The sequence below is a fragment of the Dermacentor albipictus genome, unplaced genomic scaffold (genome assembly GCF_038994185.2).
Source record: "Dermacentor albipictus isolate Rhodes 1998 colony unplaced genomic scaffold, USDA_Dalb.pri_finalv2 scaffold_24, whole genome shotgun sequence".
NCBI classification, from domain to species: Eukaryota; Metazoa; Arthropoda; class Arachnida; order Ixodida; family Ixodidae; genus Dermacentor; species Dermacentor albipictus.
In genome coordinates, this window is record NW_027225578.1 from 4190776 (window position 1) to 4260885 (window position 70110).

The following is a 70110-nucleotide window of genomic DNA, read 5'->3' on the forward strand; positions in this document are numbered from 1 at the left end:
TTTCGCAGTCTTTGTTCCACCACGGCTTTGGATTGACTTTATCTGTACAGGACTGAGGTATGCAGTTTTTAGCAGAACAGAGGATATGTTCAGTGATGTAGCTGGCCAGTTCCTCTACACCTAGGTGGTCCACATCATCCAGGCACAGTTTACATATGTTTCTGAACTTTGACCAGTCTGCACTATGAATTTTCCACTTTTTGGGGTAAGCTGGTCCATCGTGCCACTTTGTTGTTTCTAGGAGTGTAGGGAAATAACGCTCCCATATGGATTACTGATATATTAACTCTTCATTCCAGGTATGGAAGAAGTGACGCTGACCCTATTGCTAAATCTCTACATGAATACGTGTTGTGTGTGGAACTGTAAAAGGTTGGCTCTGCCTTGTTAAAGAGGCAGGCTCCAGAAGAAAGAAGGAAGTTCTCTATTGCCCGTCCACTCGCATCACATCTTGAGTCACCCCAGAGTGTGCTGTGAGCATTGAAGTCTCCGATTATTATATAGGGTTCGGGAAGCTGGTCAATCAGCTTTTCAAATTCTGCAATGTCAAACCTTTCATCAGGCGGTAAATATATAGTGCAAATAGTTATAAGTTGGTTGAACAATATAGCCCGAACAGCCACTGCTTCAAATGAACTTTAGAGTGATACATGCTGGCATGCTACTGACTTTTGGGCTATGATTGCCACACCACCTGAAGAGGAATTGCCATTATTTCTATCTTTACGGAAAATTATGTACTGTTTTAAGAAGTTCTGGTCTGTAGACTTCAAATGTGTTTCTTGAACACAGAACAGTCGTGGCTGATATTCCTCTAGTAGATCTTTGACGTCGTCTAGATTACGAAATAGGCCCCTGGCATTCCACTGAATTATTTGTGTAGCCATATTGAGGAAGATTTTTGTTGTCTGTGTTCAAGAGCACGTGGCAAAGATAGATGGATATGTATACAGGGGCGGTAACCGTTTAGGTTACCGGTCCCTTTCTTTGAGCAGTTACAGGTATTTTATCTCTTCTAGCGCGCTCTTGAGAGCGCTGATCTTTCGGCGTCGATGACGCCGGGGATTTCTGATCGACCTCCATAACCCTCTCTGAAGCGCTGGAGGATCGTGAACTACGCGCTGAAACTCGCGTCCCAGGCCGTGGAGTTCGGATTAGCTTTGGGACCTGCGGAACCGGAGTCGGCAGGTCCACCTTCGATGTTGATGGAGCAGCACTTGCTGCAGCCACCAGGGGGGCAGGCGGAGTGATTACCGGGCCACTATCAGTGACCGCGGTAGACTCCCGAGGGATTTGTGACACTGCCCCCCGTCGCGCCACATCAGGAAAGCTTGTGTGATCTAAATATGACAGATGTTTCCTTGCTTCGTGAAATGTTATATTTTCTTTGACCTTTAATGCAATGATTTCTTTTTCTTTCTACCATTTAGGGCATGTTTTAGAGTAGGCTGGATGGCTTCCATCACAGTTCACGCAATGTGGAGATGAGTTGCAAGTGTCTGATGGATGATCGTTCGAGCTGCATTTTGGGCAAGTCTGCCTTCCTCGGCATGTCTGGGATCCATGCCCATACGTCTGGCACTTAAAGCACCATCGAGGATTTGGGATGTTCGGCCTAACACGTACTTTGATATAGCCTGCATCCAATGTACTAGACAGTAGACTGGTACCAAAGGTTAATACTATGTGCTTTGTTGGAAGTTGTTCATTGTTCCTGCGGATTAGGATTCTTTCTACTTTGATCACATTTTGGTCCTGGAAACCTTCAAGCAGCTCTTCGTTACTAATGTCTAAGAAGTTGTCTTCAGAGATTACTCCACGGCTCGTGTTCATGGTTCGATGTGCCGACACAGTGACTGCTACATCGCCAATGCATTTCAAGACATTAATTTTATCGTGTTGTGTTTTATCCTTCAATTCAAGGAGCAGGTCTCCATTCGACATCTTTGTAGCTTTGTAGCCAGATCCTATAGTGTTTGCGAGGCATTTCGCCAGCAAGAAGGGGGAGAATTTACGCACGCTCTTGTTGCCTTCACTGTGGATTACTTGGTACTTAGAGAAGTGTTCTTGATTGTTCTTCAAAAAGAATTGAAACGTTGCATCGGTACGCCCTCTTTTTAGAGGGCGATCAAGGGAAAGTGGTTTGCTAGAAGCCATATAGAAGTCTTGAGTTCGGCAGCAGCGCCAACCGCCCACCACCAAGCCCAACATGGGGACGGAGTAAGTCTTACGAGTAAGACAAGCCCTCGCCAGTTGTACGGTGCTACTGTAACCCAATCTGGAGTACCCAAGGTTGGCCACCCACACAAGGTTAACCCTCGCTGCCACGGAAGTCGGAAGTAAATAGAAGAGAGGAGAACACAGGAAAGATTGAAAGGAAGAGAGAGAGACGCAGACTGGAGAGGGAGACAGGAAAAGGGCTCTACCGATTTCCCCCGGGTGGGTCAGTCCGGAGGTGCCGTCTATGTGAAGCAGAGGCCAAAGGGGTGTGTTGCCTCCGCCGGGGGGTCTTAAAGGTCCAAACACCCAGCATCAGCTCAACCCCCAGGATCCCCCTTTCCCCAGACACGGCTAAGCCGCGCACGGCTACACGCGGGAGGGTCCAACCCTCGTGTGCTCGGGTACGTGGTGTCGCAACACACCAAACGCCTGCTCACGCAGACGCCCCTGCGGGAGTAAGAGAGGAGGTAAATCTGCGGATAAATATTTATTTTTAGCTGCAGCTAAGGCAGAACAGTACGTTTTTAAGCAAAGCCTGTACCTTTCCCAAGAAGGAACATTATTGACGCGTTTAGCGGTATTGTACAGACGTTTCTTTTTATTCCTGAGCTTACGTAAGGCATTATTAAACCAAGGAATAGATTTGTCATTTCTATCGCGATCATCGGGATATATTTGTTAATTAGAGCTGACATCTTATTCTTGAAACATACCCAGTTATCTTCCACCAAGCGATTATGAAAAGAAGGAAGTAGCGTGCGGTTGAAAAATACTTCAAGTTCATCGTTAATTTTAGAGTAGCTTTCTTTGTTATAATCACGTATTATTTTCTTTGAGATCCCTGAAGAGGGTAGTGGAACACCGATTGTAACCTGAAGTAGATCGTAATCGCTAAAGCCGTTTAGATGAAGTAGGGATTCAATCGTTTAGGGAGTGTTGATGAGTATAAGGTCTAGGATGTTAGTATACCACGGTTTGGGTTGTTAACGACTTGGAACAGGTTAAGATCTAAAGTTAAGTTAAGAAAATCCACTGATGTTCGACAAGATGATGATATATTACGCCAATGCATGAGCGGAAAGTTAAAATCACCGAATAAATCAACCGAATGCGCTGGACAGAGCTGGAGGGCCGTGATTATGATATTGCGTAGTTCTGTATACGAAAGAAGTGCTGTAGTCAGGCGAACGGTAACAGGCACCTACCAGTAGTTTGGTCATATTTATTATTACTTCAACCCACACAATTTCAAGAGATGAGTTAGAGTCGATAATAAGTGAAGGTAATGATTGTCTAACACCAAGAATAACGTAACCGCCTCTCTTGCTAGTTCGATCTTTGCGGTAAATATTATAGGAATGGTTATCAGGAAGAATTTCGTCGTCTGTAATGCCAGGATTAAGCCAAGTTTCAGTAAGAACAAGAATGTTAGATTCGTTATCGTCAAGCAGAGAGCAGGCTAATTCGCGCTTGGGCATGATGCTTCGTATGTTTGCGTAAGATGGTGTCAACAAAGACCCAGTGTAGGTAGCTTTGACTGTGGAAGAGCCCGTGGGCAAGTGCTTAATTATGTCTAGCTATCTTTGCGACATGACAACGGTATCAGTGATTTTATCGTATGTGTAAGTCTGGTTATTTATAAGCAGCCGATCTACTGACAGTTTAAACGGCACTTTTTTAGATTTCGCGAAGTCAAGCAGCTTCCTTCTAGCTTGTCGCGTCGCTGGCGAGAAATCTTCACCGATTGAACATTCTAAGCCTTTTAATTTGTATGCAGATAACAAGATGCGTTGCTTGTCTTTAAAAAAAAGTTGGTTTAGCTATTATAGGTCTGTTTTTTTTTCTTCTTGGTATTTCTCAGGTCTATGTACGCGCTCAAATTGCGAACCGATTGTTGCAATTTGCAGTTTTTCAGAGCACAATGTTATTACTTTTTTTCAGGTAGCCCTGTCCTCTTTAGGGTCACCTTCTATCTCGAAAAACAGCAAATTACTTCGTCTGAGCCTATTTTCTGCGTCCTCACATCTTGAAGTTATTGTTTGCAGCTGATCTGAGACATAACGTAAAGTCTTACTTCCTGTTTCCTTCACGCTTGAGTCTGCAGCGCTTTCTGAGGAAGTGGCTAACTCAAGCGCCGTATTCCTGGTTGTTATAATGACGAGTTCATTATCGGTGGCAGCTTGTTTGTCCTTTGCGCTTTTTAATTCCGCAAGAGCGCCTCTTGTGCGGCCTCTAGTTTCTGTATCGCCTCAAGAGCCGAAGCAAAGGCATCTGCCTCAGCTTTTGACATGGAACCTGGGTTAGACTCAACGCCGCCAGAAAGCAAGAGGAGCAACTCAACATTGCAGTGTAGAGAGAACAGAGGAGTAAATTAGAGCGCCTTATCACATCAATCCACTCAACTGGGCACGACACCACGATCAAACAGCAGTTGTTACTCCTAATGCATGAAGCACACATTACGTAACTAACCTGCAATAGCAGTAGTTGAGTACGCTGCATACTCGATGCGGTGCCGTGCCCGCATCGAGCATGCGTGTAATATATGTAAATATATATATGTATATATATATATATATATATATATATATATATATATATATATATATATATATGTGTGTGTGTGTGTGTGTGTGTGTGTGTGTGTGTATATCGTCACGTGGCAATGACGGTAAGACCACAGTAGCAATACTGTAAACGACAAAACTAACTTTTATTGGGCCAACCTGCGCCCACAAAAACAGGCTACACTTAAAACACGATAGCGGCGAACACAGTCGGGATGGTCCAAATCTGATCAGCGGGTCAAGCGCGTTGTGTTTTTATACATCAGATCATCGAAGGTTCCAGAGTAATCGCTGGTGCCCGCTGTTAAAAATGGCGAGCTGCAATGCAAGATTGCCACCCAGTTACGGCTGGGGAAAGCAAGATACCGGGAGCTTCGCCGCCAACTTCTAGCCACAGCGTGACTAAATCGCCGTTGTGACGGAATGAGTTCGGCGGGCGAACTATTGTGCCCAAACTCCCCAGCGTGGACCTGATCTGCTACGCGTGCGCGAGCTGCCGCGGGAAAGCCGTTTTTTGTTGCTTCCCACGCGCCGACCGGGACGCAGGACAACTAGCTACCCAGAATGGCTCCGAGCTACCCGGAACGGCTCCCCTCTGACGTCGGTTCCGTACATTCGCCCGTGGGTGCCTTTGTGTGTGTAAACTGTCCTGCGGGGTGGCGGCGAGTTTACAATGAGTAAACGAACGTTCGCGTCACCTTGTATCGCGGGAGGACCGAGTGTTTAAAAACTGCTGTGGTGCGAATGCTAGACACTCTTTTCTTAAGCAGTCATGTTGGACTGACACACTTCTCTTGAGCAGTCATGTTGGACTGACACACTTTCTCAAACAGTCATGTTAGACTGATATAAATATTGTAAATAAACCCATATTCCTCGTTCTCGATGAGAAGCAGTTCTTCCCTTCATCAACGTCTTCAGCGTGGATAAGTTGGACGACGGCGTGGGCCAGCTACCTTCGAATTCATGCCGGACTCCAATCTTGACAACGGATCACGAGCGATGGGATTGAACCCCCAATTCTGACACCGCGTGTCTTTCAAAAAGTTCTACGCCATTCGAGTCGTGCGATAAAATCAGATTACACAAGGTTCGGTAACAACAGACATCGGACAGAAAAATCGACAACTTTCGAGAAACTTCCGATACATACAGGCGCGTCCTGCGCTGTGCGATAACATCTGTTAGGCGGTGAAATGTGGTCACCTGATAAACAAGCATAGGAATCAATGCCCCCCTCCCCCCACTCCCCTTTTAAAAGGCATCGTCCTGATGCTACAACGAGAGCGAAACACAAAAGGACACTTATTAAACAAAAGTCCATCCTGGCCATGCCCGTTTCCTTTTCTTTATTTCAACTATGATGTCATTAACTCGCGTTTGTTCCCTCACCCAATCTGCTCTTTTCTTATCCCCTAACGTTACGCCCATCATTCTTCTTTCCATAGCCCGTTGCGTCGTCATCAATTTAAGTAGAACCCTTTTCGTAAGCCTCTAGGTTTCCGCCCCGGACGTGAATACTGGTAAGACACAGCTGTTATACACTTTTCTCTTGAGGGATAATGACAATCTGCTGTTCATGATCTGAGAATGCCTGCCAAACGCACCCCAGCCCATTCTTATTCTTCTGATTATTTCAGTCTCATGATCCGGATCCGCGGTCACTACTTGCCCTAAGTAGATGTATTCCCTTACCACTTCCAGTGCCTCGCTACCTATCATAAACTGCTGTTCTCTCCCGAGACTGTTAAACATTACTTTAGTTTTCTGCAGATTAATTTTTAGACCCACTCTTCTGCTTTGCCTCTCCAGGTCAGTGAGCATGCATTACAATTGGTCCCCTGAGTTACTAAGCAAGGCAATACCATCAGCGAATCGCAAGTTACTAAGGTATTCTCCATTAACTCTTATCCCCAATTCTTCCCACTCGAGGTCTCTGAATACCTCTTGTAAACATGCTGTGAATAGCATTGGAGAGATCGTATCTCCCTGCCTGACGCCTTTCTTTATTGGGATTTTGTTGCTTTCTTTATGGAGGACTACGGTGGCTGTGGAGCCGCTATACATATCTTTCAGTATTTTTACATAAGGCTCGTCTACACCCTGATTCCGTAATGCCTCCATGACTGCTGAGGTTTCGACTGAATCAAACGGTTTTCGTAATCAATGAAAGCTATATATAAGGCTTGGTTATATTCCGCACATTTCTCTATGACCTGATGGATAGTGTGAATATGGTATATTGTTGAGTAGCCTTTACGGAATGCTGCCTGATCCTTTGGTTAACAGAAGTCTAAGGTGTTCCTGATTCTTCTTGCGATTACCTTAGTAAATACTTTGTAGGCAACGGACTGTAAGCTGATCGGTCTATAATTGTTCAGGTCTTTGGCGTCTCCTTTCTTATGGATTAGGATTATGCTAGCGTTCTTCCAAGATTCCGGTACGCTCGAGGTCATGAGGCATTGTGTATACAGAGTGGCCAGTTTTTCTAGAACAATGTGCCCACCATCCTTCAACAAATCTGCTGTTACCTCATCCTCTCCAGCTGCCTTCCCCCTTTGCATAGCTCCCAAGGCGTTCTTTACTTCTTCCGGCGTTACTTGTAGGATTTCCAATTCCTCTAGACTATTCTCTCTCACATTAACTTTGTGGGTGCCACTGGTACTGTATAAATCTTTATAGAACTCCTCAGCCACTTGGACAATCTCATCCATATTAGTAATGGTATTGCCGGCTTTGTCTCTTAACGCATACATCTGATTCTTGCCTATTCCTAGTTTCTTCTTCACTGCTTTTAGGCTTCCTCCGTTCCTGAGAGCATGTTCAATTCTATCCATATTATAGTTCCTTATGTCAGCTGTCTTACGCTTGTTGATTAACTTAGAAAGTTCTGCCACTTCTATTCTAGCTGTAGGGTTAGAGGCTTTCACACATTGGCGTTTTTTGATCAGATCTTTCGTCTCCTGCGATAGCTTACTGGTATCCTGTCGAACGGAGTTACCGCCGACTTCTATTGCACACTCCTTAATGATGCCCATAAGATTGTCGTTCGTTGCTTGGCAGCGCTGGTAGAATGGCTTAAGTCGCACAATATGGACTATTTCAGGTCGTGAGCGGCGTCGCTGTGATAGCGAAATGCCGTCTGGTACGACCTCATAGTCCAGTGCGCCAATGCGTTGGATGATCTTGTAGGGTCCAAAATAGCGGCGTAAAAGCTTCTCGCTAAGTCCTCGTCGGCGTATGGGGGTCCAAACCCAAACACGGTCGCCGGGCTGGTACTCGACGTAGCGTCGTCGAAGGTTGTAGTGTCGGCTGTCATTCCTCTGCTGGTTCCTGACCCGCAGGCGGGCGAGCTGTCGTGTTTCTTCGGCGCGCTGGAGATAGGTGGCGACGTCAAGATTCTCTTCGTCGGTGACGTGCGGCAGCATGGCGTCGAGAATCGTCGTCGGGTTCCTGCCGTAAAACAGCTTGAACGGCGTGATCTGTGTTGTTTCTTGCACCGCCGTGTTGTAAGCGAAGGTTGCGTACGGCACGACGGCATCCCAGGTGTTGTGCTCGACGTCGATGTAGTACATTGCTAGCATGTCGGCGAGGGTCTTATTCAGGCGCTCCGTAAGACCATTCGTCTGCGGAAGGGAGGCAGTTGTTCTCCTGTGGCTTGTCTGGCTGTATTGCAGAATGGCTTGGTTGAGCTCCGCTGTATAGCTGTTCCTCTATCGGTAATGAGGACTTCTGGGTCGCCATGTCGCAGCAGGATGTTTTCGACAAAGAATTTCGCCACTTCGGCTGCGTTACCTTTCGGTAGAGCTTTCGTTTCAGCGAAGCGGGTGAGGTAGTCCGTCGCCACAACGATCCACTTATTTCCGGTTGTTAAAGGGTCCCAACAAGTCCATTTCGATCTGCTGAAATGGTCAGCAAGGAGGCTCGATCGACTGTAGTAATCCCGCTGGCTTTGTCGCTGGCGTCTTGCGTCGCTGACAGTCTCGGCATGTCTCGACGTAACGGGCGACATCGGTAGTCAGGCGCGGCCAGTAATATTTTTCCTGTATCCTCGATAGCGTCCGGGAGAATCCGAGGTGCCCAGTGGTGGGATCGTCATGTAGGGCGTGTAGTACTTCTGGACGCAGCGCTGAGGTAACAAAAAGAAGGTAGTTGGCGCGGACTGCTGAGAAGTTCTTCTTCACGAGTAGGCTGTTTTGAAGCGAGAACGAAGACAACCCTCGCTTAAATGCCCTAGGGACAACATCGGTGTGCCCTTCCAAATACTCGACGAGACTTTTTAGCTCCGGGTCTGCTCGTTGCTGTTCAGCGAAGTCTTCCGCGCTTATTATTCAAGGAAGGCGTCGTCATCCTCGTCATCTTGCTGAGGCGGGCCAATAAGGGCACGTGATAGGCAATCAGCATCGGAGTGCTTTCATCCGGACTTGTAGGTTATAGTGATGTAATATTCTTGCAGTGTGAGGCTCCGCGCCCCCCAGCCATCCTGAAGGGTCCTTTAACTTCGCAAGCCAACACAACGCGTGATGGTCGCTGACGACTTTGAATGACCTGCCATATAGGTAAAGGCGAAATTTTGCTGTAGCTCAAACGATGGCGAGACATTCCTTTTCGGTCGTAGAATAATTGCCTTCCGCTTTTGCCAGCGACCGCCAAGCGTATAAGCTATCACCCATTCAAGTCCGTCTTTCCTCTGGACTAGGACGGCACCGAGGGCTAAGCTACTGGCGTCAGTGTGGATTTCTGTATCGGCGTCCTCGTCGAAGTGCGCAAGTACCGGTGGCGATTGCATGCGTCGTTTAGGTTCTTGAAATGCGTCGGCCTGCGGCGTTTCCCGCTTGAACTCGACATCACATTTAATTAGATATCTCAGCGGCTCAGCAATGCGTGAAAAGTCCTTGACCAAGCGCCTATAGTAGGCACACATGCCAAGAAATCTATGCACTGCCCTCTTGTCGATGGGCTGCTGGAACATTGCGATGGCAGCTTTCTTCTGCGGGTCGGGGCGGACTCCAAATTTGTTGATGACGTGGCCTAGGAATAGAAGCTCATCGTAAGCGAAACGGAACTTTTCCGGCTTCAGAGTGAGCCCTGATGACTTGATGGCCTCTAGTACTGTCGCAAATTGCCCAAGGTGATCGTCGAAATTTCTAGCAAAGACGACGACGTCATCCAAGTAAGCAAGACAGTCTACTTCAATCCTGCTGACGCCGTTTCCATGACGCGCTGGAACGTTGCAGGCGCCGAGCACAGTCCGAATGGCATGATGTTGAACTCGTAGAGGCCGTCTGGCGTGATGAAGGCGGTCTTTTTCGCGGTCTCTCGCGTCGAGTTCTATTTGCCAGTAGCCGGACTTCAGCTCGATCGACGAGAAGTATTTAGCGTTGCAGAGGCAATCCAAGGCGTGATCTATCCGTGGTAGGGGGTATACGTCCTTCTTAGTGATCTTGTTTAGACGACGAAAATCGACGCAGAAACGTAGGGTTCTGTCCTTTTTCTTAACCAAGACAACAGTGGACGCTCGCGGGCATTTCGACGGCTGGATGACATGTCGTCGCGCAGCATTTCGTCGACTTGTCTTATAGCTCCACGTTCTCGGGTCGCAACTCGGTAACGGCTCTGGCGGAGTGGTCGAGCGCACTCTTCGGTTATTATGCGATGTTTAGCGACTGGCGTTTGTCGAATCCTAGATGACGTCGAAAAGCAGTCTTTGTATTGTCGGAGCAAACTTCTGAGCAGTTGCTGTTTACTCACGGGGAGACTTGGATTTATGTTGAAGTCTGGTTCGTGAACTATGGTCGTCGGGGTAGATGCGACAGAATCCGAGAGAACAAACGCATTGCCGGTTTCCACAATTTCCTCGATGTATGCGATCGTTGTGCCCTTGTTGATGTGATTGAACGCCTGACTGAAGTTTGCCCACATCACTTCCGCTTTCCCTCCGTGCAATTGAGCGACCCCTCTTGCGGCGCAAATTTCACGGTCGAGCAATAAACGTTGGTCGCCTTCTATGACGCCTACGTCTGCGAGTGTTTCGCTGCCGACGGAAATGACAATGCTGGAGCGAGGCGGGATGCTGACTTGGTCCTCAAGTATACTCAAAGTACGCTGACTGGAGGGCCTCTCCGTCGGTATCGCTTGGTCTGTGGATAGCGTTATCGACTTCGACCACATATCGATGATGGCGCCGTGTTGGTTCAGTAAGTCCATGCCGAGAATAACGTGTCGCGAGCACTGTTGGAGGACAACGAGCGTTGCAGGGTAGGTCCGGTCATGAACTGTAATTCTTGCCGAGGAAATTCCCGTCGGCGTTATGAGGTGTCCTCCAGCTGTGCGAATTTGAGGGCCGTTCCTTGCAGTTTTTACTTTCTTCAGCTTGGCGGCGAACAATCCACTGATGAAGGAGGAGTCGGCTTCTGTGTCCACTATAAGGCGGCGACTGCGTGGCCGTCGAGAAGCACGTCGAGGTCGGTTGTTCTGTGTCTTGCGTTGCACTTAGGCCTTGGCGTCGGATCAAGGCTGCATCGTGGCTAGTACGTCGCGTCATCAGGCGTTTTTTTTTTTTTTGTCGGCGTATTCCTCGCTTCTAGGTATCGTCGGGATGGCGCCGTCTCGTTGATATATCATAGAGATAGTCATTTCGGCGTCGTCGGCGGCGGAGGATCTTCGTCAGTTCGACGAACAGCAACCGCACTCCATCGGTTGCTGCTTTTAGTTTTCCGGATATGGGCTGACGGACCAGCCCGGGGCTGGGCCAGTGTATGGACGGCGCTGCGGCGACAGGTAGCGACATGGTGACGGCGAACGGGACGGTCATCGAGGGCTGCACTGAGTAGCGGCGAGGTAGTCGGCGATATCACGAGGGCGTTCACCTTGCTGCGGGCGCGGAGCGTTCACGGCGAAGCCTCGTAGTCCGATCTCGTGGTATGTGCATTGGCGGTAGACATGTCCGGTATGGTCCGGCTTCCCCGCAGGGATGGCAGAGCGGGCGGTGTTAGGATTGGGGGCTTAATCCTATCGCTCGTAACCCGTTGTCAATATTGGAGTCCGTCATGAATTAGAAGGTAGCTGGCCCATGCCATCGTCCAACTTATCCACGCTGAGGACGTTGATGAAGGGAAGGACTGCTTCTCATCGAGAACGAGGAATATGGGTTTATTTACAGTATCTACATGCAGTTCATCAGTCTAGCATGACTGCGAGATAAAAGTACATCAGTCTAACATGGCTGCTTGAGAAAGTGCGTCAGTCTAACAGGACTGCTTAAGAAAGTGCACTGAGCAGCCGCACAACAGCGGTTTATAAACACTCGGTACTCCCCCGATACCCAGGTGACGGAAACGGCCGTCCAGCCATCGTAAACAAGTCGCCTCTCTGCGGAACGGTTTACACACACACACTCACACACACACACTTCCTTGCGCGAGTTTCACGGTCCGGAGTCGACGTCAGACGGACTTCGTAGAACTCGGGGCTTGTGTCAGGAAAGGTGCCTTTTATTCCCCGCAGGGCGGCCGGGTGCCCATTGTCTTGCGTCTTGGACGGCGAGAGGGAAGGGGCCTTCGTAGACGTTCCCGCGGCAATTCCCCCGCTCATAGCAGAACAGGTCAGCGTTGGTGGGTTTGGTAACAATAGAGAGTTTTAGTATAGCGTAAAGCAGCAAACGCAAAGAGTTAGCGTTAGCGTTAGCGTTGCGTGCACCACACTGCGCATGCGCTATACGTAAACGCTGCTGGAGCTCTTACGTACGTACGCTATTTTCAGGATTTAGCGTTGAACGCTAACGCACGCAAGGGGAGCCTTACGTACGGCAAGATGGCGGCGCCAGTCGAAGTGAGAGCAGCCCGCTTCGGATCTATCGAGTCGTCTACCTGCACTGCTAGGCTCTATCCTACCCCACTAATGCTCGTGTTCGCCTTAGATTTGTGTGATGATGCTTCGGCAGCGGCGCACAGGTGACAAATGGGCGTTGTTTGCGATATACGTTCTCGATTAGCCGGGCAGTAGGCTTAACTAGAGGGTTTGCTCATGGAGTTAGTAGAACAACTCTATGGGTTTTCTAATGTTTGCTGTAGCCGCCTCGAGATGGCGCCCAAGTGTATTTCGCTCGCTCGCTTGGTGGAAAGCCGCATGTGGAGCCGATGAACGTCATGTTTTCCGCGGCAAAACACAGTAGTGTGGTCGGTGCTGTGGTCACAATGCGTGTGCGTTTTACCAACCACGACGATATGAACCTCGTGAAGGAGGTTTTCGCCTTGAACCCATTCGGATGGACGTCAAGGTGGGCGTCCGTTGGAAAAAATTGGAAAGAAGTGGGAAATCCGCTTTCTGGAAGCGAAATCGCCGGCGAAACGTATCCTCCGGTATAGCTTCGACGCTGAGTGGATCTTGAGGACACGTAGAACCTGCGCGGTCGCTCTCATTCCCGAAGCATGAGGGCGTCTATGTCATCCCAACTTAAAAAGGACACGTAATATGGGTCCCACAGAACACTCGATCGCGGCATGCCAAGATTAATCGGTGTGTTTCGCGACTCTCGACAAAACAACGCTCAAACCAAACACCTACATGCGTGATTAACGCAGTGACTGTGGCTTTCGATAAGCTTGACTCAGGGACACACTTGCGGATTTGGCATTGGATAAGCTCGACATTTCGTGTGGATTTGGCTTTCCAGTACTTTGTGTCTTTACATCTAGATGGCGCTGTATTTGTTTGCGTTAACGTTAACGCTTTTCTCCGTTCCGCTATTCTAAAACACTACCTTGTGCCGCGCAGTGCAGTCTTTCTTTGCGTTAGCGTTGCGTCGCACGCTAACGCTAACGCAAGGATTTTACGCTATACTAAAACTCTCTAATAGTTGGTCCGCCGGACGCATTCAGTCACAACAGCGACGAGGATAGAGCGTAACGGTGGCGTTCCAAGAAAGTTGACGCCCGCTGTCGCAACTAAATGGCAAAACATGCACGTCAGCTGGGCCGTTCTTAACAGTGCCTCCCCGTTCTTAACAGCGGTCGGGCAGTGGTCGGGGGCGCGCCAAATGTCCGTCTTCCTCGGGTGGCTGCGCTGGGCGACGGGCCATATGGACGGGCGGGCGAGCTGGCTGCGGCGGTCGACGGCGGAACTGCGTCGTGCGCAGGCGCGGAGGGGGAACGTGACGGCGGGATACGGCGGCGGCATACGTCATCGCTTCCGACTGAGGCCTTTTATATAGGTGTTCTGTGCTGAGGCTGCGGCCATCTGCGGCGATTGAGGTACTCCGAGTGATGGTTGGAGCTCCTCGCGTACGATATCGGCAATCGAAGCCACTTCTGGCTGTGATGAATGGAACAGCCTTCTGAAGCTCCTCCTGCACGACCGCTCTGATAGACTCGGGCAAGTCGTTGGTTGCAAGTGATTGAATTCCGGCGTAGTTGGTTGAGTTTGCGCGGCGGTTGCCGCATTTCGAGAGTTTTCTCGATGCTGGTGGCCTCGCGAAGAAACTCTTCGACGGTCTTCGGTGGATTTCGTATCATTGGATTTTGTAGCATTAGTAGGCGAAGTTTCTTCTCCTCGGACATTTCGGGGTCCGCGTGGCGGAACAGGCGCGTCATCTCCTCGGTGAAGACCGCACTGTTCTCGTTGGGTAGTTGTATTCGGGTTTCTAGTAAAGCTCGGGCTCGTTCTCGGCGTACTATGTTTGTGAATGTCCGCAGGAAGCAGCTTCGGAACAGGTCCCACGTCGTTAAGGTGTCTTCTCGGTTCTCGAACCACATCCTAGCGGCGTCTTCCGATGCGAAAAAGACATGTCGCAGTGTGTCGTCGCTGTTCCAGCTGTTAAATGTAGCGACCCTCTCATACGTCTCAAGCCAGCTTTCCGCGGGTCCTCGAATGTGGAACCGCGGAACATCGGAGGCTCTCTGGGCTGCTGCAGCACGATGGGGGACACTGGGACTGCCATTCGGATTGACTTGACGACGATCTTCCTGGTCGTCTCAGGCAAAGGTCCATGCTCCGTAAGCAATTCTTGCAGCCTGCGGCTGCCTCGCTGGTTCTTGGTGACGTTGGTGTTGCCTTCCGCGTTCGGGTCACGTCTTTGTGGGGGCGTCCGGAACATGAACGCAAAGCACCTCCACCAGATGTCACGTGGTAGTGACGGTAAAGAACACAGTAGCAATACTGTGAAAGACGAAACTAACTTTTATTGGGCGAACCTGTGCCCACAAAAACAGGCTATACTTCAAGCACAACGATAGCGGCGATCGCCGAAATCTGATCAGCGGGTCGGCTTTAATTTATGCATAGTCATCGAAGGTTCCACAGTAATCGTTGGTGCCCCCGCGCCTTCCAGAAAGTTCTACACTATTCGCGGCGTGCGATGAAATCAGATTACGCAAGGTTCGGTGACAAGAGACATGCAGCCGATATAATCATCGATGACATCGAACCGCCGTAGTCGGCGCTTATGCACGCGAGTGCCCCCAAGAGGCCTCCCCGCACATAGAACCCTCAAATACAGAAACACCCACAAATGAGGAATAGGCAGTGGGAGGTATGGCTTGCGGAAGTCCAGCGAGCCGCTCGTGCCAGTGGGGCCCTGGAATAGGGGCTTCAACCATCGTGCCTTATTTTAACGCGATAGCGTTAAGGAGCTCGTGTCGCAGAAAAGTCAGTGTTGGCGGCGTTGGCCGTGAGCGAAAAATCCCGGAAGGCAATTTTTAATAAAAACAACTTACAAGATGGGCTGGTTGGGAATCGAACCAGGGTCGCCGGAGTGTGAAACGGAGACGCTACCACTCAGCCATGAGTTCGATGGTTCCAAGCGGGACAAAAGCGCCTCTAGTGAATGCAGTGTCGCCTTCGAAACATGTCGTATAAAGTTATACTGCGGTGTCTATCGGTAATTATGAGCATGCAAATTACAGAAGTCGCAGTTGAACGAGTAGCGAAGTACGTTTCCGCTACATTTCTTCTGCGCTTGGCGCACACGCAGGGCCATCCTGCGGCAAACACAGAAGACCCCCTCCTCGCAATGTACGGCGTTGCCCCGACAGGTGGCGCGCCACTCACGCGCTTCTCCCCTTCGTCTCGTTGGAGCGCATTATGGCCGTGCGGGGACTGGTGCTAGGATGCCCCAATACCTTGCATTTAATAAGTTTTCTCGCTCTCTCCCCTTCCAACTTCCAGCGCGCGTCACTCGAACCCTCGTGTTCAGGCGACGCGGCTCCTCTTTCCGCTCAAAGCGCGATTCCTAGCTGCAGCGTCCGATGCGGGACGCCTCTGAACAATGCCTCCTTTACTAGATGCCCGCCGCGTTGCTCGCTTTCCCATTGTAGCGGCGGTTCCCTTAGTTGAAGTTAGTTCAGCATAAATTCCGTGAGGAGGCGCTCGTTGCCGTTTCAACTTCTGGCGGATGTGGCAGCGGCGGCTGGATGCAACCGCTGGCGCGTTATATGCGCGGGCGTCTGTTAGCGAGCGTTATCGCGCGCCTCCGAGACGGTGACAGATGCCATGTTAATCTCAGAGGCCGCAGCACGTGATTGCAAGTTGCAGGCGTTCGCCATGAGAGGCGCTCGTTGCCTTTTCGCGGAGGAGAAAAAAGGCAGAGGGCCCGGAACCGAGCTACCGGACAACGCGGCAGGCATCTAGTAAAGGAGGCATTGCTCTGACGTGATCGCTGCGCCGTAGCGCGTCTGGTGGGAAAGCGTCCCCTGCGATGTGTACCGTGCTGCTGGCGAGAAGTCATGCGTCTGCGTGGTGCTCCCAAGCGAGATAGAGGACGATCCCATCGAGGCGTCAGCCCCATGATCGTGTCCGCCTTCATGGCGCGTCGCGGCCCGGCTGTCCGTGCAGATCACGACGTTTGGCTCGCGTAGATCGTTTCTCCCTCCGAGACACCGAGTTCTTTGGTTCGTTCCGCTTGCTCAGGCGCACGTTTCGTTGCCGGGCCAAAGCTGCGTTGCTCGGCGCTCACCGCGTGATTGGTGGGTGCAAAGTCCGATGTGAGGCGCCTCAAGTGATCGCTGCGCCGTAGCGCATTGTCTTACACCCCTTGGCGGGTCGACGGGAACGCAAGGCGAAGCTTAAGCGTGCTCCAATTTTTATTTATCTTTAATAAAATTTTGCTCCCTCACTCACTCACCCGGCATCATTTTTATGCGACTGATGCAGCAATGACTTATTGAGGTGTTGCACTGCTCTCGGAAAGCATGCCACAATTATTTAAACACTGTTTACCTGCGCTTATGGGGATGCGAGTTGCTACAGCGACGGCGCAAGCATAACCTTGTGTCGCCGCCTGTTGCCAGCTACAGAAAGCAGCATTTCAGGGAGGGAAGTCGCCTGTTCCAAAAGCGGGCAATACGCGGCAGCCCGCTCTGAAACGCAGCTTTCTGCAGCTGTCGGGAGGCGGCGAAACGAGTTGATTTTTGCGCCGTCACGGTAGCAACTTGCATCCCCATAAACGCAGGTAAATTTGCACCTTTTGTTTAAAAAAAACAGACAATTGACCATACTAAGTGTTATACTTAATAAAGTAGACGGCAAAATGCGATCGTTTTGCAAAATTTGAGCAATAACAGTGAAGCGGTGAGTGCAAAAGCTTTTTTTCGAACACGCGAAGCGAAATATTCAAGACCCTGTAGATAACGCCCTTGGTAGCACCACAGCCTCAAATAAAAAGTTAGTAAAATAACTGACTTTTTCGGGATTGAATAAGTTTTGTGAAGAAAATAATAATTTTACGGTTTACATTTGCATTAGCAGTTGGACGCCGGGTGGCGCACAATGTCTAGGCGTGTTCGTGTATTGCAAGAATGCGGCAAGTCTGATGCAAAGAACAACGAGAAGCTGCTGCATAAAGGAACGAAACAATTGAAGCTGCCAGGTTATATGGGAACGAAACGAACACACCTTTAGTGGTTGCGGCAGTTTCAGGAGGCAAACGTCGTTCGCTGCATTTAAGTGTTCTGTGGCTGCACCTGAGTGACAAAAGCGGCGCACAACATGGCAGCGCCCAAAGGGGACTGTAGCGAGAGCAGTAGTGGAAACAGTGGTGTCGCAGCGACGGATTCATCGCCCAGCGAAAGTGAAACGCTGGAAGGTCGTGCTGCGGCCATCCAGGAAAAGCTGGACAACACTTACCGGCAGATTGTGTTCCTCGACCAGCAAATCCGCGACCTGAAGCGTCTTTACAAGCGTGCCGAGAAGAATAACAAGTACGCCTTTCGGTACAACATTCGCATGAAGATGTCCATTGCAAGTGGCATAAAGATGATGTACTACCACTATGCCAACACGAAAGTGGCTGAACTGGAACGCATCACAACGCAGATGGAGGAGGCGCGCTCAACGGCCAGTGACACCTCGGACGGCGATAGGGTGTAGTCCTTTAGTAGGTGGCATGGTTTAAACTTTTCATTGTGAATGTTCTGTGCAAGTGCTGCAGTGCTGCGCAGTGCTCGGTTGCCGGCTTCCCGAGCGGCATTTGTTCACGAGTGTTTTGTGCAGCGCCGACTCGTTTTTATTTTTTACGTCCCTGCGAGACAGTCATAGTTTACTTCTGCGGCACGAAACGCTACATGCTTGATGAACTCAGAGGTAACATTGTGATTTGGAAATCAATTGCGCATGTAGCGATTTAATAGGGGTTGAGGCTGCGTCCGTTCATGATTTCTTTTCTAAGGTCATGGCATGTTGCGCACAGACGAGTCAGACTTTCATGAACAGCGATGTTTGTGCTGCGCAACTTGCAAGAGAGAAACCTCTGAAGAGGACACGTCTTCAAAACAAAGTGGTAAAAGCAACCCGGACACCGCGCCATCTATCTGGGCATAGCGAATAAAGAAGTGAGATGTAAGAAGTGAAATAAAAGTGACAAGCCCATTTGACGATGTCACTCGGGCTAGGGCTTATGGTTTTATGATTGTATGGTTGTGTTGTCTGTTCTACCCCAGCTTATTTGTTAACATTAGCATTATTTGTTTCTTAGTTAAGCTCCGCCACCCCATTTTATTTTTCCATGCATTCCTCTGCGAAATGCACTGTTAGCTGGCCAACCTTTTCTTTACTCTACGATTTCAGTGTTCTTTTGGATCACACTTCTTTTTTTGTTGTTGCATGTTTTACCCCAGATTTTTTCAGCTTAATGCACCAGCATTATTTGCTCCTCAGTTCATCTACGCCACCATGGTTTTTTGCCGTGCATTCCTCTGCGAGTGTTTCCTCTGAGCGTTGGCTGGCCGACCTTTCTTTTGTTTCAACTTGGATATATTGAATGTCATTTTAGATCACAATCTTTTGTGTATCCTTGTAAAGTCATACGCCATTATAAAGAAGTGTGTGGGGCCTCCGAAATTATTCGTTATACAGGTCACTTTGTTGTAAAGGTCGCACACAACACAGCTCACAAGAGGACCAGGACAGAATCATACCTTCATTATAAAGGTAATTTCGTTGTAGCAGCGTTTGTTCTAGTGGTGCACGACTGTATATGCACTTCAGTATGAGCGTTATGCTAACACCTTTTAGAACTTTGAGTTATATTGTTGCAGGAACCATTAAGTTTAGTGACAAAAAGATGCGATGTTTGGTGTGTGTTGTGTGCCAGAAAACATGACTGCCTATCTTTAAGCCATGTATGTATGGCACTGTTCTTGTCTCATACAACTGCAGTATGATTGCAATGCATACCGTCTAGGTATCTTTAGAAACTGTGATACATATTGTGGTCATTCTGGTCAGTCATTGTGCATGAAAATCTCAACTAGCCACAGTCTCATTGCAGTGCTACTAACAAATTCAGGTGTATAAATGCTGCAAAGATGGTGGTGAATGAGGATGTGATGTGGCCCAACATTGTCGATGTTCCACCTCTCGAAGAGGAGGAGGAGGAGGAAAAACGTTTATTGAGCTCTAGAAAATTTTATGAATTTCGCGGAGTCAGATGGTGTCGTCCATCTTCTTGGCAATGGCCGTCTGCCCCTAGTCCAGGGCTCCGCTGAATGCCGCTGCCAGCTAGGCCCGTCGGATCAGCCCTAGTTCGACGTCCTGATGGTCGCTGGAGAGCATTCCTTCCCATTGCTCCGCGCTCGGGTTTCACAAGGCTTTCAAAGCACCCTGACAGTGCAGCATGGGCTTAAAACGAAATACTTATGGGCCCCATTCCCTCCAGACTTCTTCAAATGGACACTAAAGGCAAACATTAGGTCATACGTTGTGCTGGTAGATTACTCTTTTTGGATTCCATTGGGGACACATTCGCTTATTTGTAGGGAAAATGTTATTTAAGGCTGAATGTATCCATCGCTTTCAAGCACCCGCAAACCTAAAGCCATAATTCCCTTTTCATTTTTTTTTTACTTTTTTGTCATTGGTTCACATGTTGCTGTTGTTGCCAGGTTCAGTTATGCATCACAGAGTATGACAAGAAAAGATTAGAGTTGAAAGAAGTGTTATGAAAGGCAACACCACCTGCCATGGTTGCTTAGTGGCTATGGTGTAGGGCTGCTAAGCACCAGGTCGCGGGATCAAATCCCGGCCATGGTGTCCGTATCTCAATGGGGCTGAATTGCAAAAACACCAGTGTACTTAGATTTAGGTGCATGTTGAAAAACCCCAGGTGGTCCAAATTATTCCGAGTCCCTCACTATGGCTTGCCTCATAATCAGATAGTAGTTTTGGCATGTAAAACCCCATAATTTAATTTATTTTTTTTTAGGACAGCACTTGGTGTTAAGTCAACAGTAACAAAATTTTGGAACACCCTAAAGGCCTAGGTATTGTACTAATATAAAGCCACCTATGTGCAAAATTTTGTTTTAAATACGATTGAATGCATCTGGAAAAGCTCACAAAATTGCAGACTTGAGTGATCCATTAGGCACTGAAACTCGTTTATTGCAATGGCAGCAGGCTGTTACAGCTGACACAGCCATCTTTAGAAGAGCCTTTTTTTTTTGTGATGCATGCAACGTCATACTCATCTACTACAGTATTGCATGTTGTGGCTGCCACAATACATGCACTGATGCCACTGCTGTTATGAGGGTCTATGAGGGGTGCAACACTTTGGCAGAAATTATCGAGTGCGAATGTTGCGCAGTGGTTGGCGTGTCCCGCTCTGAAGTGCACGTTTATGTGGAATCCCGAGTTTGCATTCTAGTGACGTATGTAGGCAGAAGAAATGCCTAATGTGTTGAAGTAGTGAAACCATTGACTATCATGTGCTGTATAATTAACAGGTCTGTGTGCCACAATATACCTGAAGATAATACCCATGAGGTAATTATCTTCAGGTATATTGTGATGGTTTATTGTCTAATTACATAGATGTGATCACTTGTCTTACTTTGCGGATCATAATGCTGTGCCGTGATTTCTGCATCCCAATCAATACAGTGGCGGCGATGGGCAAAGTTTTCTTTTACTCCAGTAGCAGTGGACTTTTCCAGAAACATGCACTGCTGCGCATTCCCTTGCTGGTGTTTTGCGAGAAGATGCTGCCATCTATGTGACCGTAAAGTCTCCTGCAAACTTTTATATTTTCCCAAAGTTTTTGTTTTTATTGGTTGTCAGTTGCCGGCTCAAAGTGTGCATACTACTGAACCTTAAGCAAAGGCTTTTGCTGCCTTCAGCATGCCTTGGGAAAACGAAAGTTGGTGCTTGAACATGCTGCGCACCTGGCTATGACAATACTCTGAAAGACAGCAATGTTTCATTCACTACTGTGAACAGGTGTTCACTTGGTGAGTTGTCGTTTAGGTCTTATTGTTTGACACACGATCACTCAACCTTGTGTGCACATGTTATTGCATTCCTATGCTTTTGAAACATGAAAATCAGTGGATGGATTTTATCACGAGCTTGTAGGTAAAAATGCATGAAGGAGGCCGTCTATGTAATAAACACTCTCCTTCTCTCAATGCTGCCTGTTTTAATAGTTTTCAGTTGCTATGATATATCTCAACTGCCTGCCACTATATTTCAGCAATGGCATGTTACAGGCGGTTGTGATGCTAGTTTATAAGGTGAATGGGCTCAGTATAGAAGAAATGCTTTGTCACAACCAACAATCTACAGCAAAGCATCACGCATACGCTACACTAAAGCATTTTTGTGCTGCTGGATTGATAATACAACTTCTGCATTTGCCAGATTTAGTGATAAGCAAACTCGCATACTAAAAGCATTTAACTGACAAGTGTCATTGATGTTCCCTTTTGAGATGCAGAAACTATTCGAAGATGATTGTCAAAGTCAACCGATAGCTTATCAGTAGAGTTGCTGCTGGGACATTTATTGGTTAGGTCTATTGGTTAATATGAAACACGCAGGTGTGTGACTATGGACATGTCGGAGCGCACCCAACAGGCAGTCTTCAGCCTTCCTATGCTACAAGATGAGAGATATGCTGATGTATTAATTTTTCCTGCACCTATGGTTCTACAAGTGGATATTCTGTGGCCAGTGTCTTGTGAAGCATTGCCCGTGCTTCCTTTGGATCCCACATTCGTGTGCTAGTGCTGCAGCATATTGTGTTGTGTTCAACAGAGTGTATGTGGAACAATAGTTCTGCATTCTCTTCCGGCACCTGGGACAGCACATTGTATACCCTATACATTTATGCAGGGCATGACACTGTGTTGCAAGTGCACTTGGAATGGCCATATAACTGCTATCACAATAAAATTAGTTTTATGCATGACAAGGGATCAGTGCAAAGTATCGAACCTGTGTTCAGGGACTTTCTAAGTATCAGTGGAATGCAAGGTGATCAGCATGAGCAAACACTCTGCCTATGTAGCAGCCAGGCAGAGTGCCATCATATATATATATATATATATATATATATATATATATATATATATATATATATAGGTCCTGCAATTTGAGAGCAACTCTGTACTGAGTGTGTGACCAAAGACTGCCACAATCTGGAAGATGGCACATTCATGTCGTGGAATGTGAATCGGCTGCGATTAACTGGCCTCTGGTCAGCTGAACATTCTGTATTACTGTGTGTTGTTGCCCTTGCAAAAGCAGTGCAAAAGGTGGGCATACAGTTGTCTTTTTCTAGTACATGTACTACAGTTTGTTTTATGGTTTGCATTTCATTGAGTAGCATGAGTAGACATACAGTATTTTTTTGTAAGCAGCACATTAACGTCTGTATTGTGGCCCAAAGCTGCCTTGAACTGTCATTAAGTCAGATGAAAACAGATCTGGCAATTTGGAATACTTTGCATTACAGCTGCCTTTGCCACAGCAATATGAAGAGGCAAAACATGTTTTTTCTGTGTGTGTGCGTGTGTGTGCGTGTGTGTGCATGCTGTATTTAGTTTCAATGCTGTCTGCATCCTTTTAAGTATCACTTGGGAACGTGTTGTAGGTTTTTTTTCTTTTTTCGGAAGGGCATGATTTGCTCATTTATATATTTCTTGAGTAAAATAAAACAAATAAGGCTGTTCAGCAAATTCGTGTTGTGGTTCCTTGAATTCACTGCTTACAGGTGCCATTGTGTGGAGCGTTTCTTGATGGATTCGTCTTTCTTACTAGCTCAGCATTCAGTTTCAGGAAGAGGAGTAGATTTTAATGAAGAGAAAGGAGGAGAGGTCAGCCTGGAGATCGTGTCTATAGCCTGTTACTCGTCGCTGGAGTAAGGGAAAGTGACAAATACAGGGAAAGACAGGTGGAAGGCGATTGTTATGGTGCAATGAGCTACTATATACATTTTGCCCAATACACAGATTCAGTTTAATTTTATATGCGAGTGCCCCTGTGATCTTGCAGAGTGTTTGTCATCAGCTGTTCCTACAGCCACTTCTGATGGTGGAGTACCGGGCTTTATTTATTCATTATTAGTACAGACGGAGGTTTTGGAGTTGCAAAGCAGTTATGGGGACCTGCTATGAGTAATTACTGATCTAGTTATTAACACATTATTAGCAACATGGCTGTGACAACAAAATTAACACTGCTCTTTGTGATCTCCCCTCTTTCCTTCTATTTACCCCATTCCCTTGTACAGGCCTTTGAGCCAATCCTTTCTCTGTGAAGATTTATCACCCACCATGAAGGCACAGTGCTTTTGCTGTTACACTGCTAAGCCCGGGAATGAGAGATCAAATCCCGTCCACCGCAGCTGCATTGAAAAAAAAAAAACGCAAAAAGCCCCATGTGTTATATATTGGGTGCACGATAAAGAACCCCAGATGGCCAAAATTAATTCGAAGTCCTCCACTACAGCATGCCTTGTAAATTATGTAGTGGTTTTGGCATGTAAAACCCCAGAACTTAACTTCTTTTTAAACATTCATCAACAAGGTTTATTAGGATTATAAAAAAGGTTTATCAAGTTATTAAACATAGCAAGTAATTACGATTATTAAATGTTTACGATATTATGGGGCAGGAGTAATACAAAGAAAGTATATAAAACACTAACAAAATCTGTAGAGTTTGTGTTCACATTAAAGGGCCCCTCACCAGGCTCCGATACAAACTGGTTGTGAGCAAGGAGTTGTAAAGGTCAGTACAGAGGGTGTTCTACAGCAAGAATTACTACATAGAATTACTACATTACTACTACAGAAGTACTACATAAACTGCCATACAGGCAGATATATTTTCCTGAAATAGCTAAAGTTGCTCTTCATCTTATATAATGGTCTTTAGCACATTGCAAGTCTGGTCAATTCAAAGTCATGGGCGGACCTATATTCCAGACCGACCTATTATCTGGTTTATACGGTAGCTGAGATAGAAGCGAAGAAATATAAAGCAGTGGTGCGAGGAAGTGACCTAGCTGCCTTACCCCTTGCTGAGGCTCTCTCCATCTGCCTTGACCAATGCTTTTAGAGGGTGTACCACTACCATACCACCACCTTCCTTCCTATTTTCATCCTCTCTCTCTTATTCCCCGAACCCCTTCCCCAGCGTGGACTAGCAGGCTAGAGGCATTCCACTCAGGCCGGCCTCTCCACCTTTCTGCCATTAAATATCTCTCTCTCTCTCTCGTTAGAGGGTGTGCAAATAGTGATTTCCAAGACCGAATCTAATAATGCCAGAAGCAATTTGAACACAGAACACTTTTCGAATATATTTCGTATAATGAACAGCCATTATCACAATATCAATTTATGTTCACATCCTAGTATTCTTAAAGTTAGCAAGTTTCTGTCATTACATAGTAGTATGTTATGAAGCATTGTTTATTAAAAGCACAAATAGAGCATTAAGAGCAAACAAGTAGTTTTTTTGCACCGGGCGCTTCAGAGAGTGCGATTGATCGCTGCACAGCCTGTAAAGTAAGGCTACGTAAGTCTCCTCTACTACTCAAGTTTTCATGTTTTGTCTATACTATGCCTGCGGGGTCAAAAATTTACCATATGTTTGCTCCAATTTTATCCTTATTTGGATGTAGTTCACATTTAGAAGTATTAGAAAAATATTCACATTTACAAATAGTGACTATTCGATTCGAAAACCGAGTTGAATAGGACACTATTTGATTTGTTATTCAAGAGTTTCAAATCCTCACACACCCTTACTGACGAGCGACTTTCCTCTCCTGCCTTCTTCCATAACATACAAAGGTCCCTTTTGTCACAACCCCCGCCTCAAACTTTTAATGTGAAGCATTTTTGGTGAGTTCAACTCAGTTTTCCGTAATGACTATCTGGCAACTTTGAAGCCATTTTCGTGGGCCAATCCTGACGACTGTGCAATAAAAAATGTGGGCTAACCCCAAAGATAGTGCAGTCTAAATATGTGGGCCAATCTCGAAGAGCACTGAATATGCGCCCTAAGGGCCATTATGTGCCGCTCTTAAATGCACCTCTTCGATGCCAACTTGGGCCAATGGATACAACAAACAAAACTTATGTACAGGGTGCGTCATAAATACTGTTGCAAAGTGTATGCGTAATATTTTGGTTGAGGACAGAAAACCTCATGAAATCTTTTGTGGGGCATTTACCTGATATATTAGTAATGCAACACAAAACATTTTATTGAATGCCTCCGCTATTGGCCTTGATCACAGCCTTTAAACATCCTGGGTACACTTCAATTGCAGCCTGCAAAGTATTTCCAGGAGAATTATTCTCCATGCTCACTCCAGTGATGCTTTGAGGGCGACCATGCTGGTGTGCTGACGGGCGCGGGCCTCCCTTTCAAGAATAACCCACACACACAAGCCGTTGGGTTTAGTTTTGGGTAGTTTTGGGCCACTTTTTAGCTGGAATGAAGTCGGGCGTAAGAGTGCAACACAATTGCTGTGGCATTGATTTGCTCTTCGATTGTTGTGCTCGGGCGCTGTCCTGCTGCAAGTTGAAGACTACTCACCAAAGTGGAACAGGGATGAGGGCAGTGAATGAGGCTCTAGAATACCTTTAATATATGTGTGAATGTCGATCTTTGCACCTTTTGTCACAAAAACAAGGAATGCGGCCAGTAGCGGTTACCTCAGCTCAAACCATGGCAGGCACTGCATGAAAGTTTTGAAAAACTGTTCAAGTGGCTGCATCAGCAAGCTCTGACGTGAGCACACAACGCAAGGTTCCGAGTGTTGTGACGGGCCTCTATAATAAAATTTTCTAATTTTGTGAAGACAGTCGCCAAGTGTTTCGAATTCACGACCAGTGCCATTAGCAGCCAGCATTTTTCCAATCTTCCCTTGCTCTGCAGTTCCATCAATCCATCTCTTCTTTAGAACTTTTAGGGAAAGACGGCTCTTCTCATTGTTGTTGCCAACACATTCAGCTCCAAGGCTAGCCTTCTGATGCTTCTCTATGGCTTACATTGAATTCTCTTCCTCACAGTTTTATAAAGGTGAGAAGTGACCACTTCCAGGATGACCATTGGATGGATAGCCAGGATGACCATTGCAGATTACATCCTTAAGAGTGCCATATTCAAGATCCCAATGGTCTATCTTGCAGAGAATGTTTAGAATTTTGACAACCTCGAAAGGGGAGTGTCTGGTCTCACTTAATGATAAGATTGCTCATGAACGTAATCCTGGGCATCCCATTCTCCAAGAAATAAACAAACTGGCATGAAACACGGCTGAAATACAGAAGTCTGAAGAAATGACGTTGATAAATATTAAAAAATCATAGGCACACTTATGTATCAAAGTGTGTGACAGTAATTACAGAGCACCCAGTAGTGATGTCAACTGGAGTTGACTCTGCTGAAATTTTGTCTGTCTCCCTCCTTGCTGTGCAAGCACTTCCAAAAGTGGTTTCAGGTGAATCTCCGAGTTGTTTTTGCTGCTGCTGGCTATTTGTGTTGTGCAGGTTACATGCACGTAATGCAAAAGCACGACTGAGTGTAATGACGTCTTGCTTTGACACTCCAGTAGCTCCTTCAAGAAGAACTTGGGCTTTTAACTTTAAGCTATTTGCGGGATGTAAATCAATCTAATATACTTTGAAGATTCAATCATCTCCCTTTCTCATCAGCTAGTGCTATTCAGACACTGTGCAAAATTATAGTGCCTGCGGTATCAGCCCTGGTCATAACGGAACAGGTTGTAACATTTCGTTGTCAGAGTACAAAATGTCAGCTGTCATGTCGTCACCATCAATGTCTTGCTGCTTTGTCACAGACAACTGCTTGCATTACACAAACACATCAGTACATCTGGTATTGTTTTGCAGAATGACAAACAATGCTGGATAGCCAGCTGCCTGCAGAATGCTTCACATAACATCAATTCCAACAGTATGTGGGATGTGCATAACCTTTTTTTTCTAAGGTGTAGTGCTTACTGCTGCTTTGTTTCCTCTCAAAATTTTGCAACAAGATAGCATTTTGTGAGCTGCACCATTCAGTAGAATAATTGGTATCACCTTCTGCCTGGTTCACTGGTACTTTTAGTTACCAGCAGGCAGTGAAACCAGTCCGCGTCACTTCAGCAGCTTACTTCCCTGATGGCAAGGCACATACATAATGTTTTTTTTTTCTTAGACGAAGCAGGAAAGCCTATATAGAGTGCTGTATTGAACAATGCAGTTTTAAAAATTTAATCTTATTGTAAAGTGGGTAAAAACAAAGCAGCAGCAAGCACGAAATCTTTTTAAAATGTGCCAGAGCAAGGACAGATTATAGTACCTACATGTAATGTTTATTAAAAATTTAATTTCACATTTCTTGTATTTTCAGAATCACCAAAAGCTTACAACTGCAGAACAAATTAAGAAATTTTAACTCTTCAGTGAGTTTTGTGAAGCTTGCAGAATGAGAACTCCATGGGAGAACCATCTACAAAAATGTCAGATATGAGAACATCAACTATTTTACGACTATGATACTTGGAAAGCACTATCCAGTCATTTGAAGGATATGCCTGATGTAAAACAGGCATATCCCGCTGACATACTGCCACTGAGAGCAAACACCCAGCCAATTCGTTTTGTTAAAACATTTCCCACATATTATTAAAACTTGCAGCACAGGACCAGTCAGAAGCGTTTCAAGTATGTGACACATTTTACATATCATTATTTTCATCAGTGCTTTTGCTTTGACGCACTATACTGGCATGCACAATTGTGCACGCTACGCCTCAAGAGGACATATGTACTAAGTGGTGATTTTAACTTTCCGTCGATGGACTGGACTAACCCTGCAGCCACACTTTCAAGAAATAATGCCGAAAGCAAATTTCTGAATTTATGCCTTACATTTAGCCTATACCAACTTATCACGGAACCAACGTGCATCACAACTCATTCTTCCAAGATTCTTGACTTAATTTTAACACGCGCCAATATTTTCTCCACACTAACTCTTCTTCCTCCACTAAGCTATCACTCTGTGATTAACGGTACCGTGTCTAGTGACATATTTAAAAGCAAGAAAACCAGAAAAGCACACAAGGTGACTATGCTGCAATTACTGAAGAACTAGGAGATTTTCGCAAAGATCTCACTGTTCATCTTCACTAACACCTCACACTCCACTGAAACCAACTGAATCTTGTTTGAAAATGAAATGTTGCAACTCGCAGCAAAATATGTTCTATTACAGTTAATGAGCGAGCACAGTTCCCATGGTTTAATGCCAACATAAAGTAGCTGAACAATAAGAAAAAGAATATTTAGATCTACGAAGCCTTCCAATTCTAACTCTGCATGGATGCAATACTGTACTGCTGTAAGAGAGTACATGGTATCAATTACACAAGCCACAAATAATTTTTACAATAACAGTTATTTATGCTATGCAACAATCCCAAATGATTTTGGAAAACGATTAAACCTGAGAAGTCAGACAGCATTTAATTATGCAATACTAATGGCTGCCCTATACCTAAAAACGAAATTGCTAATGTGCTAAATACCACATTTTGCTCTTTCTACACCTGCAAATACACTGAGAAGCTTCCTTCAATCTTATTGTCTGTGCATCCCCTGATGAGCTGTATCACCTTTTTCCAGAGTGGTATTGCTAACATCATTGATAACTTAATAAAATTTGTCATCAGCTGGAACAGATGATATAAACGCTAAAGTGTTCAAGAACACTAAACAAGTAACCAGTTTTATTTTATCACTTATATTTAAGCAATCACAGAATACAAGATCAGTTCCAGCAGACTGGCAGAAGGTCATTCCTGTATTCAAGAAACTTAACCGGTCATCTCCAAACAATTATCGTCCCATAACCATCACCAGTGTATGTTGCAAAATAATGGAGCATATCTTGTATTCAGAAGTAGCGTGTTTCCCGTCTTCTAACAACTTTTTTCACTCCAATCAGAATGGATTTCACCCCACCCACTCTCATGAAACCCGACTCACTCTTTTCTTTCATTAAATTTACTCACACCTTGATCATAATATTCTCGTTGATGCTGTGTTTTCTTTTGAAAAGGCCTTTTGATAAGGTTGCTCACCGTCACTCAAGCTACCACGCCTAAGCTTAGGTCCATCTGTGTTCAGCTGGATTCGTGAGTTAACTCATGACCAGCAGTTTGTTGTTGTTGACTCTCGCAGGTCTCCCCTCTCTCATGTACACTCTGGCATTTCCCAAGGTACTGTACTAAGCCCCCTCCACTTTTCAATTTATATTAACGACTTTCCATTTAAGATTGATTCTAACGACAGACTTTTAGCAGACGACTGTGTTCTGTACCACCTGGCAGCTAACCTGTCTCACCTTTCCATTTTGCAGAGGTACCTTATCAAGATACAGGACTGGTGTGCCAATTGGCTAATGTCCATCAATACTCACAAAACCTTTGTAATGCCTTTTCACTGACATAATGGTTACATAGCCCCTATTTACACTCTATATTGATGTGAAAGCATAAAATGGCCCATTCAGCAAAAAAGCTGGTGTCTATAGCAGTGAAACGGCACCTAAATTCTTATTGGCTGCAACGCCATGTCACGAGTGCGCCTCGACGAAGCAGAACTGGCGAAACGGTGTTGGTTGAGTGGAGAAGGCATTGCCATGATGCCACGTCAACAGCGCACCTTGATGGAGCAGATACGGTGATGCAACACCGCGGGGCTAGACAGGTTACCATTGGTAAGGCAGTCACATGACGCGTGCATGCGGGTGCCACTGTCTCGCTCTTGGAAACTGGTGTGCAGTCTGTATCTCTCTCTCACCCCCACTGGGCTTAACTGCTGTTCGCGCCTGCCGGCCTTGGTGGCCGCTGCTGCTTCCTCGGTCTCTCGTCACGCAGGGCGTGAGTGGCGTGCAATGTTGGCACCGCAGGCTGCTGCTGCTTGCTGGCTCGGGCAGCACGTACCGCTATGTTACATTACTCGCAGCAGAAAACTCGAAGCACCGCTCAGTGGCGTTCAATTGGAGATTAATGCTTTCACATTCGCAACTCATAAGAAGTGCTTAGGTGTCCTCAGATTTTAATTGTCCTATAGCCACTACTAACACCAGTACCTAGGTATTCAAAGTTCCTGTGATCTAACATGGCCATAACATGTTACCAACATTACTCATTCTGCTAGTCGAATCTTGAGTTATCTTTGTCGCAACGTCTCCTTGGCACCTGCCACCACAAGAATAGCAGCTTATAATATAGTTGTAAGACCTAAAGTTTAGTATGATAATACCATTTCTAACCCTCATCAAGCTAACCTTACAAACACACTTGAATTCATCCAGAACCATGCCTCCAGATTCATTACCTCTAATTACTCGAACAACATCAGTATAAGTTCTGTAAAATCTCAGCGTGGCCTTCCTCCTCTTGTCTCTAGTCGTAAAATTATGGGTTTGCGTATTTATCATAAGTTTTCCTATTCCTAGCCACCAGGCAATGCATTCATCAGACCAACCCATCAGACATCTTGCCACTGCCATCCCAAAACCGTATATCCTGAGCACACCCATAAAAACACCTTCCAGAAGTATTTTTTTCTATATACAGCACAAAACTAGAACAACCTTCTCGCCCACGTCACTATGTTAAGGGATTGCACCCAGTTCACAACAGCCATAGAGAGTCATTACTTCGCATGTAAACTGCGAACCGCTGCCTTTTTTGGCCCATCCCTCATGTAATATCCCTCTGGGACCTTTAAGGTATGAATAAATAAATAAAAAAAGCGTTGTGGGAGTTCTTCTGCTACAGACACCATGTTTTAATTTTCTCAAGGCGGACTTCTGAACTACTCGACAGCAGAAAGGATTTGTCTGTATTGGGCATTTTCATGGTTTCCCTTCCAAGTACAGAATGCTATTTAGCATCCATGGTCAGATGAGAACCGGTATATTATGCATGGCATGGCCATTGGCCACAGATGAAAAGAAGATGCATTATTTGTGCAATCAGCCATCACAATGCTCATTGCACTGCTTGGTGTCTGTCCATTCGACTTCACATGCAGTTGTTTTGTGGTTTGACTTTAAAAAGTATCCCAGGAAGCATGAATCTAAACTAGTAGATGTCCACCTTCTGGCTTGATTCGGCGAAAGGCAGAGATAGTAGTCATCTTTTGCAAGCCATATTCTAGCCCTAGACCTCTGCAAGCCAGCTGGTATATCAGCTAATGCTCCCTCCACTTATGGCTAGTAGCCACCTCGGGAAGCATTGGTGTAGCTGCAGTGTAGACATTGAATGTCCAGGCTTGTTTTGGCTTCGCAAGTGCTAGAAGCCCTACTTACTATGTTCACAATCCTGGAAAGCTGTATTCTTAGCTCACATGTTACCAGAATAGCACAAGAAAGGCACAGATTACTGTAAAATTTTCACTTTGACTATGTTCAGCATCTTTCTATGCCACGTTCATTCCCAATCAGATGAGCTGTTGTACGGCCTTTGATTTCGTGCCACTGTAGTATTACAAAATGCCAGATGCCCTTAATAATCAGTAGCCGTTGATAAGCACTAATAATTATAGTGCAACAAAATACTTATTCTGAACACACAGCACTAGTACCAAAATAATTATCTCAAGATTCACAAAAGAAATGTATTGCTTTACGTATTGCTGTCCTGTCCTTTCTTTTTAAACTGCAAGACAGCAGTTTGAGCAAAACGAGAAAAAGGTAAAAGTGGGAGCCAACGTTTCGACAAGTGGACTTGTCTTTCTCAAGGCAGCAGTTTGTGGCACAGCAACGTACCCCATGGCAGACTGCGCCAAGAAATTTGCCTAAGTTGTTGCTAGTATGAGGATTTTTAGTGATTACAGGGCATCAGCACTTACAAACATTGCACGCGGTACACTGCAGTCCACTCATTTTGTTTAGCCGTTCTGAATGTTTGAACACCATGCCTATAAATTGTTCTACTTTTACCAAGTCTGAAGGGCCATTGTTTTGCGACACTAGTGGATCACTGGTGTGACACTTTCTTGTGACACTAGGATCAGTATTATCATATTATACCATGCATACTGGCTGTAGCAGCGTGCTTAATAAGCATATCTATCTCAAATGCTGCAACAAATGTACAATTCAATTTTCCTTGTTCTACAGGCCATAAGTAGATAGCACTGCATATGCATCTTATGTGCCAGCAGACTTGTACTGGAACAAAAATGCATGGATTCATAGGCAAAATTCACACAACTTAATACAGCCAATCAATACCACTTTTCCTTAAGGTAAACTGCACTATAAAAGGTTGCATGAAGTACTAATGGCCACAGAACCGAGTGCAACAGTGTGAGGTGAGTGCATATTAAGCAAGGCAAAACAGCTTGCAGGAAGGATTTTCATGGGCTCTACACAGACACAAAACCTTCCATGTTGCCTCACAGATACCTAAGGGAGCAGTGAAAATGCAGTTTATTCAATAAATACAGATCTGATGAATATGTTTCCATGAATACGACTAATACAAAGGGTTGCTAGTAAATACAACATGTTTATGGAAAACTCACAGACATCTTAATTATCAATGCAACAAAAGTGAAATTGTTTCAGCTAAAATGGTAATTAAAATGTTCTTAAAAGGGTACAGGGACTGATTAGCTTTTCTTAAAGAGCATCATGTATGTAGCACACTTGATTTTCTGATAGAGCAAACATTGCAGATAAAGAACAGGCCATGTCCTGGACAGAATTGTAAGCTTAAAAGGCAGCAAAGGTGCATTCACAATGCTCTCTTATGAATAAACCTTTCCCATAACCGATGTTTTGGAAGACTTATCTTGCCTAAATAATGGCTGCCAAAACTATACCACTCTTCACATTAGCCTATAGAACAATTTCTCACAATACACACACACAACTGATTTGTGGTGCTTTCAAAAGTTACTGATTAAAATTACAACTGAACTGAGGCTGGCCAACTACAAAGGACTGTTGTAGGTCTTGGAGTTATGTTTGATCAGCAGGCCCACCATTTCAACTGGAAACACTTGATTTTCACCCTGGAGTACTTGGTTCCCGTTTCCTATTGACAACTGGGACTCCCATGCTGAAAGTTGGTCAATGTGATCATGGGAATGGAACTTCCTTCTACGTACCACCTGAGGGAAAGATGCAGCTGCTTACGCAGGGATTGTTGGGACGAACGGTTTTGGGTATTCTGCACCAGTTAAAACAAAACATCAACAGTGTAAAACAAACTGCACATCAATATTATTACACTCTTAAAAGCAAGAAATGCAGTAAATGAGTACTGACACAAAAATATTGTCTCCCACTTTTTTGCTTCCTTAGGGAGCTGCCGGACTCATAATTATGACGTGGAGCCTCAATTCAATGATTGAGGCTCCAATTGCCTCAAACTGCTGCTCGAGTTGGCGCTCAAGCAGCAGTTTTGTCAGCCATGCTGCGGCTGCTTTGATAGTAGAGTGTGACAGCATATTGGCTCAAGTTGGCTTGTTCCTAGCAGCTTCTGGAATTCAGACAATGCTGATTATGTGATGCAAGCAGTACACATGACTGCTTAAGTTATAATGGCTTACTGTCAAGGAAACAGTGCAAATGTGACAGCTCACTATTCAACAAACAAAATGCACCTCGCATTATTCTTGTTCTTGTCACAAAAGAAGGCAGATTTATTGTCGTTGTTTTCTCTGTACAGTAAAATTAATCCTCTTTGTAATCCGCTTCCTCTTCGTAACACTGTCTTCAAGCTCACATTCAATGATTTGCATTCAATTCCTCTTGAAGTGAGGTAGAGCACCAGACTTATCCCTACCATTGGCACAAAATTGCGATAATGTGTCAATCCTTTTGCATATCTAGACAACAAAAGGCTTGTCTTGCAGCTTGAGAAAGTGTGGTGCCAGAGAACCCTAGCATTAATTTCCCTATTTCACCTTCATCGGTTGTCAAATGGTCCAGCAGGTTTCTTTTCCAACTTAAAAGATAAGCTTCAGCATGCGAAAACAAAGCTGTGTGAAGTTCTATACTACATGGTGCAAGCACGCTACTATAAGCATAAGCTGTTAGTCTTATTACTGAGCCTTCATGAAGAAATAACGTTGGGCAAGTAATATTTATTCCCGACATTAACACTCAGGATTCAGATAAGTAGTGGTGCACTTGCATATTTACCAGTTAGCTATGTACCATCCTTGTCAGTTATAGTTTTAAAATTGGGACATAAGTGTCTTGCATGTGCATGGAAGCACCGTGAATGCACTACAAGGCCACCGATAGAGTCTCCAAAATTACGGTTTCCTATTTCTAGATCTTGTTTTCTTAAAAGAGGCCTGAAACACTTTTCTAACTAATCAGAGTATGACAATCCTCACTATTACATAGTGTTGCCTCACGAATCTTCTGCTGCAAAAAATTTTAAAATCCTGAATTCTTCAAGCACAAGATAATTTAGACTTTATCGGACCAGTGAGCGGCTTCCTTCCTCCTTTCATTTCCACTAGCATTCTGGAAGCTATGCAGGGGAGACAGCAAGGGGGCGTAAGGGGAGCTGGCCTCAACCAAAGGTTGAACACTTTGGCAGTGAGACGGCTCGTGGCAGTACCTCATGGTAGTTACGCGGAGCAACGCACAACCATTATGTGTAGACCAGCAGTGCAAAGGTGAAATGGTTTTTGTCGTTTTGAGATTGCAGGCATCTATATTTTTCATTCAACTTAAATGAGCAATAATTGTATTACTGAGAATGTGCTCACGATTTCAAAATCAGTCAATAGCTGTTGATGGGTTGGAGGGTTCAGCTGCTTGCGATGACACAGGAAGAGACTGTAAAGGAGAGAGCAAGTGATTTTTTCGTGCTTCTGACACGGGATTGTAAATTCTTTGCTGAATACAGTGCAATATTTCACTCACATGTTCGCAGGAGCCTTGTTAGCAGATCGACAACACTTTCTTACTACGTTCAAGAAGTGTTTCAGGGACCCTTAAGATAGAACTCGGCTCACAATTAAGGTATCCAGCTCTGAGCATGAAACTCTCCTCGTGCTCATTCTCAGTGGAATGATGCAGAGTGAGTCAACTTGTAAGGTGAAACTGCTAAAAAATTACCCTTCGCCACTTTATGGAACTATGTAAACTTTCACTGCTCCAGCAGTTGTAGAATATCAGTTTTAACATGTAATACCACAAGCAAAAGCCCAGGAAAGACTGATGGTGACTGAAGCATTCTGCTGCATTATGATGAATGGTCTTTTTTCAAGGCTATACACTTCCCTGGGGTCTTAAAACCACTATTAAGATGAACCACCAGTGGAAAGCAAGCTCATGGAATAAGAACACAAATTAAGGGTGGTGTAAATGTGCTAAAAAAACCATGACCTTAGGAAATGTAACAGCCCTTAAAAGGTTAAATAAAGAGAAGTCAATGTGGTGGGGTGATGGCATGTACTGCTATAAAAGTTATAATAGGCATGCTGAAATATGTGTAAAAGACACCAACACACAGGCAGTGCACGTACAAGGCTTGTGAAGGAAGTTGGCATGTTGAAAAAGAAAAACATAATTAAAATTGTTGTGCAAAGCGACGAAGGGACAGGACAGGAAGGAAGGCAAGAAAACAATACACGGCACCTGAGTGTGCTTGGGTGTTGCGTTATGTTTTCTCGCTTAAGTTCTGTCCCTTCGTCGCTTTGTACAACAGCTTGAATTATGCCTAACCAACTGGCCCACTCTGGCACTTTCCTTAATTACCTTTGAAAAAACAGTAAATGTTGTTTGACATGAGGAGATCGGAGTAAAGTAATTTTGACATTAAAAAGAAATTAAGAAATAATGGCACTGAAGTTCAATGTGGGAAGCTCAAAATACTACATTGTCAGCATAATTGTTAAATACTGGACTTTTAGACTGAAGACAGCTAACATGTCGATTTCAAAGATGGAGTAAAGTTGCTGTTTTCTTGCTGCGACATTGACACATATAGCACTGCCGCAGCATTGCCTTTCGTGGCCAAATACTTGCAGATGGCACCGATCTCAAAGCCTGCGTGGGGGCATAAAACAAGCTTGCACAAATAACCAAGTTCAAATGTTGTATCATGGCGCAGTCACCATCCTGCGCTGAAGTGCACACTACCACAGGAACATGAGTGGCGGCACAAACAAATTGCTGCCTTAAGATGCTCAAGCGCTTATTTGGCTACGCTCCAATCATTCTGCCGAAATTTTTATGCAAGGTTTCATGTGTTGATATAATGAAACCATTGAACTTTCTATTAGCAGGTCTGTGTGCATCGGATACCTAGGTCCTGACTATTACTACAGCCTTTTGTCAAAAATGTTCCAGGACAGTGCTTACAAAAAGTCATTTGCTCAAGTTACAAACTAACGACCCAAAGTCTTGTCAAAGTAGTCCAGTTGGCTATGGATGCACAGGTGGCACTGCTTCTGGAAGTCATGGAAGTAAACAACTAGAGACAGCTTCATCCAGCGTGTTCTTCAGCACACCAGCCACAGTAATTTGAAATGCTGCCGTACGTCTTCATGATGCTTATTCACTTTCAGTGACAATTCCACGAAGAGAAACAAAAGAAATCACATGGTGACAGGGCAAGTGAATATGGGAGATGTCATATGGGAGGAATGTGGTGTTTGTATAGGCACTGCTCTTGGACTGAGACATCGGTGTGACTCGTCACATTGTCGTGCAACAAGCACTGTCCAGATGACAAATCAGGGTGGCACTGCCGAATAGCTTGGCACAAACATTTGAAAAGCACATCAATGTAGAAGTTTTGCTTTATCGTTTGCAGCAAGCCTCATGACGCAGCAAGCCTCTAGCAACAAAAAAATGTGATCAACCCTGTCTTTATTTTCAGTGGTCGTTGCTTAATTCACATGTTTAGAGGAAGGTGAACCGTGACCTTGCCATTCAACACATTGTCACTTCATCTGACGATCGTATATTGGTAGCACCAACTTTTATCTCTGGCAGTAATGCTTAAAGGGGCCCTAAACCACTTTTTATTGAAATCAAGAAATGCATTTGAAGTTAAAATAGGCTGCTTCAGGAATATTTTGCCGCAGAAAGTACTTCAATGCGTTCAGCAGAAGCACAGTAATTGGCAATAAAACATGCCTGTCGTGGCGCCTCCACTCATTTTTTGATGACCTGCACTGCAAAGGCTACGGCAGAGCGGGGCATGCCCACTACACTTCTCCTACTGAATGTCACCATGGCGTGCAGTTTAAATGTGATTTTGGGTGTTCATGTAGACGCCAATACTTCCAATTTTGGCACCTACAACGTGCCAAACATGGTTCTCAGCGGGCCACAGTGCACTCAGCCAGCAGATTAGTCATGGCACCGTGCAGTATCCATGCTATGTAGCAGACCAGACCTACATGCAACTATAGTGCATGTGTGCAGCGTTTGCTTTGTGCACAACAGGGCTTGAGTGCATGCGCACGCTCATGTGCTCCAGTCTGGCTATGCTACATGTAGTGTGGACTGGTTTTGTCCTGCACCAGCTTGACTGATGGATACTAGTCACATCCAACTTGTGCACTTACGCATGTTGAAGTGCTGTCAACAGCTCAATACAAAGTGAAGTCTGCCTAGGCATCTAAACAAAAGTGGCCAGGAGTCAGCGCATGATGGCAAGCGTGCGTATGATCTGACGTCAAGTTTCATGTGGTTCTAGGCAAGTTGAGCGTTCAAAACTAGTCAAAATTAGCGAGACCCAATGGATACAACACCGATAAGCAGGGTGGCCAAAGCTTAGGTCCCATGTGGGTGGCCGTGGCTGAGCATAAGCAGACGACAGTCGGCGTCTCCGAGAAGTACATAATTGGTAGTATCGAGATTAACAAGCAGATTTTCGCTTACTTCAGCCTGTTTATTAAACTGCATCAATAAGTATATACAGTAACAGTATGAAGAAGTGCACTGATCCAAACACCCTTCTTGATTGATGTCCGCTATTAGCCAATAGCAGCTATGTGTGCGAATCGGCTAAATTATGAAATAATGTGTCCAGACAAGAGTGAGGAGCAGGCTTATGCTGAAAAGAGAGCATTTGAGAAAACAGTGACTTTGTGCTCCACTTTGCAAGCTTAATGTACCGCACACGACTGCAAAATTTGGCTGAGATGTTCACAGCAGCATATGCTATCCGCGAATTGTTAGTAAGTTCATTCGGGTTTAAAGGCACAAGATCAACTAAGGTCGTGCTACACCAGCCACAAGATATTAAGAAATCAAATGTTAAGGCAGCGAAAGCTGCATTACCTTATAGTGTGTGTAAAACACTGGTTTCATCTAAAAAGTTTAACAAGTCGCTGGAAGGCACTAGCGAATCATCTCCCAATATTGAGGAGGGGTGTAAAGGTATATGCAAGCTATACAGCTTAGGACGACAGAAAGCTGAGCTAGTTGGTAAGGATTCATAATGCAAAAGAGGGGTAAGGCGTGCAGACATGGACACAAGAGAAGTGGACAACACGGAGTTCGTCTTGTCCAATTCTCTACTCTTGAGTCTGTGTCTGCACGCCTTACCCCTTTTTTGAATTATGAAGTTATACAGATTAATAATAATAATAATATTTGGGGTTTTACGTGCCAAAACCACTTTCTGATTATGAGGCACGCCGTAGTGGAGGACTCCGGAAATTTTGACCACCTGGGGTTCTTTAACGTGCACCTAAATCTAAGCACACGGGTGTTTTCGCATTTCGCCCCCATCGAAATGCTGCCGCCATGGCCGGGATTCGATCCCGCGACCTCGTGCTCAGCAGTCCAACACCATAGCCACTGAGCAACCACGGCGGGTGAAGTTATACAGATTCTGCAAAAGTTTATGTCTCGGTGTTTCAATGAGTGGATATGTCATAACAATGTGCATTACTGTAAGCGGTTCATGGCATTTTTCGCAAGTTGGTGGGTTTTATTTTTGGTGCGCATCTATTTGCTGCTTCATTCTCTGGTATCCCACCGTGGCTTGGAATTCAACACAATCATATGGTTCTACCATATTTTTTATCAACCACCACGTTTAAGCTATAAACCGAGGAGGAGTTCACACGCAGAGTTTAAATTCAAAGCTCTGAGTGCACTCATTGAATCGGTATAAATGACAGCATTCTTCTGCTTGTCGGTGACAATTTTTTTAACTGCCGTCCATACTGCATAAATTTTGGCGGTAAAGACTGATGAAAAATGGTGTATCCGAATACTGTTTTCCCAATTTTTCATTATGGTTCTCACACCCACATATTCTTGTGTTTTAGAACAATCTGTGTAAAATGCTGCGTGATTTTCATATTTGTCTTGGATAGCACGAAACTCTTACACTATGTGTTCTTGTGGAGTGCCTTTTTTCAGTGGCCGTTTGCGTTCCGTCCGTTGATTTGCCGCTTCCCGAGTTGTGCTGCCTGACACGCATCTTTTTAGCAGCCCTTCTACGACCAAAACCTGCACTGACTCCGGAAACCCTGCTGCTGACAACCTTCCTGACTAATCCATAAAACTCGTATGGATTTTATGGTGGCAAGATTTCCAACTTGTGCTTTGCAAATGCATTAAAAAAATCTTGCCACCATAAGATCTTATGGATCAGTCGGCAAGGTTGTCAGCAGCAGGGTTTCCGGAGTCAGTGCAGGTTTTGGTCGCAAAAGGGCTGCTAAAAAGATGCGTGTCAGGCAGCACAACTCGGGAAGTGGCAAATCAATGGACGGAACGCAAAGGAAAAGTAGGGGTAGTGCCCTATCTGCATACAACGGCACATACACTTTAAAGTCAAGTCAAGTCAGTTTTATTTACATCATTATGATGTGGGTAGGCTCAGGCAAAAAGCGAACGATGTTCGCTTGAGGGAGCCCAAGCCCCCCTACATGGCATACAGCAAGGTCAGAAGTTTAAAAAAAAAAAGTACAAAATCCACACACACTACATAACAGAATATAATACAATAAATTCAGAAAAGTAGGTATAAACTCTTGGTACATGCTCATTAATACACAATGCATAGGTGTTAACAGAGATGAACATGTCATTCCTATCACACTTTAACGCAAAAGGAATACAGCGGAACAATTCAGAAAAATCGTTATAAGTGAAATTCAGAACAATCAATATAAACTATTCGTACATGCTCATTAATACACAATGCATAGGTGTTTAACAGAGATGCAAATGCCATTCGTGTCAGACTTTAATGCAAAGGGAATACAGCGGCTTACAAAAAATGATGTCTTAGAGTTTTTGTACTAGATGTTTCAAGAGAAAAACGTTCAAATATGAATTTATTTAGTAACCTTGGAACTGCATAACGCATCATCTGTCGACCATGTTCTGTACAGCGAAAGGGAATGGTCCAACGATCGTGTTTTCGAAACGAGTATGGCATTGGGTTTGCTTCGAGGGATGACAATACTATCAAGAAGTTGTCATTGTGAAAAATGGATTTTTTATATCTTACGGCTAAGAAAAATTCGTATAGCTTATGAACGGGTATGATTTTGAATCGCTTAAACAATTCTTCGGTGTGTGCGAGGTAGTCAGCATTTGCAATGTAACATACTGCTTTCCTTTGCAGCATGTGTATTTTGTATTTGTATTTGTATTTTGTATTTTGAGTAGTAGTGCCCCAAACAAGGAAACAGTAGTTAACATATGACATGAATATTGTGTTGTATATTATTAATTTAATCGATACAGGTAGATAGGAGCGAAATTTCGCGAGCATTCCGACGCACTTTGATAAATTGGTTAAAGTGGAGCTAATGTGAGGGTCCCAGCTCATGTTCTTGTTAAAGAAAATTCCTAGTGTTTTTACTGTGTCTACCACCCCTATAATAGAATTGTCTATTTTTAGCCTAATGTTTGATGTAACGATGCTCTGACGGTAATGAAAAAGTACCGCTTTTGTTTTCTTACTATTTATTATCAAGGAATTTGCTGCGCTCCATGATTTCAACTTTTCTGGTACACTGTTTATGTTTGAAATGAGCAATGGAATGTTATTGCCCCTAAACAAGAGACTCGTATCGTCTGCATACAGAAGATATTTTGGAAGGTTGCTGATATCTGTTATGTTGTTTATGTATATAATAAACAGTAGCGGTCCTAAAATACTTCCTTGTGGAACTCCAGTGGTTATAGGTTGAAAGGTTGAAACATGCTGGTCTATTGTTACACATTGATATCGATGCTGTAGGTAGGACTTTAGTAGACAAGCTGCAGTGCCACGGATTCCATATCTTTCTAGCTTAGTGAGTAGTGTTTGATGGTTTAGGCGATCGAAATCCTTCGAGAATCCACAAAAACACCTATGCATATCTCCCTGTTTTCAAGTGCCTCGAGGATTATCTCTTTTTGCATTAGTAAGGCTGTTTCAGTGGACCTGTTTGGGCGGAAACCATTTTGTGACGGATTAATGAGGTTAAGCTTATTGCAAAAGTTCACGAGTCTTTTATTAATTACTCTTTCTAGGCCCTTAGAAAAAATCGGCAGAATAGAATAGAAAAAAATGGCTAGCCATGTGGACACAAAAGTGGTCCTTTCAGCGCTAGAACAACTTGCGAAAATATGTCAGTTAATGGACCCGTACCGTAAGCCAGCTGTCAGATGCTCTACGAATCATCCTAAAGCACCAGTGGGTTGCATATAAGCTGTTGTTTACGAGCTTCCGCTGTCCTGTGGGGAAAAATACATTGGACAGACAGGAAGGTGCTATAATGACCGGTTACGAGAACAGTCTAAATGTGAGAAATAAGCAATATGGTCATCTGTCAACTCACTGTTAGGAATGCGGCTGTGCGCCAGTGTATGGGTCCTGCCGTGTTCATGCGAAGCACAAAGATAAAGATGTGCGAGAGATTATTGAGGCTCAGGCTATCTGTCGGAATAGTGATATGTGTGTTAGTGCCCCTTAGGTCAACATGTTAGATAAGGAGATGGCTTTTTTGAATGGTTAAAAATTTGGATGATGTGGCGCCACTGTGCATGGGTTAAATAGGTGGTTGTTTCTTTAAAATTGAAGTTAGCGCATTGTGGTGCCGTCTCCCTTCTGTCCTTGTTCGCTGGCGCTAAATATGCTTTCAACATATAAACTTTGGACAGGCGATATTCTGCAGGCACCGCTTGCCAGTTGTAGGCTGAGATTATGAATTGGATCAAGTCATTTAATGTAGGATTGCCTAGCTGCACTAAAGCTACACTATCATAGTCAAGAATGCGACATACAAGAGACAGGTATACAGGGTGTTCTTTCTTTTAGCTGCACCAAATTTTTTCAAAGATTGCCTATGGTAGATAGCACAATTCTAACCCTTGATCTAAATTACTTGATGAGGCAGCCATTACATTATGAGAAATTATGCAGGTACACTGAACAAATGGTGATGGTCTTGTAAGACAGAACGGTTATTGCTACAGCCTTGAAAGATGTATTTAACTGGAGATTTCTTGTAGGAGTGCCGCCCTGTATGACTATGGCGGCTCCTCCCAACAAACAGCTAGAGCAGTCACGGTCCCTTTGGACAACAGTAAAACCCTCAAGAATTTGACTGCTCTTGGGCCCTAGGTTTGTTTCTTGAAGACAGAAGGCCACTGGTGAGAATTTATTTATGATGTCTTTAATGCAACCTAGATTATAGATCAGGCCTCTGCAATTCCAATGGATGAAGAAAGCCACTGTAAAGCAATTAAAACTTAACTTATGTGCATGTGAACTATAAAGTGATGGGTGACATGCAATGAAAGGATCACTACTCTAATCGAGGGCGGTAACCGTTCAGGTTACCTGTCCCTTTTTCGGCAGTTACTTTCTCCTTCTTGGTGCGCTCCAGATAGCGCAGATCTTATGGTGTTGATGACGTCGGTGATTTCAGATCGGTCTCCAACGCCTTCTCCAAGGTGCTGGATGATCGAGAGTCAGGGGCCAAGACCCATGTCTCGAGCCTTGGCATTCAGTTTAGCCTTGGGACCTGTGGAACAACCATCTGCAAGGCCTTCTTGGATGACGGTGGAGCAGAACTGGCTGCTGGACCCAAGGGGATGGATGGAACTGCTATGGGACTACTGACTGTGACCCCTGTGGACTCCCGAGACCGATGTGGTGCTGCCCCCTGCCGTACCGCATTGGCATAGCGTTTTTGAGGTAAGAGTGAAAGCCTCTTCGTCGCTTCGAAAAATGAAATCCTCTCTTTTACTCTCATATGGCAATCACCTCTTCCTCCTTCTTCCAACTGCAATATGGTGGTGCATACGCTGATGATCCCCTTTGCAGTTTACACAGCGTGGGGGTGCGTTACAGACGGATGGTTGCTGGCACTGCACTTCGCGCATGTTTCTTAGCCTCTATGTGATTGATGCATGGCCGAACAATGGGCATTTGAAGCGCTGCCTTAGGTTTGGTATGTACGGTCCGACATTAATCTTTAGATAGGCTGCGTCGAGAGAGGTCGGGGAGAATGCTAGTTCCAAAAGTAAGAATCACGTGTTTGGTAGGGAGTTCATTGTTTCTTCAGATTGTTATCCTTTGAACTTTGATCATATCTTATTCTTGGAGCCCTTCGAGGAGTTCCTCGTCACTCAAGTCGAGATCTTACTCTGTGATAACGCCCCTGCAGGTGTTTAGAGAGTGATGGGAAGGAATCGCAACTTTGACGTCACCGGGGAAGATTGGACAGATCTTGTACTTGTTCTTTGTTTCTCAATTCGCTTAGGAGGCCTCCGTTGGTCATTTTCGGGCTTTGTATTCTTTACCATTTCTTTTTATGAGGCATTTCACCACCAAGAAAGGGGATAGTTTACGCATACTTGCTGTTCCTTCACTATGTCAGATGTGGTATCGTGTTAAGGTGTCTAGGTTGGCTCGGAGGGTAAATTGAAAAGCTGAATTGATGCGACCTCTTTTCAGAAGTCAATCTGGAAGTTGAAAGAACGCTTCTGCCACAAAATGGTTTCAAAATTCGCCGGCAGTGGTAGCCACCCCCCACCGAGCCCAATAAAGTGAACTACAAGTTCTGAGAAACCTGCAGACGCCAGCTATGCACCGGCACTATAACATAATTATAATATATATAGCCAAGACTGGATTTAGTATTACACACAGTTAAGAGGAAGCATTAGCTTGGGGCTCCTGTCTTAATACATGAAAAAGGAGAAATAGAAACCACTGCAGTGAGTTTGATGCACTTTGTTGCATCTAAAAGAAAAATTCAAAATCTAGTGACTGTAGGAAGCAGAATTCTGAAGCAATATTATCCTCGCTATAAGTTTTGCAGACTACACAAAACTTGGACCAGTGTGATACTCTACTAAAAAGATGGGACTAAACACCAGTACTAAACTCTGTATAGTGTGAACAATAGGTGTATACTCATAGGCTGTTATTTCCTGTCTCATATATATTTTGCCATAGACAATCCATTTAGCTAGTCATTAGAGGGTCCAGCTGCCAAAGCAGCCTAGGTACAGTGAGTATATCACTGAAATTAACTCTTTTAACATTATATTTAAAAAGAACTAAGTGATATTAAGCTTGCTACTCCTAGAACATCTTGAAGGGATAGTGCAAAAAGACGATGACAAAAGGCAGGAACACACAGGACAGCGCTCCTATGTGTTCCTGCCTTTTGTCATCGTCTTTTTGCGCTGTCCCTTCAAGATGTTCAACCAGTACCACCTCGCCCAAATGTCAAACCTTGCTACTCCTAGACTCACCATACATTAGTTTGCACAGATGCAGCTTGGCAAATTTCTTTCCCTTTGCACCAAACCAGCTGAAGTTCCCTGCAGCATTCCAGCTCAGGAGGGACTGTAGTATGCATGTTGTTCTTTGTTTATCTGAGTGATCTCCTTGGACAACCATGTGCTTCTTCTGTTAAAAAGAAACAAGGAAAAATATAGCTACAAGGATAAATTAGGATTCAGTTAACATTCTTAGTTTCCCGACCCGAATGAATTCTTGGAAATAGAGAAGTGCTAACTGATTTCTAGATTTAGTCATAGTCTAAAATTTTCATAAATGGTTGAATATGTAAAATTCTACAGTATGTCATCAATCAGACTTAGTGCCATAAAAAGAATCATAACATTATGAAAAGGTGACGTTGGTACCAATTTCACAACACTGTTACACAAGACAGGCAACTTTACATTAAGACTAGGGAGTAGAGCCCTAATTAAAACATATTTACAACCATAAAATTGGCAGAGTTATAAAAATAGATGAAGGAAAGCAATTTCCATCTGATGTCGAGCTTCTCTGCTCGTCTAAAGTTTTTTCTTATAATCCAGCACGTCTGTCACATTAAAGAAAAAAGGCAAATCTGGGAGGTCATGAAAGAGCACAGGAGCACTGTCTGAATCGCTGAGCAGCTGATTAAAATATTGTGAATAGGTCTGCTCAATACCATTCAGTATGTGCAAGACCTTTTCCATGAAGCCTGTAAGGAAACCAACGGCCTTAGGAACATGTGAATGTTTACTTTAGCACTATTTGCAAGGTGAAAAACTACTTTTTTTAAATTTTATTTATTTATAAATATTGCGATCTTAAACAAGATCTTAGCAGCGTGGTACACGAATAAGTTCACGAAACAATATAAATACAACAATGGGGAATTGCACTCAAAAATTCCAAAAACCAGCGCTTCACACAAGCGTTTCACACAAGCGCAGAAAACAGGCGCAGAAAACACAGGCGCAAAAAAAAAAAAAAACGCAGGCGCAAAAAACAAGCGCTTCAAGGTTACATCGGTGATTTTTCCCAATCATACAGTAAAACAGTGCTATCACTGACAATCTCTGCAAGTGCACAAAAAAAAGTTAAAGATATGTTTCAAAAAGTGATAGTGAGTCCTGTGTTACAGTTTTATCGGCCAGCTTATTCCAATCTACTATAGTTCTTGGAAAAAAGGAATACTTGAAGCAGTTGACACGTGTTGTAAATGGTGTTACAGCTAGTGAGTGTCGCTGTCTGGTAGCGTAACCTGTTGCATAGGTGATAATGCGAGACGTGTCGATGCTGTAGTGACCATTTATTATTTGGAAAAAGAACTTTAAATGACATGCACGATTTCTGTCACTTATAGAAGGCAAGCCGCTCCAAGATAAAAGGTTAGTAATAGAACTACGCCCATATGTATTGTAAATGAATCGAACTGCTTTTTTCTGTAAGCTTTCTAGCTTTCCAATATCGCTTTTAGTGAACGGGTCCCATATAACTATAGCATATTCTAAAACGGGGCGGACTAGTGTTTTGTATGCCAATAGACGTACTGTTGGTGTGGAAGATTTTAATACGCGTCTTAGAAAAAACAACTTGCGGCGACAATTTGCTATTACTGTGTCAAGGTGCTTTGACCAGGAAAGATCCTTTGTTATGTACAAGCCAAGGTACTTATATTGTGTTACCTCTGCCAAAAAAGCGTTTTCTGTGCGATAGCGATATACCAGTGGCTTCTTTTTTAATGTTATCCGCATATATACTGTCTTTTCGAAATTAATGCTCATTTGCCATTGTCTACACCACTCAACTACCTTATTAAAGTCCCTGTTTAACCTAAGTTGGTCTTCTTCCGTTGTTATTTCATCGTACAGAACGCAGTCGTCAGCGTAAAGCCTGATTTTAACAGAGAGGTTAGTGACAATATCGTTTATATATAACATAAAGAAAAGGGGGCCAAGAACGGATCCCTGTGGGACACCAGAATTTACAGCAGCTATATCAGAGGTTGTTTTATTTACAGTAGCAAACTGATGGCGGTTTGTAAGGTAGGCTTTAATCCATGCTAGTATTTTATCATTTTTAAGCACAGCTCTTAGCTTATGAAGCAATTTAACATGAGACACCCTATCAAATGCCTTGCTGAAATCCATGAATATCGCGTCTGTTTGTTTCCCTTTGTTTACAGTGTTAGCAAAGTCATGTATGATTTCAACTAGTTGAGTAGTCGTCGATAGGCCACTTCTAAAACCATGCTGCATGTTTGTGAAAACGTTATGTTCGTCTAGAAATCCAGTTATATGTTTATGAATTATATGTTCTAAGAGCTTACAAGATGTTGATGTCAATGAAATAGGTCTGTAATTATTGATGCGTGATTTATCCCCCGATTTATGTAAAGGTTTTATTCTAGCAATTTTCCAGTCTTCCGGTAGTGATCCTTCGTTAATTGACTTCGCAAATAGAATGTACAGATATTTTGCACACCATTCAGCATAACGCTTTAGAAAACAGTTCGGAATATAATCTGGTCCTGGAGACTTCTTAATGTCAAGCTTTAACAACAAATTTAGAATACCCTGTTCCGAAATAACAATGTCGGGAAGGGAAGGCAGTTCAGCAGAAAAGCATGGCAAACAGCCATCATCACTTGTGAATGCGCTTTTAAAATGGTTATTAAAAGCAGAACACACAATTTTCTCATCCCGCACACTTTCACCGTTAATAAAAAAGGTGTCGGAAGACGAAGAGGCGGGCGTCACAACCCTCCAGAATTTCTCGGAAGATGATCTGATAAAGTCTGGTAGTAATGTGCTGTGATAATACTCTTTATCTTTGACAATCTTTTCGTGAAGTTTTTCGGACAAGTTATCAATATCGGCTTTAAGTTCTTCGCCGTCCTTCATTAGGGCGCGTTTCTTTTTTAATCGCTTAAGTTTCCGCCTCATCTGTAACATCTCCCGCGTAATCCATGGATTGCGGCGCTCCGACTTCTTCACTATTTTAGGAACGAAGCGTACCACGCAATCAAAAATGAGGTCTTTAAAGAAAAGCCAGAGGTCGTTTACACTACAATCAAGGCCTTGAAAGTGATCGTAGTTAAAAGCTAGCGCATCTATTATAGAGTCATCCTGTGCTCTTGAAAAATTTGGAAAACATTGAACGTTATTGGTTCGATTTATTAAAGCACTTTTCAACGTCAGGACAACTGCTTTATGATCAGAAATACCAGATGTTACTGTATGTGAGATGCAGTCTTTAATGGTGCCACTTACAAAAAACAAATCAAGAATGGACCTTGAATCATTTTGAATTCTTGTGAAATCCTGCACAATTTGCAGTAGATCAAAAGTAAAAGCTATATTAGTCATAACACTTTCCGCACTTTAAATTGGATACGAAGAAAAAGTTTCTCAATTGATATTTGGCAGGTTGAAATCACCGGTTAATATTAATTTATCTTCTTGCGTTACATATGAATGCATATAAGTTGACAAGCGCTCCAAGTAATCAACAGTGGAGTTAGGAGGTCTGTACAAACCTGCAAGGATATATCTAAAATTATTGACATATAATTTACAAAATATGCTTTCTACATCCGGAACATCAGGCATTGTCTGCAGCATAATGGAAGATTTATACAGTATAGCAATACCTCCCCCTCTTCTATCCCGGTCCCTACGTAACACTTTATAATTCTTTGGTACGAATTCACTGTCAAATATATCATCGCTTAACCAAGTTTCAGTTAGTACGGCCACGTCGGGTTCTAGTGAAAAAAGCATGCTCTCAAGCTGGACAGTCTTATTCACGACACTGCGGCAATTCATGTTAAGAATTGTGAAAGGCCTGCTGTTTATCTTCTCAATTCATTTCTTTTTAGTAATTTTAAAGCGCTTATCTTTAGCTTCGTCCCAGCCAAACATTACGCCGTCCACGCTTAACTTATCAAAGAACAACTTCACCTTAGCATTATTTTCTTTTTCCTGTTTCGCACTTAGCCACAATTTTTTTCGTATTTGACGCACTCTGAATGAAAAGTCTTCTGCTACGGAAAGGTTTGTTCCTTTTAACTTTGAACAAGACCTGAGAATTGTTAGTTTCTCACGATAATCCAAGAATTTAATTATCACTGGGCGGCCTTTTCTGCTCTTTTTGCCTAGTCTGTGACATCTCTCCATGCCACTAACACTGAGTCCCAGCTTATCCTTGAAAAGATCGTCTTGTAGTATTTTTGTTAGGCTATCCGTTGTTTCATTGTCATGTTCCTGTATCCCGTAAATGATCAGGTTGTTCCGTCTACCTCTATTTTCTTGGTCATCTAACTTATTCTGTAAATATGACACCTGTGTTTGCAAAGTAGCGACAGATGACTTCACGTTTTTTAATTCTTGTTCTAAAGATTGCAGAACAGACGAGTTACCCTCTAAATAGCTTAGTCTTTCCTTCATATCTGTTATATCTAATTCCATTCTATTTTGATTCGATAATAGGCTATTCATGGTGGTCATCATGTTATTCTGGCCATCAAGTAGCTTCATCAAGAGTTCCTTCTCAGTCGGACCTGGGTTCGCCTCAATATCGCCACATGATAAAAGATTCAACACAAACGGAAACATATCAGACAACAGCAGTGGGCATGGCAGCAGCATCAGGAAACGGTTGTCACTACGATAGCACTTCGTAGGTGAGTAAGAACTAACCTGCACCGAGAAGCAGAGCGGATTTTGAAGCAACATTCCCGAAGCACTGCTGCCGGGCCCACAGGAGGCAACTTGCAGTGCGACCCGTTTTAAAGGCGCTGGAAGTCCCACGTGACGTGACGTCACAGATGAAGGCGCAAGCGCAGATGTCAGGAGGAAAGGCGGGATGTTCTCGCTGATCTCGTACATGTCACCATCCACTGATACCTCGATGACGCTGTCACCAAGATTGTGGCAATGAAGTCCGTCCGATGCACAAGCCTGGTTCGGTGACCATACTGTGATTAGGGTAGCGAGAACCTGCACCGAGAAGCAGAGCGGATTTTGAAGCAACATTCCCGAAGCGCTGCTGCCGAGCCCACAGGAGGCAACTTGCAGTGCGACCCGTTTTAAAGGCGCTGGAAGTCCCACGTGATGTGACGTCACAGATGAAGGCGCAAGCGCAGATGTCAGGAGGAAAGGCGGATGTTCTCGCTGATCTCGCACATGTCAATGAAGTCCGTCCGATGCACAAGCCTGGTTTGGTGACCATACTGTGATTAGGGTAGCGAGAACCTGCACCGAGAAGCAGAGCGGATTTTGAAGCAACATTCCCGAAGCGCTGCTGCCGAGCCCACCTTGACGTAGCACGCTTGGGAAAAAAAGTGATGAGCATAATTAAACATACTATTAGCCTTAATTTAAACTCGAACAGCGAAGCAAGTGACTTCTTTACAGTTTTTATCACCTAGCACTGGCCTTGTGAAACAGTGTGATTGAGGATTCACGATTCGTCCAATGCTGCAGTCGCGTTGCTCGAACGATAGGGTTGTACTCTTATATAAAGAAGGAAGAAGCAATAACCTGTGCCACGGACTAATCCTCCATAGTTTCCCATATACCTATTCACAAATTTTGTTTACATTATTTTATAATTCTTTTTTCTTGTTATATTGAACTACTCGATTCTTGGCCCATCCCCCAGAGTGGGTATGTTGTTGTTGCCATAAAACATGGCTTGTATCCACATATTGGTCACACTGGGCTGATTGAAAAATGCATCTAACAGAATACCAAAAGGGGCCAAAGGCATACATTCAAAACGAAGAATTAGGCCCCAAAACGCTAATAGCAATTTCTAGAGGGCCTATACACAAATTTAGGATAAAATGAAAATAAAGTAAAGCATCCCACAATGAGTACCCTAGCAGCGAAACCTTCCTGACGCTTCAATGAACTTGTGTATAGAAGTAATCATTGACCCATGGCTTGTGCCTAATTGACAGGCACCAAAGGACACAGTGTTTGGTATAGTAAGCACTAACCCTAGCTTCCTAGTTGGAAATAAAGGTAACATTCTGTGGAGGAAGGAGAAGTGGCAGCAAGAAAGAAATGGTCAATAGTTTCTGGTTCATTGCAAAAAGAGCAGAGGTTAGTTATGGATAAACCAGATCTATGAAGGTAAAAACTTAGGCGGGGAACTCTACAACAGAAACTTGTTAAGGCCACCTCGCATTGTCGCGAAAGGCATTTGCGCATGTTCCACCAGAAATTTAGATGTCGAAAACAATCTGCGGAAAGTAGGGATGAATCATTACAATTTAGAAATAAAAGTTGTTTTAATCTAACTCCTGTTATAAAAGCGAAATCAGTAAGAAAATTTAAGACTGGGCCATTTAGCGATGACGATGCAAGCAAACCAGCTGATTCATTTGTAAAGATTCCACTATGACCGGCAATCCACTCAAAGAGGACTTCAGACAAATTGTCTGGAGTAAGCATCAAAAATATACTCAGAAGGTGTGGCGGATTATTAGAAGTTAAATGTTTATAAACTGAAAATGCATAGGTAACAACTATTACTTTAGAATCCCGTGGGCCCAATATCTTCGTGGCTAGAATAATGGCAGAAATTCTGCAAGAAATATTGGGGTATAATCAGCGAGACGAAGAGCAAATGACCAGTTAAGCTGATTTGAAAAGATGCCAATGCCGGCCTTCTCTAAATGTTGTGTTGCATCCATAGAAATAACCAGGTGAGACGGAAATCAACTAAGATGATCTTGAAGGAGGTGCATACTTGAAGGAGACCTTCAAGTATGCATGCTGGAAGAAGTTTCGTGTGTTTTGGAAAAATGTCATCAAAAATCAGTTTCACTTTTAGCACATTAGTTTTGGAGAAATCAGGCACGGTAGCCAAACATGAAGCTCTGATCACAGTCTCTGAACAAAAACAACTTGTGGTTGTCGATAACGCTACCCATATGTTCTGAAAAATGAATAAGGAGAATTGATAAAAATGGGTTGGGAACAGGAGAGGGGTGCATCGTATAGCTTCAGAAAAGTCAGGACAGTAAGTTGCTTAAATCTGGACTCAAGCAGAATTCCAACCTCCAGATGAAGCACGAGATTAACCACAAAATGTGACAGCCTAAGACAAAGACGCAGCACTTGCCTTTCTATTAGTATTAAAGGTCTTAGCTTGTATGTTGCACATCCTGAAGAAAGAACACAGCCGAAATCGAAAATGGGGTGGACATAAAGCTTATAAATAATCAGCAACATAGACCTATGCATACCCATCTTTTTATTACTGAAACGGGGCAATAATGCCACTGTACATCATACTTTACTAGCATTTGTTTCAATTTTCTGCTGCCAAGTTAGCATACCATCATATGTTATTTCTAAGTACTTCAGAGCCATGACTTGTGGTATCCTCTCATTTCGATAATGAAGAGAAATGAAAACGGGATTTGACAATGGAAACACAAGGAATGAGCATTTCTTGACGTTAAGGGGAAAAAAAGAGTCCATCCAGCCAGGACTCAAGCACCGACAAATGAGATTGCAAAGTTTGGTGCAATGCATTGATATCCCGTGATGCGGAGAAAAATTGCAATAGCATCAGCATAGAGATAAAGTTACACATCCTGATAAACTCGGACAGACTATATAACAAAATATTACGCAGAAACGGAAAAAGAACTGATCCCTGTGGTGCGCCTTTTGTCTGTTTATATGTACCCGATGTAACCCCATCCTTGAAACAAAAGAATTGTCTATTGGAAAGGAACTCTTCTATCCAGGCCACTATATAGTTATATAGCTATTGCCACAGTTCTTTTAAACATAGATACTATGTGTCAGTAAGAGGCTCTACATCTACATCTACATCCCCTATAGTGGGTAGGAGCCACATGCTTGACAGGAAACGACGACGACTCAGGGCTGCCAGTGTCACTCCATTGTGGTGATGTGGAGAAAATACAGCGCACCGGCAGCAACTTAGGAAAGCTTTTCTTACGTGCTGCTTGGCTCTGGCATAGGAGCATAGTGCAAGCCAAAGCTGGCTGAAGCAGTTGTGCAGATACAATGTGCTTGGCTGCTTGTGTTTCAATTCGTACTGATACAGAGCACAAGTGAAAGGAAGGTGTTGTGTTGTGCTGTCCTCTGGTGTCATACGTAGCCCTCGCTAGCATTGTTATCTGCAATGTCCGCTTGATAGAGCTGTGACCTCCATGTCTGTACATTTGTATGAATTCATTAGGCCAATCAGGTGCAATCATGCAATCTGTGTACTGCCAATCAAGTGTGATAACACCACTTGTGTAACAGCCAACGGCATGGTGCAACCTGTCCTTGAAATGCTATATAAGTTGAATAAACGCCACGTTGGCTAGACCGTATCACCCGTAAGAAGTGTCTCCGCCAACCTCACTGCATCAACCTTCCAGACGCTAGGCCCTTTTGTCGGCCAGCTTCGGGTGCAATGCTACAGAATGGCGACAAGGATTTAGAAGAACCTGCCGTGCCTCAAACGTTGTAAGTGACAACGTTAGTTAGTTACGTCACTTCACTAGTACTTCTGCGCATGACTTCGTAGTCTCTCCGAATGCTTCAGCTGGTGTCGGACTAGGCATTCTTTCTTCGTCTACGGCCGTCTTTGGTGATGTCATATTGCCTTCTTCCTTCGGCTTCCCTAGCCCCACTTCTGTTTACAACGCTCAAGCATGACGTCCCTCTTCACAAACCTTCCTCAATTTCTCGACTTACCTGTTACACCTCCTATTCCGTAGTACTGATGGAAAAAGGATTTCCAGGTACACCTGAAGGCGGCCAGTGGGAGCGGATGAGAGGACGAGTGTCGACAATTTAGCGCTCATCAGCGTTTTGGGCTGGGAAGGCCAGCAGAAATACTTCACAGCAGAAGAGCAGGCTGAAGCACAAGCAGCAAATACAAGTGCAACATGGGGACGAAATGCAGCTCAGGCACCCAGTACGTTGACTACAGAGACAACAGCTACGACAAGTGAGTACGAGGAGCTACTGAAACTCTTGGATCGGTTTTTCTCAGAAACTACAAGTGTTTGGTCGGAGAGACATCTGTTCACAAGCCGAAAGGAGCTGCCAGACAAGTTTCATGGAATACGTCACAGCCCTCAAGGAGAAATCAGTCGCTTGCAAATTCAGTGTTATGTAAGAGGACCGAATCCAGGATTAAATAATTCATATGGTCGCCAACCCATATGTCCGTAGCAACCTACTGTCTTAAGGCGAACATCTGACCTTGGATAAAGTCGAAGAAATCGGTTGAGGTTCAGAAGCGATGCAGAAAGCTAACCAAGTGTTTGGCGACACTGAGAGCGTTTAGCACCAAGCATGCGACGACACTGAGAACGTCCAGCACGTCGGGGTAGCGCCAGATGGCGGTTCAGCGGAGCAGCGTTCAGGTCAAGATGGCCATGGTCTCCCACCCGGCACGATGGGATGGCATTCCCAAGATGGCCGTGCATGCTCACGCACCTGCCCTATGCATCAGCAGGATGGCATTCGAACCAGGGATTTAAGTTCTATGGATCAAATAGGTCCATGTTACCAGTGTGGCAGCTTTGGACACTTAGCATCTTCAAGAAATTGTCTGGCCAGCAACAAAACTTGCAACTTCTGCAGCATCAAGGAACACCTGGCTACCGTTTGTCGGAAGAACAAGGCACATTGCCAGTTCAGAATGTTACTCCAGTGTAAACAGAAACTGTCTCAATGACATCGATTCTCTCTGTGAATACTTCACTTCCAAGCACAAAGGACTTAAGTGTTTCAGTGGCCACTGGTCCCAACATACATATGCAGCTTCTATTGGATACTCGAGCTACCGTGCCTTTCATGACAAAAGAGGGCTTCAAGAAATCCTTCGACCAGAAGTATCAACTTGTGAAAACTTTGGTGCAACTTCAGAGCTTCTCCAAAGGGCGCATCAAGATATTTGGCTGTTTTCAAACGGATTTTCGACGCCAAGGAAAACAAAGCAACGTCACATTGTATGTGACCCCACATGGGACTTCACTTGTGGGTCTCAACAATATCCAGCAACTTCGGCTTCAGATAGGTGGAACCAGTTTAATGTGTCGATGGGCGACACATTTATCCTCACAACTTCCTGCAGGCGTACTTTTGGTGTATGAACATCTCTTTGATGGTGAGTTGGGGCTCATTAAGGGCTATGTCCACCGGATCAAGTGGCGGCAGGGCATCGTGCCGGTGCCCGCCAAGGTGCAGCAGCTACCCCTGGCTCTTCTGCAGCAGGTCGCCAACGTGCCACATGGACTAGAGAATGATGTCATCAAGCCACTCATGGTGGTCTGCAAGAAGGTTCCTAGAAAGTCAGACAAAAGATGAACCAAAAGCAGGAACAAGGTAAGCTGTATGGGGATCAGCGTAGAAGGGCCAAATCAACTCTGATGAAAGTAGGCGATACAGTGAATGTAGAACTTCCTAAGAGATGGTTGTTCAAATACAGTAAGCCACTTACAGTTAAGGAAAAGGTTAGTCCTCCTACAGTTATGCTAAGTGATGGAAGTAAAGGGAACACACCAAAGCTGACATGCATTCCCAATTCGAGATCTCATCCTGCAACAGACAGCTATGAGCTGGTATCAGACAGAGATTACTTAAACTCTTACTCAGACTTAATCATTTCATTACTTCAGCTATAGGTCAGCTGTTGGTTAAGCATCCTGTTCAGACAGATTCCACACAGGCAAAAGCATTCCACAATCCAGAGGGAGAGTTTGATGTTACCCAGGATCAACCCTCCTCAGCACAGGGCGACGTAGAGTGTTTTCAGCACAAGAGAGGGAAATGGTGGGACGGAACTTCAAAGTCGGCTACTTATAGTCACAACTCTCCAAGTTCTACTGTTGATCCGGAAGCAATTTGGCCACAAGGAATGCGAAAACTTCCGGCCTGGCTTCGGGACTGTGACATAGACTCATACGGCCTTTGTCATCTCCTGGGGCTCTACTGCTTTTAGGCCTAGTACTTAGTGTAGCCGCAGTGGACATGTGTGATGTATGCAGTGTGAATATTGCTGCGAGTTACAGTTTATTCATTACATTTTCTTCTTTACCTATTGTATTCTTAACATGTTGACGAGGGTGCAGAACATTTTCTTACATTTACAGTTTTGTATCATTAAATATTTATTGTGTTCCATTTTTTGTATCATTCGATCTTCTATGTACATGGGTCTTTCATTCTGCGTAATGTGAAGTTCTGGGTGAAAGACACAAGCTCCGCACTGTCTGACGCTGTGCCTCACTGGTGAAAACCGAATAGTTACACAAACATTAAGTAAACGAATTTTTCAGCTCACCTGCAGCATTAGTAATATCATATGCTGAAGAGCCGCTTACAAAGTGCAGCTCTGAGCATTGAACTGATGATGACTGTACGCACATAAGCGCAGCTTTAGTACATGCATAATCAATGGTAATCTTCATGCATAAGTCTAAAAAAAAAAAATTATGGGGTTTTACGTGCCAAAACCACTTTCTGATTATGAGGCACGCCGTAGTGGGGGACTCCGGAAATTTCGACCACCTGGGGTTCTTTAACGTGCACCTAAATCTAAGTACACGGGCGTTTTCGCATTTCGCCCCCATCAAAATGCGGCCGCCGTGGCCGGGATTCGATCCCGCGACCTCGTGCTCAGCAGCCTAACACCATAGCCACTGAGCAACCACGGCGGGTATGCATAAGTCTCTACAGCACATAATTGTGTTAGTACGTGTTGACAAGTCTTGAGAATTGTCACTTAATAATGGGTAGTATGCTGTGTATACCTAATGCATACATCTGAACCGCATAATCCTCTTTTTTATTCCTACAGAAGTAACTCATTCTTACACGCTGTAGATCATATAAGGAAAGTGTACATCTTCCAGTGTATAGTTATTTGGGTCTATTGATATCTGAACTACGTACATCCAAGTTTGTGTAAAGAAGTCATAATTCTCCCTGAGGGAGACGATGTGTTGTGCTGTCCTCTTGTGTCATAAGTAGTACTTGCTACCATTGTTATTTGCAATGTCCACATGATGGGGCCGCGACTTCCAGGTCTGTGCGTTTGTATGAAATCACTAGGTCAATCAGGTGTGATCACGCCACCTGTGTACCGCCCATCAAGTGTGATAACGCCACATGTGTAACAGCCAATGGGATGATGCAATTTGTCCTTGAAATGCTATATATAAATCGAATAAATGCCACGTTAGACCTCCCACCTGGAAGAAGCATTTCTGCCAACCTCACTGCATCGTTCTTCCAGACGCTAGGCCCCTATGTTGGCCGGCTGCGGGTGCGACGCTACAGAACGTATTGTTAACTTACGCAAGCTTAAGTGATGGAGCTCACCCAAAACTTGCTGCTTATTATTTACACTAGTGCATTCAACAGAAAACATCTGAGTGCTTCTCCCATACTTCTTGCCTGTGTACTCATTGTTCAGATTCTCAACAGCCACTAAATTGACTTGTGCTATGTACTGACGTTGAGAGTGTACCACTGGAATGACACCACGAACATGGAGGAATTAAAAATGCAAGGATAACTTATTTTCACATTCGTTTTCCATGTTGCGCACTTCCCGCCAAGCGTAAGCCCTAAAGAGTACTTAAAAAAATATGCTGATCCCACGCGCTGTGGGAATCGATGTAAGCGAAGCTTTCCGTGCTGGATGCTTTGATTGACGATAACTAGCGGTGATGTTTACAGTTCAGCTTAATTTCTTCAACGTTTCGTCTAACACAAGAGTGGTCAGTTGATGTTAAATGTTACCCTGCAGGCACCAGTGCTGTTTGTCTGTCTACTACACAGAACACGCAGGGAGAGGTGTTTGCTTGAGGCGTTGTTGTGTGCCATATTTCATAACCTCTGAGAGGATTGAACATAGTCGTTGCCTCACATGCCACATCACATTGTGGCAGCAGTATTAAACTTGAATTAGATTATGGGGCTGTATACGTGCCAAAACCACAATCGGATTATAAGGCACGCCGTAATGGCGGAATCCGGATTAATTTTAACACCGTGATGCTCTTTAACGTGTCCCAAAATCTAAGTGCACGTGCGTTTTCTGTTTCGCTCCCGTCGAAAGGCGGCCGCCGTGGTCGGGATCAAATCCCGCGGCTTGCACGGATGTGTTGATTTGACGGTCGACCGGTTCCGTAGTGTCGCCTGGACCCTGCGGTGCGCTTTAATTAATGCGGCTCTGCTTCTCCACGCCCTGCGTAGTTTGTCCACTTGACATATTTGCACTGTGTTTATTTTGCAGAAATAGCAGCAACGTACTGTTCCGTACCTTGATCTGAAGCTTCTAGTTTTCCCGCAACCGCCGTCGCATAGTAGTAGAGTTTGTTTGCCTTCTAACGTCATACCCCCCCTCCCCCCCCCCCTTGTATGGGAATTGCCCCTTCGCCCCCCTTCTCCCTATCCACGTCCCCTCTGGACTCCCACGTTAGTAGAACGGGAAGCACTGCAGTTTCTGCAATGCTTCTGAGCTAGGGGAGTCACGGATAATTACAGCTTTCAAGAGGCTAATGTGGCGACGGCCAGGGAGCTCCAGAGGGCACTGTGCACATTCGACGCGGTGGGGTGAAAATGAGTTTCTAGCGTCGCCTTTCCCTCTCTAACTCGCCCCTGCCACGTATAAATACGCTCTGAACCACCCCTCCCCCCACCGACGCGGTGTGCTTGACAGCAGTAGCCACAGCAGCAGCAGCAGCAGCAGCAGCAGTGGGAAAGTCGAAGGAAGAGGCAAATAAAGGCTCGCTTTAAAAAAGGGTCATCACATGTATGCCAGCAGGCCAGATTGATAAAAAATAGTTGACAAACGAAACAATTACCTTCGATTGAAACGCAGACCGGCTACGCTCGCCCAACTCTGAAAACACTCCATTGAACACTTTGAGAGAGCGCGCGAAACCAAGCGACCACGGCGGAAGATGATGCGGAACCATGGAATCGATGGAATCGTAACAGACTCGTTGGAAACCTCTATGTTGGAAACAGACATATGCGGTAGGAATCATGACCGCATTGCAGTACACGTTGAAAATATAATAAAACTAAACATAAAAACATGCAATTAGATGTTGCAAATGCTATTAATAAAGCTTTTGTTTTTTATTGTGCTATCTGTTTATTTAGAATTTGCTGTGTAGTGAAAGATATAAGAACTGAAACCGAAACTGTTCGTCGCTTCTCGGAGAATTTAGCAATGGGGAAGCATGCATGCAGGGCCTGACAAGCGGACAGTTTCAATCTCGATTAATATTTATTTACATTTAATTCACCTTCTCGTGCGCGATCGAAGCGCTAAGTACGTTGAACCAGTGCAGTGTGCAAGATTGGGGTATATATGAATGTGAGAAACGACCAACGTAGCATACCTCGCGATTTTGTTATCCCGCACGGCAGGATAATTCATACGCGAAATTATAGAATAGTTGACATTTTTCGTTCTCTCTTCCGTAAGGCCTGTATGTTTTGCAGTGTTACAGAAGTTTAACTTTAGCGTGAATGAGGAAGGCGTGTATACCGGGATATGGCTAATAAAATATTCGTTTTAAACAGTAAAGATCAGCGCTACGGTACATCACACAAGGTGTGCGAGAACATTGTGCGCGCTCCCGATTAGATTTCTGAGCGTTGGTGGTATCAAGCTCGGTTTCCTGGCATCATAATGAATAAAAACAGCTGCCTGGGGGAAAACATTGGGTACATTTTCAGTACTTTAATTTCATATGGATCAGCGCGTACATGCACGTTAGAATTAAAAGTACTGGAGGACAGGGCCGGATTAAGAAAAATGGGGGCCCTGGGCTGGAGGCGAGGAGTTACGGAGTCGCCATCTGTCGGAAGCGCCTCCCTTGCGTAGTATGAGGGATCACGCAGCGCGCTCCTCATAGGTTTCGCTTACGGCGTTCAATAAGAACACCACGCGGCAGCCCTCCTGGATATTTATGTACGTACTCTCAAAACGAGGGAAGTTTTTGACTGTCGATATAATAATCTTGGGCAAACTGAAAGCACAGAATCGTTTACAGACGCTATCTCTTTACCGAATACGTACAGCGAACGCCATTACGCGCGGTCACCGCGGTGGAGTCTCCCGAATCGGTTTCTTGTGTGAAAGGTAGGCAAACGCTGAAAGTAAACTATGTGAAATATGTTCTTATAGTAGGCTGTCTGTAAAACCAAATGGGGCATCACAGGCTGAAGCCTCAATGCAGCGATCGCACGGGTTCGCAGCGGCCGACTGCGCGTCTGCATGCGTGTCCGCGCACAATGTTTTGCTTTCGCTGTGCGCGCGTTTTCGCACCGTGCTGTGAGCTTAGGCCGCAGCATATGATCATTTGACAGTACATTTGCAACCATTGTTGCGTGGACGCTATCAGAACTGTTCAAAAATAATTTCATTATAGAGACTACGACGCCTACGGCGACTGTGATGTGCCATCGCGACGATTAAATCTTTTTTTGTCTTCTAAATTCTTGGACATTTCAATATTATTTCTCAAGTAGCGTCGTACTGTATGTATATCGGTCTTCTCACCGTGCGATTTCCCTCTGCTTATTTTTTGTAATCCAGGGCATTAATTCTTAACACAAACATGACCATATGCGATGCCTTTCTTTAATGTGCGCCTTACCGCTCCCTTTCCGTTCCAGTGAATTTGCCAGTATCTAGCATCAACAAGTTCATAGACCAAACAGTCCTGACATTAGCCGCGCAGCGGGCGAGCGTCTCAGTGCGCGTTTTCTGCTACTCACCGAACATCGCGCAGTTCCGGGGCCGTAGCAGAAATCTTCCTTGTGTCTGTGCTTGCTGCATACCCGAGTGGTTGGCGATGGCTGTCTGTCGGTTCTAAGTTTCGCCAGCCAAGCTTCACGCAGCTCCTTGCCCTGCGGCTACGTGTGAATAAGGCTGACACCGCGCTCCGTTGCGTACGTCCAGCACTGCGGCACCGAGCAGTAGCCTACCATGCTGCACGCCTCCAAAGGCAGCCACTACCTACTATAGTAGTTTCAGATGTTGTCAAGTTGAAACCCAAGGCGGTGAAGCTTCACCCCTTAATCAGAGCTACGGCGCAGGTGAGACTTTAAACTTTCGTTATCAGCTCGCTTCGGTGCTTCCGAAGCAGCCGACGCGACCGCTGTGTCCCCGTGATCCCTCATGCCACGTCACACCGACGGTGGCGTCAGCTTTTCCAGTGGTGGAGCTCGCCGCCAATACTGCACCCCCCACTCCCCTTCTGTCGCCTGCTACGCTACTGGAAATATGCTATGTTTCATTTTAATTCCACCAAATTAGAAAGAACGAAGTGCGATTAACGGGATTATTATTATTGTTATTATTATAAGGAAAACAACAAAACTTGCTTGAAACGCGTACTGTTGTAAACACCAACACATATGTTCACTTTGTCGTTAATCTGCATTCTGTTTTCAGCAAAAGCTGGGCTTTAAGGAAAAGTTGAGTGCACTCAAGACGAACAAGAACGTAGAAAAGACAACACAGCTCAGATGTCGATCCTTCTGAAGCTATAGCTTTGTTTGTATCACTAAGTTTAATCCCGTGAGGAGACGCATGGTTGTATCCAAAACATTCTTTATTAAAATCCAAGCACCAGACTGCAGTAATCGTTATACACGTTACTCTATAAATATGCAATAGATATATACAATACTTAAGGCCATACAAACACCATAAAAATGCACTATGAATACAGATGAAAATCACCAACTGTAATTACAAAACATTATCTGAAAATATTTTCGTTAAAGGTAAGACAAGCAAGGACGACACCAAATAAACGTGGCACTATCAAAAACAACAAAAATACAGTTCTTTATAAGCACGCTAAATATCCCAAGAAGAACAAACAAGAGATGAACAACGAAGAATTGCATATCTTGAATTACACTGCTCAGCGTTTCATTGGCAACGTGGAGGCTGGGAGGCGACACAACGAACTTATTGGAACTATTCATGTATAGCGCAAACAGTCCTCTTTTAAAATGGCATTTTTCGCGCCTTCGCTTTGGCGAAATCAGATATAGTCTGTTCGAAGGATAGATCGTGGAGGAGGTAACTTTCAACGGACATGATAGCAAGCGAGTTCACCTTGTCGTCAAGGAGGCTCGAACGAAGACAATTTTTTATCAGCGGCAACTTGGAAAACGATCGTTCGGTCTCACAGTTTGCCACGGGTATGCTTAAGTACATTCGCAAAGCAATAGAAAGGTTCGGAAACACATCAATAAGCTTTCTTTAGTGCAGCAACTTCATTATTCCCAGGGGACTTGTGTCCTGGCACACAGAGTTGTGCAGAAAGTTCGCAAACTGAACGATTTCAGCGGAAAATGCTGGCTCCAAATCATTTTTGTAGGTTTTCACTAAATTATCAGCCTGCGGTGCCAGAGAGGCCTCGCTCCCAACTTCTGTCAGCAATTTTAAGAATCCGAACCTTTCGCAGAGTTTAGTGTAGGCAGCCTTTTGCATTCGCAAAGCAGAGCATAGACTGCCAAGTACAACATTGTAGGTCTCTACGATAAACATTTTTCTACCTTGTAGCGCACTACCGCTATTTCCGCGCGGGTGCTTACTCAAAACGATGCGTTTGCCCTCATCCTGATAATATTGATTGGTACTTAGCGTGCATGCTGTCTCTTCGAAGGTATCGAAGAGAGGGCGCAAAGAATTAACAAAGCCTTCTAGAGAGCTCAGCAGGTCTACAGCAGTTGAAATTTCTAGGCCTGGTTTCTGAAGTGCTACGCTCGTTTTGTCAAAGCGCCCCAAGATTTCGCTCCAGAATACCGCCATGAATGCAGCCTCTTGTTTTGTCATTTTCTTGAAGTGAGAGTGCGCTTCGTTCATTGTGTCACCGTTTTCTTCCTCGTTCTTTGATATAACTTCAAAGTAACGCAAGACTGCATTGAAATTTTTCAGAATGGCCTTATGTGATTCAGCGTGTCTTGACCCCCTGGTCTCAGAGAGACTTTTCAAAAGAAGCTGCTGGCCAGTTCCGTTCATGCTGTCCAAAAGATACCTCAATCGCTTAGGTGAGGCAGCAAAAGAATAACACCTACAGTCTCTGAATTACAGTGAAAAATTTGACTGCCTCAAGGCAACTGTCAACGCTACACGTGCCAACTAAGTTCAGTGAATGACCAGCCCACGGGACGTAGACTGCCAATTCGTTCAGGTGTTTGATTTGAGCTTGCAGTCCTTTGTATTTTCCTGACATATTACTCGCATTATCATAAGCTTGGCCCCTACAATCATCAATTGAGATGTCATTGGTCGTCAAGAGGGACATCACGGTACCGAAAAGATACAAGCCGGTATGCGGTTCAATTGGAACAAATCCAAGAAAGCATTCGTACCCGCCGTGGTTGCTCAGTGGCTATGGTGTTGGGCTGCTGAGCACGAGGTCGCGGGATCGAATCCCGGCCACGGCGGCCGCATTTCGATGGGGGCGAAATGCGAAAACACCCGTGTACTTAGATTTAGGTGCACGTTAAAGAACCCCAGGTGGTCGAAATTTCCGGAGTCCCCCACTACGGCGTGCCTCATAATCAGAAAGTGGTTTTGGCACGTAAAACCCCATAATTTAAAAAAAGCATTCGTACACTTTTCCATTTAAATAGTATCGTAAAACAACTGACAGCTGATCAACGTGAGTAAGGCCTGGAGTGAAATCAACAATGAAAGAGAAGTATTTTGCGCCTTTCACTTCGTCAACGAGACGTTCCTTGAAAGCCTTTGCCATATGCTCGATAAATTCATCACAAATGGCTTTTGACAGATACGATGGGTGACCTTTTCCTTTGTTCCCGTAGCGTTTGATTTGCTCATCTATAAAGGGATCAAACTTGGCAATGGCCTCAAGCACTCCCATATAATTGCCATTTCTCGGTGAACCAAAAATCTCCTCACTGCCCCTGAACGCTAGGTTGCGCTCAGCTAGAAGCTTAACTACAACGACTACGCGCTTCAACACCTCTGTCCAGTAGCGGTCTCAGTGACAAGATGCTTAACCATGCAGCGAGTTAGAGCGGGTGAGCCATGCTGTCACGTAGTTCCGGTGCTCGACGCTATTTTCGTGTGCGCAAACCTTTTCTTCTGCTCTTTTCCAATCATAAAAGCCGTGCGTGGTGAAAGCTCTGGGGTTGCTTGAAATTGAAAATTGTTTGCACATGAAACAGTAAACGGAACCTTTGGAGTCTGAGTACATTAACCAGTGTCGCTCGTACGCCTCCCGATTTACAGCCTTTCGCACGAAAAGATGAGGTGACATATAGCGTTTCTGAGTTTTGTATTGCCCTTCGGAAGACGGAAAACTTTCTGCCCAAAATACAATGGCCCTTTTTCAAGGCATATACTCCGAAAGCTGTCAGTAATAACGTCCGGTCACTTAGCACGGTCACTTCGGAGAATCTCGAAATGTACCTCTTGCGGCGGGGGTGTCTGTACTTCTCTGTTGCCGCAACGAGAAGCCGCCTCATTCGTCTTCTCGAGGCACACTTTGTGGGTGGGAACATGATTATTTGAAGCCAAACTAACAGGAAACAAGTGAGTCGCTTCTTGGAGTGTTGTTTCCTGCACTCGTCAGCAGAAGGAGGCTCGTCGGGGAGGTTTGGCACCTGTTGATATGCAGTAGTAGAAATCGGGCGTGGCGGACCGGAAACCTGGAGCGCTGTGGCAGGGGCCCGGCCGAGTAGCATAGACGTTGCTGACTCAGGAACAGGACAGGGCTCGGTTAGCGTCGGTTGCTCAGAATTATGGACGACCGAGGTTGGCACCGTTTTCACGGGATCCAGACAACCAAGATGAGTCAAACTTGCTTCTTGCCAGGAAACCGTGGTGAGGGAGTTGACAAGCCCTCCGCAAAAGCACAGTCGGTACTATTGGGAGTTCGACACGGACCCTGGGTAGAGCGATCATACTGCTCCGCGGACGCTGCATTCAGTAGGTACTTTGTCATCTTTGGTAGCTTCTTTTCCCGCTATTCTCTTTCTAACTTCGCCTTTCGTTTAGACGCATCATTTTGATGCTTCCGACCGAGCATTTTCGCATGAATGGATGCTAATTGTTCACCGGGCACTTCGTCAGTCCGACGCGACCGCAGGTGTCCAACAGTGGCCGTCCCGATGACTGGCGCACGCTGCCTGGATGGTCCGTGGCTGGCCGAGAGTGGTGCGTCCCCCGGGAGCTCCTCAGCGGGCGGGCTTATGCAAGCTTAACCGGCGGCTCGGGGCTGAATGCAGCCCGCGATCAACTTCCTTTTTATAGACGCGCGCCGCGTCTGTCCGTTACTAGCGCCAAAGCAGGCGTTCACGTACGCATAGAGTTCCCCCTTCTCTGTACAACCTCACTCCTTCTCCCGTTCCGGTCTCGTCTTCCTATTGGCTAGGGGCAATCGTCTGTTCTGGGAGGTTCTCGATTTTTCTTTAGCCCCGTCGACGCCGAGGGCGAGAACGAAGGGGAGAGGGCGACTCCTAGCGCGGGGGAAGTTATGTGCCCACCGTCGCCTCTGAGTCATCTTTTTCTACTTCTTTCTGGAAAGTTCGGCACGCAGTCGGACCTACTTTTTCCGTCGAGCGCGCGCGAGGATGCGCAGCCACTAGGCAGGAATGGGCCCTGGAGACAGGCCTTTGTGTCCAGCCCTCCAACTTCCCCCTTCACTCTTCCACAACCCTAGCCCGAACAGTGAACATTCCATGCCCCACTGCACGCGGACAAAAGTACGTGTGACGTCTTCTTTGCTTTCTTGCCTAGACTCTGTCATCAGACTCATCATCATCTGCTATGGGACTCATCCTCCCCCGCCCAAATTATCATCACGGTAAAGAAAAGTCGAATGGGAGGCACTGTTGGGTACTGCAGCACATCCTTTCTATGAGAAGGACAGCGGCGGAACTATTTGAGAGGTGGAGGGTGGCATGGTGGTGACGAGGTGCAAGGGAGATTTAGGTCTTCATCCCACATTACATGTTTTAGGTGTTTCCCCCTTGCCCCTCCTCTCCAGAAAGCACTGGACAGACGGACTGAGAGGAAACCACGAAAACTCTTCGAAGCAAACGCACCTCGCTTCGTAAGAAAGAGGGCCCCAGTGGGGTGGTGGGGGATTCCTGTTTTTGCAGTTCGACAAGCTCCCCCCAAATGATCAGGCTAAACGCATGCTGTTACATTAGGCGGAGGGCCCTGTCTGCTCGTTCTGGTTTTCTCGCTTCATACATGTCGGTCGAAGTTCCGTTGCCCATGGTCCCATATACTAAACAGGTTAGAATAAATGGGCCCCCTTCTCCTACTGTCCGAGGTGAGGCCCTGGGCTGCAGCCCCCTTAGCCCCCCCCCCCCCCCCCCCGTTATTCCAGTGCTGCGCCCAAGACCAGGAAGCTGTCCTCGACGACGGCCTGAAAGAGCTATTCTGCAGCGTGTGCACACTTCGTCATGCCAACCTCATCGCCACAACCTCGTTTACAAAGTGTCGTCGCTTCGCACGTGGACCAGCTGCTGCAAGCCACCCTATGCTCAAATACGCCAACCTGATGCTTGCTCAGTGGCGCTCCATAAGCGAGCTCGTGGACGACCAGGGCCGGCGTCGGCGCTGCGAGCGCTTCGCGACGCCACTAGAAATGCACACCAGAGCTTCATACGAGTTGACCTTCCACTACTCCGAGGTTCGGCATGGATCCGTGGCTGGACACCAAGTGCTTCAGAAGCCAGCCTTGTGATTTGCTGAGCAAGTTGTTGATGATGGCTTGCTCATGCAGAGCTCACCCGGCAATATGCGCTGCTTGCTACTTTCCAGCGACTTGAGCACATCTGCTTGCTCCTTGAAGTGATCTGCAGAGCCTCGGAAGGCCTTTTGTGAAAAGGCACGGGCTTCCGGGTCTCCCTTGCCGATTCGCTTCTTGATGGCCTCCTGTAGGATAGCAATTTGCCTTTCCAGGGTGCATGTAGGTCATGTGTGCAACAGCTTGTTAAGGAGCTTGGAGCACACGAATGTCTGGCTTAAGTTCGCAACAACTGTCAGCCGACTCACATGAGTGAGCTCTATAATGAACCGTACTGTGACAATGGCGGATATACTGCTTCTGAGAAGTGGCCGAGTTTTTTATTCAACTATTTTGATAAATAAACAATAGTAATGCATACTTCCCTGACCACTTGTGACCTTAGGTATCTAACCAAATCCTGGAATGAAGGCTCCTGGAGCCACAAGGTGGCGAAAAAAGCTCCTCGTCAGCAGCACCTATCGCTAGGCTGCGCATGTGCTACAGCATGTCACCCCTCCCCTCTCATGCAGCCAACATTTGTGTCATACAAAATATGTTTGTTTAAGCACACAGCAATGTGTGTGCCCTTCTGTCCATCCATTGTATTCCTGGGCTGTACATGTAATTTCAGCATTAGTACATCGAACTTCCTTGAATAATCCTGCCACGGCAGTACAGTTATATGCCTTAACGAAATGTTTGGGACCTCTAAAATTTTTCGTTATACAGGTCACTTCATTGTAGAGCGACACGATGGATAGGTGGGCTAGTTGGTATATTACAGTAACGAAACTTAGAGCGGTCGTTACTTTGTCTGTCGTCTTTTGCTGCACTCTTAAGTTTTGTTACTCGTTGTAAAGATTGCGCACCGTTCTGTTCACAGTGCAGCAGGCCAAGCACGTTCAACAAAACTTTCGTTCTGTGTAGGGTGCTCATTCACTCAATTATCATTCACTGTTTAGGCCTCATGTGTTGTCCCTTCTTTCCTGTCTGGGCTCATATGCTTACTCTTTTCGCCTGACGTGTTACCTAGCATTCCTCCTTTGTTCAGTGACGGTTGTGGCCACGGTCCGAGTATCTTTGACTCGGTGAATGCTCTCGAGTCCAGTCTGCGTAAAGTTGCCCGCAGAGAGAGGCGTTGGACATTGTAGCGAGGGCAGGTACACAATAGGTGCTCGATGGTCTCCTCGCACCCACAGGAGTCGCACATCGGGCTCTCGGCGATTCCCATACGGTAGGAATATGCGTTCGTAAACGCCACTCCCAGGCTCGAAAAGCGATTCGTGCACTAGTGCAGTACTTGAAGTGCACGGGCCTAACAGACCGTTTATAGTGTCCTTGTGTATGGTGTCCCTCCCACACGTACTAAGTGTTTACTCTCTCCCTTTCTTCCGCTTTCTATTCCCCTTTCCCCCACCCCCAGTGTAGGGTAGCAAACCGGATGCTGTTCCGGTTGACCTCCTTGCCTTTCCTACCCTTGTTTTTCTCTCTCTCTCTCCTTTGTTCACAAACATTCAGCTCGTCTATACACTGTACATTTCCTGTGCGGACGACCTTGCAGACTGGAGCGAAATGTGAACACATTTTGTAATAAACTTTTGTTTAACTGACAAGTTAAACCATTTTGTTGCACCCAATGCCATGAAATAGACCTTCATTCTTATAGTTTCTTTGCTATAGGTCTTATGCCGTTGAATTTTCGGCTGAACAAGTAGCGGCACCTGTTGCCAGCAGTGGCCGAATTTGGATGTTCCCAGCATGCTGTCACACACTAGTTTGCCTGACACATAGCACTATGAAAATGTGGAATGTATGGCAAAAAAATGGAACATTTTACTCTTTCATAAAGAATAAAATTTTTTTGGCTGCTATACATTTACACAGGTAACTGTTGTTATTCACAAATCGCCAACGCACACCTATGTAAGGATGTGCATCATCTAATCTTAGCACAAGAATACACAAAACATGTGCAGTGTACAAAGGAATAAAGGTGCTGTAATCATGTGTATTTGCCATGTTTACTAAAGCAACTTCTACTGTACTGGCAAGGTTATTCTAGGCAAACTTTCGAAATTTATTTTCCTTCAGCAAAAAGTTTAGCCAGCATGTCACACCTCTCGTTTTTAAGAGGTAAAATGTTTCAGTTTGAGTGTTTTATGACAATCTGCCCTTGATATCATTTTTATTCTGGCCACATCCAGAGCCTTGAGTGCTTTGCTATTCCTTCAAATGCATCAGAGCTTGTATATGTCACTACACAGTAGCTTTTGAATGGTGCTACTGTGTTTACGACCTTCAATGTTGAGTCAGAATAGACTTGGTGCACACTGGGAAGTGGCTGCAAACAGCACACAGTCTCAGGTCTTGCACAAGTGGCAACAATACATGTGAAATAACCAGGGGTGTGTACATAGTTTTTGAGACCCAGTGGAATACGAATCGAACATAGAAATATTGAATAGCTTTGAATAATGTACAGTGTTCTCTTCATTAATATGATCCAATTTTCAGAACCTAGTATTCAGAACAGTGGAATGTTTATTACGATACTGCACATTACAAAGCACGCTTGATTAAAATCACAAAAGGGGGATTCGGAACAACTAATCAGATTGCTTGTAAATGAGCTTTTTGGGGCATAAGTGATCATGTATTATTATATGAAGTTTACAAAGGTAGCCTTACAAACAAATTAATATCTGTACATGTCTTCACGATCAAACCACATATGCCTGACATCTGCGGCGACTGGAAAGCAAAAAAAAAGGCATTTTCTCTCCACAGTTTGAACGGTTGTGGTAGGTGATATCGCTACTGTATCAAGTATGTTCCCATGAAATGTATTCAGGTTTAACGCAACGAGAGGACAAATGTACTGCATCTATAAACAGTACCAAACAATGTCCCTTGCGAAATTACATGGCTAAAAAACTTTATTCCAAGTAATCATAATTTAGCAGGAAAAGTCTAGCTCTCTGAGCAAT

General features: G+C 44.9%; 1 protein-coding gene and 1 long non-coding RNA gene across 3 annotated transcripts; one reads left to right on the forward strand and one right to left on the reverse strand.

The window, feature by feature from the left end:
- The first annotated feature begins 18152 nt into the window (after window positions 1-18152).
- LOC135909081 (uncharacterized) lies at window positions 18153-21685 on the forward strand. The gene is made up of 2 exons (XR_010566563.2): window positions 18153-21004; window positions 21059-21685. It is a non-coding gene; the product is annotated as an uncharacterized lncRNA (long non-coding RNA).
- An 11328-nt stretch (window positions 21686-33013) lies between these two features.
- Window positions 33014-59340, reverse strand: LOC135909082 (uncharacterized). Of its 2 annotated transcripts, XM_065440915.2 has the most exons (5): window positions 59180-59340; window positions 50016-50315; window positions 45306-45462; window positions 35336-35405; window positions 33014-33777 (listed from the first exon to the last, which is right to left on the reverse strand). In XM_065440915.2, exons 1-4 carry the CDS (start codon window positions 59291-59293, stop codon window positions 35377-35379), a joined length of 600 nt encoding a protein of 199 aa, XP_065296987.1. In that variant the 5' UTR covers window positions 59294-59340; the 3' UTR covers window positions 33014-33777; window positions 35336-35376. The 2 variants fall into 2 exon arrangements, 1 of the variants encoding a protein (XP_065296987.1); XR_010566564.2 differs by lacking the exon at window positions 50016-50315.
- Window positions 59341-70110: the final 10770 nt, after the last annotated feature.

Coding starts and splice junctions, on each gene's coding strand:
- LOC135909082 (XM_065440915.2), bottom strand. CDS start 59,293: ATGGTTCCGCATCATCTTCCGCCGTGGTCGCTTGGTTTCGCGCGCTCT. Junction 50,316..59,179: donor GGTCTGCGTTTCAATCGAAG/GTAATTGTTTCG, acceptor TTCTCGGTGCAG/GTTCTCGCTACCCTAATCAC. Junction 45,463..50,015: donor CGCTCTGCTTCTCGGTGCAG/GTTAGTTCTTAC, acceptor TCTTTTTAACAG/AAGAAGCACATGGTTGTCCA.